Source organism: Helianthus annuus, chromosome 8, assembly GCF_002127325.2.
Source record: "Helianthus annuus cultivar XRQ/B chromosome 8, HanXRQr2.0-SUNRISE, whole genome shotgun sequence".
NCBI classification, from domain to species: Eukaryota; Viridiplantae; Streptophyta; class Magnoliopsida; order Asterales; family Asteraceae; genus Helianthus; species Helianthus annuus.
The window spans coordinates 149,985,015-150,057,103 of NC_035440.2; the positions used below are offsets into that span (position 1 = coordinate 149,985,015).

The 72,089-nt window shown below is 35.4% G+C and overlaps 7 protein-coding genes across 8 annotated transcripts; all 7 read left to right on the plus strand.

Moving 5' to 3' along the window:
* The first annotated feature begins 4,755 nt into the window (after positions 1–4,755).
* Positions 4,756–7,150, plus strand: LOC110871178 (cytochrome P450 81Q32). Its single transcript, XM_022120090.2, has 2 exons — positions 4,756–5,851; positions 6,516–7,150. The coding sequence occupies exons 1-2, from the start codon at positions 4,955–4,957 to the stop codon at positions 7,140–7,142; spliced, it is 1,524 nt and encodes a 507-aa protein (XP_021975782.1). The 5' UTR covers positions 4,756–4,954; the 3' UTR covers positions 7,143–7,150.
* A 3,970-nt stretch (positions 7,151–11,120) lies between these two features.
* On the plus strand, positions 11,121–13,510 carry LOC118481320. 2 transcript variants are annotated; one of them, XM_035976746.1, is made up of 6 exons: positions 11,121–11,245; positions 11,350–11,477; positions 11,933–11,999; positions 12,088–12,447; positions 12,534–13,103; positions 13,211–13,510. In XM_035976746.1, exons 3-6 carry the CDS (start codon positions 11,955–11,957, stop codon positions 13,457–13,459), a joined length of 1,224 nt encoding a protein of 407 aa, XP_035832639.1. In that variant the 5' UTR covers positions 11,121–11,245; positions 11,350–11,477; positions 11,933–11,954; the 3' UTR covers positions 13,460–13,510. The 2 variants fall into 2 exon arrangements, with proteins under 2 accessions (XP_035832639.1, XP_035832638.1); XM_035976745.1 differs by lacking the exon at positions 11,121–11,245 and having other exon boundaries at positions 11,314–11,477.
* A 990-nt stretch (positions 13,511–14,500) lies between these two features.
* Positions 14,501–16,392, plus strand: LOC118481058 (replication protein A 70 kDa DNA-binding subunit E-like). Its single transcript, XM_035976153.1, has 8 exons — positions 14,501–14,660; positions 14,757–15,024; positions 15,101–15,200; positions 15,292–15,419; positions 15,552–15,639; positions 15,728–15,860; positions 15,953–16,161; positions 16,263–16,392. Exons 1-8 carry the CDS (start codon positions 14,508–14,510, stop codon positions 16,390–16,392), a joined length of 1,209 nt encoding a protein of 402 aa, XP_035832046.1. The 5' UTR covers positions 14,501–14,507.
* Positions 16,393–16,546: 154 nt separating this feature from the next.
* Positions 16,547–17,300, plus strand: LOC118481321. The gene is made up of 3 exons (XM_035976747.1): positions 16,547–16,649; positions 16,757–16,825; positions 16,895–17,300. The coding sequence occupies exons 1-3, from the start codon at positions 16,590–16,592 to the stop codon at positions 17,114–17,116; spliced, it is 351 nt and encodes a 116-aa protein (XP_035832640.1). The 5' UTR covers positions 16,547–16,589; the 3' UTR covers positions 17,117–17,300.
* A 5,356-nt stretch (positions 17,301–22,656) lies between these two features.
* On the plus strand, positions 22,657–23,617 carry LOC110870119. The gene is made up of 4 exons (XM_022119320.1): positions 22,657–22,743; positions 22,821–23,150; positions 23,218–23,397; positions 23,495–23,617. Exons 1-4 carry the CDS (start codon positions 22,657–22,659, stop codon positions 23,615–23,617), a joined length of 720 nt encoding a protein of 239 aa, XP_021975012.1.
* Positions 23,618–24,197: 580 nt separating this feature from the next.
* On the plus strand, positions 24,198–29,743 carry LOC110870118. Its single transcript, XM_022119319.1, has 8 exons — positions 24,198–24,267; positions 24,361–24,399; positions 24,504–24,800; positions 24,896–25,144; positions 25,223–25,661; positions 25,765–26,705; positions 26,805–28,007; positions 28,080–29,743. The coding sequence occupies exons 1-8, from the start codon at positions 24,198–24,200 to the stop codon at positions 29,741–29,743; spliced, it is 4,902 nt and encodes a 1,633-aa protein (XP_021975011.1).
* A 15,127-nt stretch (positions 29,744–44,870) lies between these two features.
* LOC110873025 (auxilin-related protein 1) lies at positions 44,871–49,551 on the plus strand. The gene is made up of 8 exons (XM_022121942.2): positions 44,871–45,550; positions 46,231–46,429; positions 46,776–46,914; positions 47,448–47,545; positions 48,259–48,324; positions 48,409–48,498; positions 48,615–48,791; positions 49,279–49,551. Exons 1-8 carry the CDS (start codon positions 45,147–45,149, stop codon positions 49,321–49,323), a joined length of 1,218 nt encoding a protein of 405 aa, XP_021977634.1. The 5' UTR covers positions 44,871–45,146; the 3' UTR covers positions 49,324–49,551.
* The last annotated feature ends 22,538 nt before the right edge of the window (positions 49,552–72,089 follow it).

The window sequence follows — 72,089 nt, forward strand, 5'->3', positions numbered from 1 at the left end:
ATTTGACCCATTTTTAAGCTGTATTTTGGCCTGAAACTTTCAAGGGTTTGTCTTTGTATGATAATACACAATCTGTGAACTTTTGAACCGATTCTGACCGTGAAAACTTCCCGAAATAAGAAAAAAAGGTGTAGAAGTAAGAAAAAACGTCGAAAATCAGCTATATTCTGCAGAGAACCTCCTCCTAGGCTCTGATACCACTTGTAGGATCGCGTGCTGACCTATACGAGTCGTTCAGAAGTTGTCTCTTGCGTTTCAGATGCGGAATAATAAGAAACACAAGTAGAAATAGCTTGTTCTTCTTCCTAACTGCTTGTTTTATTGATTTGACACGAATTACAGCTCAAACGTCACACCGGCAGAGCTTCGGTGCGGAAATCATCAACTCTCTCAAATGACTCGCTAATGTGACCTATTTATAGGGTTTCTGGTCCGCTTATGTGACATATGTTCATAAAAGCGGACCTCACAAGTCCACATAAGCGAACCACTATGAATTGTCCCTAAAAGCGAACCTAAGCCACAAACATCATTCACACTCGCATTTTCTCGTATTTCGTGCCCTAAGCTATACAATACAATATAAGACCTGATCCTAGACAACCTAGACGAAATCAACAGATGTAGTGCACTAACATTGGGATAAAATAACATTGTTTTATTGATAATTGAACTGTTCACAATGATTATAAGCACAAATGTTACAAAAACCATTTGGGGCATAATGGAAGGTATCTTACTGATATCACAACATGCTTAAGGCATATTAACTTAGGAAACTTGTAAATGACTCTTATGGTTACTCGTTACGCACTTACGCGTTCGGATCGGCTTATGTAACTAGTTTACCCATTTTAGCCGAAACGGGTCAAACCATATCATTTCTGTCTCATAATCCAGAATGTGATTAAGTTACCCATATTAAACAAGTATGCAAGCTTGTCGGGTCAAAACCATATTCTAAAACGGTCTTCGCCTTATCGTGCGTTTAAACCGTAATCTTCATTTAAAACTAACCTGTCTAAGCTTAGGCTAAATTAAAAGACCCGTTAGGATTCTAATAGGTTATTAAAAACCTTCATTTCAGACATAGGAGCCCAGTAAAAGCTATCTGTACTTGTTGATTTGATACGGCTGGGAATAAATTTATATTTAGCTCAGGTAAATACATTTAACTTATTTTCCCTTATACGGGCTTGGGGTACGGTATATAAAATACCGCTTGGTCGGGTAATTGACCTTAACCGGTCGGTGGTTAAGTGTTGTCAAAATGACCCGTTTGAAAATGTTGTTTTGTTTGTTTAACGCCTTTGGGGGTTTAATGACCATGTCCCGGATATCCTTGGCATCATTCAAAGAATGGCCACGACCTTAGCACACGGGTGTAGGCGTACACCCGTAGTGCATTCAAATCAATAAAGTATAATCGTTGGTACAAGAGAAGTCTCGCGGCAGAACTATACTAAGTGGTGTGTCTATTAATCTTTAACCCAGACGACCCAGAAATTGAACGCATAACAAACATGTAATTCTTTTACAAGATTATAAGCAAATAATTATCCCAAGTTATAAAAAGTTTTGTGCCGCGGGCATTCAAATCAATTTTAAACCTTTTCAAAATGAGTCAGTTAAATTGTATTTACCAGTGTAAACTGACGTATTTTCCAAAAAGGCTAAGTGCAGGTACTACGCGTAATAGGCTGGCCACTCCTTAGCATCAATAAAAGTCTCGCAAGCTTAGGATGCATGAAGTCTGTTGAATAAAAGTTTCCTCTTTGTTTTGATCCGCTTGTGGATCTATTTCAACTGTTTGTGATACTTGATATTACAATTTTATTTGGTTGAAATAAATCTATCTTTTGCTTCCGCTGTGCATTTATATTTTGTATTGTTTGACTATGACGATATCAACTACGTCACGGAACCCCCACCGGGCCCACCGGTGACACGTGGTAAAATAGGGGTGTGACATACAGGAAGATGAAACAACACAGTAACTAGTTAGATATTTTTTTTCAAATGTATCATAGTCCCCTCTTTTACGTTTTTCAAATGTTTTGGGGTGATTCATATGTGTAACCGATTTATTTTCAAATGTATGGCATATATGTGTTTACTAAGTGCTTTTATGTGTATTATTCCAATTATGCAAACACGACGATTATCCAAATCCTTATAGGATCTATTTATCTTCTTAGTTAGATTCTTATAGGATATTTGAAGTACAGACTTAGATCTTTCTATCTTCATCGTGAGATTTTTAAGAAGTACTTTACAAGTCGATGGTTATTGTTTATGTGTGGAGATTTGGTGGTGATTTAGATAACGAAATTAAAGTAATACAATAAGGACATGGTGGATACGCCGCTGGTACTTCCTATGTATAAGTGTGCTTATTGTATTACCCTTTGTGGCGTTATCCCGAATCACCATTAGGACTTAGGATTTTTGTGACCAAAACCAAAGTATAGTTTGATATACTACCAAATCACAAACCAAAGTATATTTTGATATACTACCAAAGCATAGTTTGATATGCTACCAATGTGATATTGTTTACCAATGCATAGTTTAATATGCTATTCATATGACATTGTTTACCAAAGCATAGTTTGATATGTTATTCATATGATATTGTTTACCAAAGCATAGTTCGATATGCTATTCATGTGATATTGTTTACCAAAGCATAGTTTGATATGTTATTCATGTGACATTGTTTACCAAAGTATAGTCTGATATACCACCGATTGTTAACCAAACCAAATCCTTGTAGTATCTATCTATCTTCATAGTTAGCTACTGGTGGGATGTTTAAAGTACAATTGAAGTCCTTGTTTGGATTCATTGTGTACTTTAATGCGTGTTTACAAGTTGATGACAAGTTGACGATTTATGTGTTTATGTGGTTAGTTGTGATTTAGATAACGAAACGAGTGTAATACCATAAGAACATGGTGGATACGCCGCTGGTACTTCATATATATAAGTGTTCATATTGTATTACTCTTGTAGCGTTATCCGAATCATTTTAGGATTTATGTGTTCAATTGATTTGATGTTCGAGTATCCAAATCCTTGTAGAATCTTCCACATGACTTGATTCTTAGAAGGATATCTAAAGTATTATTGTAAGTCATTGACTTGATTTTAATGATACTCACACAAGTTATGACAGATTTGAATATTGTTATTATTACTGCTTGATTGGATTCCTAATAACAAGTTTTATGACGATTTCAATGTGATTAAAAAGTACAATTTTCAATGGCATAAAAATTACCTAGTAATAATCATATTGCCATATACAAAACTATTTGTCACAAGTTTTCACAATCAAGCTAATGTATTGCAATACTAAACCTTTTGCCATTCTTTGGCTTCAAGATTTCATTTTCAATTGACAACTCTCGTAGTTGTCAAAGTATTGCAATACCAAATCTTTTACCATTTATTTGGCTAACAAAACCTATGTACTCGCCAGCTTTATTGCTGACTTTCATTTTCACATATGTTTCAGGTTTCCGATTATTTAAGCATGCAACGCGTAGGATTACATCCGCGCCTTAGACTTCTTTAAACAAAAGACGATTACATGTATTCTATGTTTTGCAAAACAATGTTAACAATAATGAAACAATTTAGTACCAGTTGTGGTGAGCAACTTGTAACGTGACTCCCCGATATTTCCGCCGCGTGTTATGCGATTGGGGTGTTACAACTAACATACCAACCATGATGTCTAGTAGTAGGCACAAGGCGAAATGGTTCGAAACCTCCTCTTTGGTTGATCCGGAAACGCCAACTTTCGATGCTCGAAACGTCGTTTTTAACAATCTTATCAATGAGGTTAGCCAGGAGGAGGAAATGGATTTGCATTGACCTCCCGGTAGAAGAAGTGGGAAAAGGGGGAATTACAGAGTTGTCTTCGGCGGGTGCCGAAATGAAAGAAGATTTCGAGGAAATAAAACGATGACTTCAAGATATACTAGTCCTTGGGCATAGGCGTTTAGGAACGTTGAAAGAAATAAATGCGGAAAACAAAAAGTTTGCCACGATCCAAGAAGTGAGGCAAATGAAGAGAGACATCGAGTATTTGTCTAAACCAATCGATCACCTCCAATGAGACGTTTTGATCCTAGCACAAATGCGTTGACAACAAATCCTTGACAAATACGGACTTTAGAGCTTTATTTATTTTAACTATTCGTATGTTTTTTTGTACTTTTGCATGTATTGTTTATATATTTTTTTTTTATTATTTTAGTTAATGTTAATACATTTTTTATTTGATGAAATATTATTTGTTTTAACTTTCTAAAAAAAAAAGAAAAGAAATTAAAAATAAATAATTGGGTATTGATTGAATGAGGCATTATGGGGTATTATACCACTATACCATTTTTAAACTTCACATCTCATAATGTCCTATGTTGACTAGGATGTTCCATGTCGAATCATGTCCGAAAGAGAGGCATTATCATAATGCTCTACTACTATGTAAATATAAGAAAACATGGGTGCTAGGTAAAAAGTACATGGACATTTAATGTGATATTAGTACAGAGTACACACATACAAACACACACGACACATTAAATATACAATAAAGGTGTCATAGATAAAAGACCAAAACAAAATCATGATATATGTTTACATTTGGTACCATGTACTAGTCCCTCTCCTAAAAGATGACATTAAATACTATATACCGAAAGATGTTTATTTTCACGTCTTAGTTGGGTCACAAAGACTGATAATTTACATTACTCTGAAAGATCGGATCACACCTATAATACGACTGCCTCACCTTAGTAGCTACATATAATACTAATGTTGTTTTAAAAGCGTGAATTTTCCCACACTAAATAAATAATAATGCAACCTTTTTTCAAGCTTATTATCTCATTGCCCACTAATAAATGGTCATTGTTACCATTAGCTTCCTTGTTCGATGGATCAACGCCTGTTTTATTTCTTCCTTCCCCTATTTTCCTTGCTGTTCCTGTTTCTTCTTTCCAAATTCCTTCTTCAAGATCACAAAAATAACAAAAACCTTCCTCCAGCCCCTTTTTCTTTCCCCATAATCGGTCATCTGCATCTAATCCATGATCCATTACACCGAGTTTTGCAGGCACTTAGTTTAAAATACGGCCACGCTTTCATCCTTCGGTTAGGTTCCTGCCCGGTTCTTGTTCTATCCTCATCATCCATTGTCGAAGAATGCTTTACACAAATCGACGTTTTCGAATACCAACCATGTGCTACCATAGAAAAGCACATGAAACACGACTACACCTCCATGATTACAACCCATTATGACCCTTATTGGCGCAAACTCCGCCATATCACCACCATCGAACTCTTCTCGATTACACGACTCAACACGTATACAAATGTCCGGCTAGATGAAAGCCGCTCATTGATCAAGACTCTATTGCTGGGAATTCTGCATAATAATTTCACAAGGGTGGAGTTGAGGCCACGGTTGCAAGATATGTCATTTAGCATTATCATGAGAATTGTTTCAGGGAAAAGGCACTTTGGTCCAGAAATCGACGAGTTGACGGAGGCTCTGAACTTCCGTCAGATGATTACTGAATTCGCTAAAGCTCGGCATGTGTCGTATCCAAAAGAATTTTTGCCATTCATGCAGTGGATTGATATTGATGGTATGAAGAAGACATTACTGAGATTAAAGGCAAAAAATGATGCATTTTCAAAAGATTTGTTAGATGAATTCAGGAAGAAAGATGGTGTTTCTAACAAGAAAATGATTGACGCCATGCTTTCTTTACAAGAATCACTGCCTGAAAAATATTCTGATCAGATACTCAAGGGCATTATGTTGGTATGTATAGTTTTTGTTCATTTTTCGTGAAGACTAAATTTTACATACTTGCTTAAAATTTGGCCTGTAAACGAATCGAAAGAACACAAACTAAGCTTCTTAGAGTTTATTATTTGTTCGTGTTCGTTTATGGTCGTTCGATAATAGCATCAACATAAAGAACATGAATGAGTGGACATAGCTGAAAAAAGATGAATGAATATATAAGCGAAATAAATGAACGAACACCGATCAAAAGTAATTGTGAACATAAATTTGTTAAGCTAAAAAATTCACATATAGACTAAATCGATTGATGATAATTTGATTTCATAAAACTAAAAAAAATGCAACGGGTCTAAAAATTCTAAAATGGATATATAAACGAACGTAAACTAATGAAATTAAACAAACGTAAAGTAAAGAACAATAATGAACGAATATAAACAAACAAACAAACATACACAAATTTAAATGAACGAACATTCATGAAGGTTCACTAGCATATGTGAACGTTGAGATATGTGTTTGTGTTCGTCCGTTTAACTAAATTAACAAAAAAAATGGTTCATGTTCCTTTGTTTTTTTTTTAAATTAACGATCGTCCTCTAAACGGTTATTGGTTCTCTAAATGTTCGATTCTTTTATAGGCATACTTAAAATTGGTTGTTCTTGACTGATGCAGACATTGTTACTTGTTGGTACGGATAATTCTGCAGCGACGATTGAATGGGCAATGTCGCTTCTCTTGAACCATCCACTTGTTCTTCAAAAAGCTCAAATCGAGGTCGATAAAAATGTTGGACAAGACCACTTAATACAAGAAAGTGATCTTCATAAGCTAAAATACCTACAAAATATAGTCAACGAGACGCTCAGATTATATCCTCCATGGCCACTCTTCGTGCCACATGAGTCTTCTAATGAGTGCACCATTGGAGGCTACAATATACCATGTGGAACAATGTTATTAGTGAACACATGGGCTATCCATAGGGACCCAAAGGTGTGGGATGGCCCTACAAGTTTCAGACCAGAAAGGTTTGAAAGATCAGTTGATAAAGGGTATAATTATATGCCTTTTGGGATTGGAAGGAAGCAAGGGCTTGGAGCCGGTCTAGCTAATAGAGTGGTTGGTATGGCTTTGGGTTCATTGATTCAGTGTTTTGATTGGGAAAGGGTTCGTGAAAAGTTGGTTGATTTAAATGAAGCTAAAGGGTTAACAATGATAAAGAATGAACCATTAGAGGCCATGTGTAAAGCAAGAGAGTGTATGTTTAAGGTTCTATCAAAAGTATTAGATGATTCGTAGATCTTTCATTAAATCTATACTATATAATAAAAGAAAACTGTTTTGGGACACTTGTCATTCTCTTATTTAATTGATTAAAATTATTAATAATATACTAATAATAATAATAATAATAATAATTAATCTAAATTAATACAAATTCTTATTATTGCAAGCTTTTTAATATTTAATCTAAATTAATACAAATCCACAGTTGTAACTTTTAATTAATGAAAATGGTCCATGTGAGGATGAATATTATATAGACACCATATAAATAGATTTATTCGAATGTAACAAAAAAATATAGAACCTTAATATATCAAAAATTTTATAATCAAAATAATGGATCAAGAGTCTTGTGAGCATGAATATTATATACACACATCATGTAGTTAGATATTTACTCGAATGTAACAGAAAATATAATAAAAACTTGATATATCGAGAATTTATGATCAAAATAATGGATCAAGAGTTTTGCGAGCATCTATATCTATATCTATATCTATATTTATCTATACTTACTATATAATAAAAGAAAAATCTTGTACGGGTAAAATAGATGTAATTTTATATATCAAATAATAAAAAAGTTATATATTTGAAAATCATGTGTACACAGATTAAATAAATGTAATTTTGTATACTAAATACTAAAAACGTCGTATCTTTAAAAAACCCGTGTATAATAAATAATTAATTTTATTTTTTAAGATCTGGAATTACTAAACATGCATCATTGCATATCTTTGTTGACTTTTCTTTATTTTTTTTCTTTTTTCTAAATTTAGTTTTAAACAATTTATAATTTACCTTTCTGAAATAGATGTAATTTTTGTTAATAATTATATATTTTAATTTTTATCTAGTAAAAAAAAATAATAAGAGGTTTAAAATGATTTTTACATCTATACTATATAATAAAAGAAACCTGATTTGGGACACATGTCATTCAATGAGGGCATCAATAATTTATTAATAAATTTTAAATTTTAAATTAAAAAATATTGTATTTTTAAATACATATTGAAAACTAATATCATACGTCATATCTAAAATCAAGTATTAAGTTAAACAAATATTACGTAATAGTTGATTAAAGTCAAAAATGAATTTTTAAAAAACTTTATATTAAAAAATATAAGGTATTTATTTAGTGTTTATAGGATATTACGTGATATAGTTGATTAATATCAAAAGTTTAAAATTTTTTAAGAACTTTATATCTTCTATACTATATAATAAAAGAAACCTGATTTGGGACACGTCATTCAATGAGGGCATCAATAATTTATTGATAAATTTTAAATTTTAAATTTTAAATTAAAAAAATTTAAATATTATATTAGAATTTTATTTTGATTGTAAATTTAAAGTCTAAAATGTGTTTTAAATCTAATCTATAATTTATGGATTTAATTTTCATTTGAAATTATTAAACAAAAACCCATAAAATTTGTAACCATTTAATCAATTTCGTAAGTTTTACTTTCCCTTCTAGAATCAAATTAGATTTTTGTGATAATTAAAGTTTTGTCAAGAATATAAAAAATCATTATTCAATATTCAATATATTACATCAAATATTTAGAATTAAACTCCACTTCATTCTAATTACTAGGTATGTTTTTTTTACTCTTCAAATGCTATGCATATTATCTATGTCACATTGAAAACATCATGTTTTTTTAGATAAATTTACCATGTCAAATAAGTAATATGCATATTATCTATGTCACATAGAAAACATCATGTATTTTTAGATAAGTTAGATATATGTGTTTTAAAACAAGGTAAACTCTTAACATACATATTTTTTTCTAATTGTAACTAAGATGTAGAGGTCTGTGAAAGGTATCTTCACATTCAGAATGTCATAACTTTTTTTTTTAAATTTAGATTTACTTAGTTCAGAATGTCATAACTTTTTTTTTAATTTAGATTTACTTAGTTGTCGTATGGTGTCTCATGTCTTTATTTTTATTTTTTCACTTATATATATGTTTAATTGGTTCAATTGTACATGTAAAGTATTACACTATACATAGTATTTTCTCAACTGTAGTTAATTGGTTTTATTGATTCAATTTTTGTCTATTCATTTACATTACTTTTATCTGTCTAGAAGTTCCTTTTCAGACCTTTCAAATAGTATGAGACATATTACATTATCAATAGTTTTTATTGGTTTATACAAACTTCAAATTTATTGCGTATTTGGTATGCATATTACTCTATATTATATATACTTGATCATATTATGAACATATTTTTTTATTCACATTATAATTATGATTCACCCCGTGTATTACACGGGGCAATAACCTAGTATCATTATAAGTATAAGATTCAAGGGTGTTCCAATCTGTCCAAGGAACTCATATTGACGCTTAAATCACCACATATGTTAGGGTATAGTGTAGTTTATAGAATGTGATTATCTGAATAAATATAGGTTCATAAATTGTGTTTCTAAATTTGATTGTTACATCATTAGTGACGTTACTTTGCTCTTGAAATAACCCAAAAATCCATGCATCGAAAATTAATAATAAAGAAAAAACATAAATTGTTTTCTAAAATCTGAATTATATTGATACATATACATACGGGTTTAATATATTTATAGGTTGTTGTTAAATGCACCCCCTTTTTACTAAACATACCCTCTTCCCTTAGATTTTACATTAATACAGGTTAAACCTTTTTGTTTGTTTTTTTTTTATCATTTTTATCCTTTTTTTTTATGTATTGTAATTTCACCGTACTTATGAGTGGATGAGACTATGATTTCATTACAATATATTGTCTTTAATTGGAAAAAAATCAATTTATACGTTGTCTTTTACAATCCAAATAAAATAAGTTTGTAAACCTAAGCTTTTTTTAATATTGATTGAGGTTGTGTATTGTGTGTTTTGAAGGAGTGCCTCATTTTTTTTTTCTAATAAAACAATAGTCTTGTTAAAAAAAACTTAAGATTCTAACTTTAAGGGTGAGCATTGAGATGCCTTTATGTTGCCCATCGATCTGCCTCTATACGACATTTTTATTTATTTCTGTAAAATGGGTACATAAATGTTGAAAAATGAAGTATCAATCTTAAATACAATAAACTTACGTGAGGATGTGGTTGAGTTTGTTTGTTTATTTTTTCATTTTCTTGTCCCGTTCTGTCCTTTTCCTGTATTTTTTTATGAATGACTAATGTTACTCTCCCAAACTTCTATATTTACAAATAAATTACCTTTTTTTAGGATTAAACCCAAGACCTACTACTAAAAGGCAAGAGCCTCTACCAAGTGAGTTAGTCCCACTTTTTTCCTGTATTTGTTTCCAGCATCTAGCTGGTGGGCTTTTGCCCTTTTAATGCCATTGCTGTTCTAAAAAGAAAAACTTACGTTGGCGGTGACCTCACCTTTTTTTTTTGAACGGCAAATTTGGATCACTGCCGGACCACTGGAGTATCATCGTGCCACCAGCGGAACCACCCGATCATATCCATCTCCACTAGGCATAATGCCTATACACCAATTCAGGAGGAAATCCAATAAATATGGGAAAACCCCCCTTGTGGGAATCGAACCCAGGACCTATTGATCCCAAAGCCTTATCCCACCATCAAGATACCACTAGACTATAAAGCCATGGGTGGCGGTGACTTCACCTTTTACATGAATTTTTATTTTCCTTATTCGACGGTGTTGATGTTATAGCACGATACATCTATATGAGATGAAATTAATTTATTGTTGTTAGGATGTAAATTATAAAAGATTAGTCGGCTAATATTATTTATTTAAAAATAAATCTACGTAAATTTGCAACTCTTTTATTTGGAATAGCCTCTGATAAAATTATATAATACATAAATTAATTGAGTATTAATATATATTATAAAATATAGTTAGTAAGTGAATTTAAAAGATTTTTAAGTAAGCTGAATTTTAAAATTGAAAATAAGGAGCATAACACATAAATAAATCGAGTAATCTATTATATATAATAAACATAAAGATTTGGGCTGATGTGGCAGTCAATTAGAGCATCTAGATTTTACTTTTGGCGGGAAAACGAAATTTGGTCTAGATGGTTCACGCGGATCTTCATTCATGGATTTGGTACCCGATTTTTCGGATCCTATATAAACCGTTTATATTTCTTTATTTCTTTTCACAACCTGATTTTGATCATTACTTCTCTCCCTATTTTCTTTATATGTCAGAAAAATCTTGGTAATCTAATAACCTTTATGTCCAATCTTCCATCGATACTCTCATATCAACTCTCTTCCATCCCAATCTTGAAACGGCGATACAATCTTTAGATCATATTCAGATTTAGTTTTTGAAGGTACTCAACTTACAGTCATTTAGTGTATATGATGTTTATCTTTTGGTCTTCATGTTCTTCATAGTAGTGTTTTTTTTTTTTTTTAATATCATCTTTTAATCATATTTTGTTGATTTCATCCCAACTATATGTTTTCTTTTACAGATCTTATTTTCTTTGAAGTTGTAGTTTTAGGGTTGTTCAGTTTAATGAAAATTTTTTGACTTACTGTTTGTCGATTTATTTTTTCAGAATAGGGGTTTTTTATCCGAATGATAATTTGCTCTATTTTGTATTATGATTTTTTGTTTTTTATGATTTTAGGGTTTTTAGTTTTCCTGTTTCTATGAATCTTGTATGGTTAACTTTTAGGGTTTTTTTGGTACATTGGTCATACTTTTAATATGTTTACATAATATAGGGATATTTATTGTGATCAGATGTTTTTGGTATGAATGTTATAGTGCTTATTTCAGGATCAACATTACAAACGCAACAATGTCTTTTTACAAGTCAATGTCTGCACTTACCAGAGATTTTTTGGTACTCTCATCTTCGTTGATGTTCAGTTATTTTTTTAATATTTATTTTATTTATTTAACATTTATTTATATTTTTATGTATTCTGAAGGTTATTCCTCTTCATTTTTCAAAGATATGGTTATCTTCTGCTGTTGGTGATAATATGGTAGTCATAAAGAGTATCAACGAAAAGGTGTGGAATGTTAATTTCTCCAAGAACAATGGTACCTTTGCCTTTACAGAAGGATGGTCAAAGGTTGTATGTGACCTTTCTTTATCTGATGGTTGTATACTTCTTTTCAAGCAAGTTAATCCGTATAATTATATACTCACACCTTTTTTCAAGGAAACACCTTATCCACTATGTGATCCAGGCATCTCTTTGTTTCTATCCATCTCATCTTTGCCGAATAGGAATTACATAGAGTCGTTCTGTCATGTTTTCAATGATCAAAGTGTTAATACACTGGTATGTTTAAAACCTTATTTTTTGTACATAATGTATACTTTTTATTTTATATTTACACTATGAATTTTAATATTTTTTTTTTTTAGCTTCTTCCTACGTTTGTTGTTAAAAACACTATTGGTGTTGGTAAACTTAGAAGACCAATGAAGGTTCATCTAAATTCATGGGACTCTTTAGATGTTTCTGTAGAGAAAGATTCTGATAGCAAATGTTACTTTTTTACCAATGGTTGGAACAACATTGTGCAACATCTAGGGGTTCGTACTCAAAATCTGGTTGTTTTACGCTATATCTTTGATTACAACTTTCAGTTGACATTGTTTGATGTGAATGGATATGAGGTTGTTATCCCTAGGCTTGCTTTAAAGTTTAATTCTGATCCTGGATTTCCATCTTCAACTCCGTTGGTAAACAATGTTGATGATTTTCATCGTGATGATGATATAAAATCTGAACTTGATCCGGAGGTAGATGTTTTAATTGAGCCATCTGATGCTGATGAATCTGTTGGTGGTAGTTCTGACAGTGATTTATCGGTTGATGATGATTTCGATGATGATGACTTTGAAGATTCTACCTCTGAATCTGATGATGACAAAAAGGACCCCGATTATCAGCCTTTAGAATTTGAATGGGAGTATCATCCACGTCATTTCGTAAGTTTTATTAACTATATATTTTGTAATAATTGTTTGGTGATTATTGTTCTTAAAATTTATTTTTTTTTTGTATTTTAATTTTTTTTTTCTAATTTTTTTTGTAGCGACTGAATAGCAAAGTTGCAAGTCTAGCTCGTGTTGATGTATCTGGGAAGATGACAGTTCAAAATCTGGCTGGCGTTGATACTGTTATTACTTTTCGACCAGAGGTACATGGTGGAGGATTCAGATATGTTGCGAATGCATGGCGTACCAAGTTCACAAAGCCTAATGGAATCATTGCACCTCATAGATGCACTTTTGTATACTCTCCTGATGAAGATAAGTTGATTTTGAAGAAAGTTTCGAAGTAGTTCGTTTTATTGTTTTACTATCCACTCTTTTGGAACTTTATTTTATGTTTTAGTATCTTTTTAGTTTGTTGTTCGAACATGTTTGGATGGTTTGTTTTGAACAGTTTTTTTGATATATAAACCTTTTGCCTATCTATGATTTTGAACAACATGTTTGGTTATTAAGTTTTGGCTGATGATTTGAAGATATAATATAACGTCACACATTTTTATGCACAATGTGTGTCTTTTAATTTTTCGACATAACGTTGACTAATCATCAAATTTAAAGAATTAAAACCTGCCTAATAATGCTCCATCCATTACTACGATTCAAAATACTTTTAAAAATATAATTTTAAAAATTACGTACTGATTTGTTTTAATTTATCCTTTTCTAAAATTAACATTAGATTTCATAATCACTCTAACTACAACTGTTATTTTGTCTATCACGGTAATAAAAATATATTATTTTTTTACTTCCAATACGAAATCTTCCTTTAATATGGATACCGTTTACAAATTTTATAATAACTGAATAATAATGAAGGTTGTATTAGCGATTCAATATACTTCTAAAAATAAATTTTCAATTTAAAATTCATTAGATATTTAGCACTATTTATAATCATTACATTCATAGATAGAAACCTTTAAATGCAATTTCGATAAATTAGCTAAACGTTTCTATTAATTTATCAGTTTCTAATAATAACATAACAATAACAATAGTAACAATAGATTTCATGTACAAACTAAACCTATATACAACTGTTATTTTTTTTATCAAGGTAATAAAATTATTTTATTTTTTTAATTATTTTGAATATGAAACCTTCCTTTAATATGAATAACGTTTCTAAATTTGCATTAATCATTGGCATCCTATATAAATCGATTTATGTCAACAATTGCAAATCACTTTTCTCATTTCATTCAATCTTAGCTCTCAACCTGGTTTCGGTAAATTAAATTCCAAGTGTAGAGTTTTTTTTTTAACTTTACATTATTGATAATGCTAATTCTATTTGCACTTACTCTTTAATGTTTATATTTCAGCTGTGAAATGGAGGTTGCAAAGGTTACTATGCTTAATGATTTAAATAGTTATTCAAATAACTATTCCATTAGAGTGAAGATCGTTAGCACATCAAGGAAAATGATGAATCAGAATAAGAATGAAACATATCGGCTGGATATGATCTTTATGGATGAAATGGTACAGTTTATATTCTACTAATTTTGTTCGGTTAAATCTAGAAAATCTAATTTTATATGAAATGTATATATCTAATTTTGTCGTTTCAATTTTTAGGGCAATATGATACAAGCTAGCTGCCTTCATAAGTTGTTAGAAAGATTCGAAGAGTTCCTACAGCTTGATGAATGTATTCAGATTACTAAACCTTCTCTTGCTGCTAATAAGTCATCTTCTAAAGTGGTCAACAGGAATGAAAAAATATCTTTGTATTTTTACACTTCTGTTGAGAAAGTAGTTGACTGGTGTGGTCCGAAATACAAATTTAATTTTGTCAATCTAAAAGATGTTGTTCAGAATAAAGTAGAAGTTAATACTGCTATTGGTATGTGTCTTACATCCTCTTTTAGTTTGTTTGTGATATATATTAAGTTTGTTTAACCACTTATTTTGTTGTCTAGATTTCATTGGATTTGTGGAAGTGTGTTTCAACATTGAAGACACAACAAAGAAAGATGGCAGCAAAGGAAAAAGACTGAATCTGAAAATTGAAGATCTTGAGTTAGTATTTGATTTTGTAGACAAGATTTACAATTTTATCTTCGTATTAAATTGGTTTTGGTTCATTTATTTAATTTTATGTTATTTTTAGAGGTCAAAAATGTCCTGTTACGTTGTGGGATTCTTTTGCTGTCGACATGTTTAATTACATGAATGACAAAAAACGCGAGAAATATGTTGTTATCATTTGCCACTTTGGTACAGTAAATCTTTACAAGGGTACATTTCAAATCTTCATCTCATAATTTATTATTTTTTTAGTATGTTATAAGTTAGCATTATATTTACATATATTTTATATGTTTTATGCAGTAAATATTGATTTAATTGTTTGTTCTTTTTTCATTTCAGGAAAGCGTGGAGTGGCCAACAGTTTTGATCTAAGTAGGCTTTTTATTGATAACGCTGACATTGAAGAAATTTCTTCTTTCAGAGAGAGGTATATGTAGTAATACCGAAATAATAATCTAACAATATTAATTTAGTTTAAGTTATAATTTTATTCATTAACTTATAATTATGTATAGGTATGTTGCCAAAGTTTCATCTTCTTCCTCATCGAATGACAATGGTGGTTCTTATCTTATTTCAACGGTGGAAGATGAGTTCCTCAATAAAGGAGATTTCATGCTCATTGGTTTACTTGGAACAGTATTAGAGGTATATTTTTTTTATTTTGCAATTCTTATTTTATATATTGGTATGTATTATACTTTCATTTTAAGATTAATATTGTTAATTATTTTTATTAGAAAAAGAAGGTGTTGGTTATTGGCACAGTCACGGCCATATGTACGGATAAGCTTTGGTATTACAATGGTTGTAACCACTGCAAATCACGTGTCGAGGATAGATTTGTAACCAAAGAGGGTGATGACGGTTCATGTGATGCTGGTGAAACAAAGGGTTTGGTTTGCACCAACAACGAATGTCAAGGAGTGGACATTTATGCAATTCCGCGGTTTGAAAATTTTGTTATCTCTTTATACAATTTTAAACTGAAATTACTTTGGTATGATCTAATATTAACAATTTCATTTGTTTTTAATTTTAATATAATAGTTTCAAGATACCTATCAGGGTCCAAGATTCATCTGGTACTGTTTCATTAACGCTGTTTGATTATGAAGCTTTCAAAATATTTAAGAAATCTGCAAAAGACTTACTTGCTGTCCAAGATCAGGTAATCTAAGTAATTTTCCATGTTATTAATTTTTGTACTCTTACTCAGTAACAATTAATTTTTTAAAATAATAGGTTGTTAATTCCGGTGAGATACCCAATCCCTATCCTGAGTTATTTGACACGTTGGTTGGAAAGAAATATGTGTTTGTCATAAATATTAGCGACTATAACATTGAATATCAAGTCGAGAATTACGGTATTGCAATGGCAACAAACGATGATGATATTATTGCTGCTCTCTATTCCAAATTCAACATTAACCAGGTCTAATTTGCAATTATGTAATTCTTATTTTTTCATATTCTTTTCGTCTTCGGTGTATATAATTATAACCACTTTTACTTTACTGTATTTTTTATTTTGAATTGCAGCATGAGCAGTCGGAATCGTATGGTGTTCCGTTGTCCGCCAATCTGTCTAATGCTTGTGAGGTTACTAAGGTAATTTAATAAATTTTTATTTTACTTTAAATTTTATTTTAATATTTATTCTTATTGTTTTTTTTTTAGGATGATGCTTCATTCACCGGTGACAATGTTACGCCTATCTCCAATGTAGATGGAAGCAGTAAGAAGGCGTCTTCTTGTGAAGTAAAACGCAATCTAGGTGAAGTTTATGAAGTAGATGATGCATTACGTTGTTCTTCTACAAAGCGCCGCATGAGTGATGAGATTGTCGAAGATGAAGTTGTTGGTCTTTCTAAGACATTGATTCCGAAGACTGAGAAATAATTTCCTACATTTTTATAAACAATATTTGTGTTTGGTTTTTATTATGGTTTGTGTTTGAACACGTGGTTTTGCGTTTATTATGGATTTTGAATTGTTTGATTTTATATGTGGGATAATCCTTGAATGGTTTTTTATTTGATTTGATTGTCGTATTTTCTTTCAAATCATTGTTTTTGTTTTCTTATGTGTTCTCAATGAGTATTTAATTTTTATAAATAGCACTTTATTTTATAATTGAATAGACTTATCTTATTTAATGATTTAATTATATTGTCTTACTCTAATCATCATAAAATTTTTTTTACATTTTACTGTATTTAAGAATTATATACAAAATAATATATTTCATTATCTTGATTGAGATACGTAAAAACCTTATTAACAAAAAAATTCTATAATTTTGATGATATTTAACGTTTACAATTAATTGGTTGTATATTTAATTGTCATATATTAACATGATTAGTCAACCCTTTTTTTTTAAATATTATTGAGAATGAATCAATAATGGACAACTTTCCTTAACAGTATTTTAGAATTTGATTACAGTTGTTACATTTTAATTTTTTCGTAGTTAAGTTTGATAAAAAAATATCAATTAATAGTATATTAATATTATAGTAGTATGGTACTATAACAAAGTTTGAAATATTGAATAAAAATTTTGACATTGTATGTTGGTGAGTATATTTTGATATCGCCAATTAATAGGGTTACATTAAAATGTTGCATAAAAAATTTTTCTTAGAAAATATTATTTTTGGTTTATATTTTTTTCATCTATTTCCTATATCGTTAATCAATCAAATTTAAATTTATTTTTTTTAAATTGTTAATATTTTTATATTTTTCCTGGCAGAAAAAGGAAGTATGTAAACAATATGACAAAATCTATTATATATATTATATATAGAAAGTATATTTTTTAAAAGTAAAATATGGGAATTGTAATGGGTCAGAAAAGATGTGACATTGTTTTGGACCAGGCCCATACAAAAAATTATTAAATCCATTTACATATAAATTACATGTATAACCTATTTTCATGTTGTTAATTATTGATTTGTTTTTTTCTTTATGAAAAACCACAATTAAAATTTCATTTTACACATATTATTATATAACAGATTAATAATTATAACAATCAAAAAACATTCGTTTGCATATCACGATATTATTTAATCCATCCAAAATTAAAACTGGAAATATTATTCATATCATAGAAAACATGGGAATTGTAATGGGTCAGAAAAGATGTGACATTGTTTTGGACCAGGCCCATACAAAAAATTATTAAATCCATTTACATATAAATTAGATGTCTAACCTATTTTCATGTTGTTAATTATTGATTTGTTTTTTTCTTTATGAAAAACCACAATTAAAATTTCATTTTACACATATTATTATATAACAGATTAATAATTATAACAATCAAAAAACATTCGTTTGCATATCACGATATTATTTAATCCATCCAAAATTAAAACTGGAAATATTATTCATATCATAGAAAACACTTATTATAACGAACAAACAAGCCATAAGGTAAATGTTCCAAAAGACTAATGTTTCTTTTCTCCGATCATTTTATCTTATTCCATTGCGTCATAATCTTTTTCCATTAACTTTCGGCGTTTTGATTGAGGAGGAAAGTACTCGTCATAAATGATTCTATATAGCGTTGGGCAATCCTCCCAGAAACTTTCCTGCGTCCATAAATCGGAAATTAATTTTTAAGAAAAAATAGACATTTTTGTAAAAAGTAATTTAAATATTGAATGTTAGTACAAGATAAGTATAATACATTACCGCATATTGTTTACCATAGTTGACGTGTAACCATTCAAACGGCCATGATGATAGCCCTTCATTCCATTGTTTGCATACACATTTGTACCGCTCAATGTCTCTACCACAGAGCCTAATTAAAATTTCAAACAGTATGATATCGAAAGGAATATAAACCATTATGAAATGGTTTTGAAACCTATAATTGAATATGCTATGTTGATCCTTTATATAGTAGAATTAGTTGGGCCTAATAGAATAAACCAAAAAGAAAAAGAAACGAAATCTAATTCAAAAATGTTGATGAAGTTTCTAAATGTTAATTTTCGAAAATATTGTTAACTAATCAATTCCATATTTGTATAATCGGATTTTGGAAGAAATGGTACGTCAATAAGGTCATTTTGTTACTTTTTCTGTTATGCTATAGTTTTTGGTTTCATTAACGTATTTTAACATAGGTTTCATGATCAACAGTTAAGTGACACAAATTTAAAGGTGTTTGATTAGATGGTGATAATTGAGAATGGTCAAAATACTCTCTATCAACTTTATGATGATGCTAACTATCAGTATCATTAAACAATATTGTTAACATTCATATGTATTGGTATATAATATATTGTTTCAAAAACTTCCCATCATACATATACTGAAATAATAACTAAAGTTTTAGAAAACCAACTACCAACAACATGTTCATATCAAAATATATAACTATCCAAAACAACCATAACTATTAACCACCAATAAACCAACAAAAAGATGTATTACCATCCTTCTACATGCCTTAAATTCAATCCACATTTGTTAGTTCCATCACCTGTGATGAGGTAACAAAGTTGAAGTGAAGAATATCACCATTCTTCAAACCATTTGCTGACATAAAGTTACCCCAATTGACCATTTTGTAACGCGGTACCTTCCCATTTTTTTCGGTTTCCACTTCGTTCTCCATTATTGTTCCATCCAGAGTTTTAATCTTCAATGCATGGAGCTTCTTTGTAAGACCAGATCTCCTCGCCACTTCAACAGGAAGCCTCTACATAAATAATATTTCATATTATTATTAAGATGTACACTATAATTTATACATTATTTAACTACGACTAATTATACAATTTATCATACCAATCTATTTTCTCCTTTTTTGTAAACTCATAATTTTCTTCATCAATTTCAGGCTTCTTTCGTTTTCCACTATGTTGTATGGTTTGGCTTTCATCTCCAACTTTAGATACCTTATTATAGTAGTTAACAACATTTGAAGGTTAATATCAATAATAAATAATATTTCCAATAAGTAATTATAAATTTGGTTCTATAGCAATCACTAATTAAATCAATTGTTACCTCTCTTTTTTTTTGATGATCTACGACAGATTGAAACATCTGGTTTGACAACTTCTGATTTTTCTTCATTTTGCTTTCCCTTTTTTGATCTTGTATCAACAAGTTGTGCAACCTTTTTGCATTTCTTTTCAATCTATTTAGTACATATTTTAAACATATGAATTTGTAAATCAAATACATACTAATCATATTGAATGTTGTTTCTATTTATATTAAGTGATTATTACCTTCTCACTACCTTGAACTCCTTTTCTTGTATTCATCATCTTCTCAGTTTCACTTCCAACGTCTTTAACCTGATTCATCAACGTATCTCCACTTGTATCCGTTCCATTATCAGAATCAACAAATTTCTGTAAATAAAATTTATAAATATTAATAATCAAATCTATTTGTTAAACCTTTATTTTTAAACTGGAAGATACTTACATAATAAGCATTTCGTTGATATGTTGATTGAGATATTATTTCACAGAAATCGCTTTCTACTGCTTCTTTTTGAATACCCAATGCAACTTCGATTCCATTCCTGAATGCTCTCAGATGAAATATCACATTACCAATCTTATCGAATACCAGCGTGTCACCATCACATATGTTCAAACTTTCACACAGTTTCGGCCATCCATCTGTAAAAGCATAAGTAACATGTAGTTTAGCTGCCATTAGATCCCAGTACTTACCTCCTGCAAATACTTGGTAACTGCCGTTTAGCTCGTGGTTTTTGTAGAACATGTTAATAAATTCATCTGGAATTACCTGCAAGTTATTAAATCTTATTAATAATGATAATTACTAAATATGTATTACATTTCAATTGTCTACAATGTTCACAATGTATTTACTATCAAACATTATGCTTACCGTAAGACCGAGTTTTGTGTAGTTGTTCTTTGTTATGTATGATTCACCATGAACATTGTTTATGAAAGGAAAAACCTCCAACACTTTTTCTCCGATGCTTCTAAATAATAGCCATGTGTTTCTTAACAAATGAAGATTATTAACAACAGCCCTCCAACCATCTGTTAATACTGGTAGATCATCCATGTGTCTAAGTCTTACCATCCAATGTCTACCGTCTTCATGACGAACCTCTATGTTCATATGTTGCCAGTCATTGCCCCATTTTTTTTTTAACAAATGCAACAGGTACCATCTACATTATACAGGTTGTCTTAGGTACAAAGTAACATATTTAATTAAATCATATTGTTATAACCTTATATTTGATCAATTTAGAAACTGAAAGTACACATACCAACGAAAGCTCTTTAGGATCTTCCATCAGTTGAACAAACCATAGAACCATTTTGTACACTGCATTGCATAATACTTATTATTTGGAGTTCATATTTTTTATAGTTAAATAAGTTTATTCTAAAGTTTAATTAAGAATCATCAAACAGACATACATCTTGCAAAATTGATCCAAACATCTTATTCTGACTAAAATTCATATTTTTAATGTTATGATTATTTATAATGAGAAAAAGTTATATCTTCCATTTGGTATATGTTTAACATACAGGTATCATATTTACATAATTTTATAAAATAATTAATTAACTTAACCATTTCATTCGTTTCTTAACTATAAAGTTATTCCTTTTATGAGTTATAGCATCTATCAAGTTTGTTAACACTCTAAATCCAAGATATTCTTAACATGCAATGTTTAATTAATACTGAATTTTTGTTTTAATCGATTTCCTGTTCATTATGTATCAGATCTAAACTTAAATATCTAAATAAATCAAGGTATGATCCAAGAAATACTAACCGGTTAACGGAACTGGAGATACGATTCGTATCTTTTCTTTGAAATTACACACCAATCTTTATTCCGTACAATTTGATTGTCTTCAAGAACATGTAAGAAAGGAACTTCAAAACCCTAACCGATGGTGTTTGTTGTTGTTGTTGAAGTGATAATATTATTTTTTGAATTTGTTAGAATGGATTAAGTAAAAGTAATGATGTTATTCATTGAAAGAAGGTATTGAGGTGACCTATGATAATAAACAACGGCTATATAATAATTAGTTTTGTTAACATTTTGTATTATTTATCTCTTCTTTATTTAATAACAAATAAGAAAAAATGTATATTATTTTTTTTAACAATTGAATTATGTTGATTTTAAATATAAACGATTTTTAATTACTTTCCATATTAAAGATAATCTATTTTTTTGAAATAATTCATATAATTAAAGTATTTAAATTTCCATTATATTTTATCAATTCAAATCTTTCCAAATAATATTATTTATTACATTTGTTATTTCGTAATCTTTTTCATACTTAATGAATTATGTAACCTTATAAATACAACTGGTTTTACATTAAACCTATTATCTCAAATTGAACTTTGGCATATATTTTGAAGCAATCATGTTTTCAACATCTAATGATGTCTGTTCTGAGTTTTTTAACAATGCATCTTTCAGTAGCATTGATGTTTTATGGGAGACAACTAAGGTATGTGTAACTAATGTTATGTTAAACTTTTCAATTATTTATTTTAATTATTTATTGTATTTTTTGTATTTTTTTAGCCAAAGGCTTTTATCATATTCGGTATCATCAAGAACATTGTTACTGGTTTTGGTTGGTACTACATGACGTGTCCAACATGTTTGCATGAGGCTACTATGGAGATTGAGGAATATCTTCCACTTGATGGTTCTTGTGATTCTAATAAATTTGAAGTTTATCACTGCTCTAACTATGAATGTTTTGAACACATCATAAAACCTCTACCGAAATTTAAGATCAAAATTGAAGTTGAGGACGATACTGATTCAACTCATCTTATATTACTTCATGATCAAGCTGTACAGGTTTTGAATAAATCTGCTGCTGAATTGCTAAAAGATAATGAATCGGTATATTTTCAGTTTATAATACTTTTATTCTATAATATTTATTTTAACATTTGTAAAATATTAACAGATCGATGGATATTCAACATTTCCAAAGGAGATTAAATCTTTGGTTGGGAAGTTGTTTGCTTATAAGATTCAAGTTACCCATGAAAATATCGAAAAATTTGATGAAGTTTATGATACCACTGCGATAAGCAGCGATTATTCTCTTATTTCTCATGTTAAAAAGAGCCTTTTGACTAAACAGGTAAAAATATTGCTTATAAGCAATACGTATTATCACTTATTTTAGAAATCTGATATATATTTAAGTAACTAATAGAAAACATATTTTTCATTTACAGGAGGAGAATATCGCAAAAGGTAAACGTAATCTGTATGAGTTGTACGATGTTGATCCAGCATTTCCGAGTTGTTCTACAAAGCGTAAGGTTGATGAAGAAAAAACTGGGAAAGATTTTCATTGAAGTCTACAGAGTTACTATTTAAGAATTTATTTTTTATTTTTGTTTAGTCACACGAGTTTAAAGATTTGATTTTTCAAGTTTGTTTTATGTATTAGACTCGATTCTAATTTTTATTATTGAAATTTTGGTGTTTTCCGTGATAATATCTTTGACTATGTATAAATGGAACATTTAAACTAAATTTAGAAAGTATATAATTGAATATAATCGAAAATCAATTTAGCAATTCTAATAGTTGGTCTCAATTAATGCGAAATATATAAAAGCAATTATTTAAGCCTCTCATTTTGCATTAGTATATTTGATATGCATAATATTTAATGAAATTCAAAAGAGACAACTTCTCAATTTGAAAGACATTCATACACACATTTCAATTCTTTATGTTCCACTTCATCCGCATTAGATTTTTGAAGGTAATTCTATATGTATTCATCATTAGTGCATATTACATACAAGATGTAATTATCACCAGTTCCTTTTCCTTTACCTATTCTACAATTTTAATATGAACAATTTTGTTTTATAATAATTTTATTTGTCGTTGTTGTTAATGAAGTTGTGATTATTCACATATACTATGTCAAAAAGATCATATAACTCGCGTTCATCTTCAAAGGATCCGAATTCATTACAACAAAGATTTAACAGTAAGTGACATACTAAGTTACTCAGTTTTCATTTATCTAACCACAACTTTCAATTTTTTATATTAAACCTGTATTTATGTTTGTGTTTTTTAGGTCCTATTATTAGAACTCCTCTTTCAGATATCTCAAATGGTAAATTCTGTTAAATCTAATTAAAAGTATAATGTTTACATTGTATGGTTCGAACGCTACTAATTCTTATGTTTCTTATGTATTCTAACTTTTTAATTATTAAGTTGACTCAACTGCTGAAAGACGTAAGCTTCGGAAAATAATAATTGATAACAAGAGATCAAAGAAATCGTCATCATCAACAAATGTTCCTAACATTTTGCCTGAGAACATAAGTTCGCTGCAGTCTTCTAATAATACCAAGAGATCAAAGAAATCGTCATCATCAACAAATGTTTCTAACATATTTCCTGACAACATAAGTTCGCTGCAGTCTTCTAACACTATTGATCGCAACGTATGCTCCTTTTCTCCTCATACAAGTATAAATAATACAACTTCATTACTTTCAAACATAACAGGTATTTCTTAAGTTTCTTTTGTCTTTCTTATATAATACATCTTACTAATCAATATGCTTATACTAACATTTATGATAAAATTATTTAACCTTTAGATAATTCCAGAACCAAATCCACACCGTCAAATGAAACTCTTAGATATTCCATTTCTCCTCGCATCAATAGTAGTAACAATCAATCGGTATTTGGTACTACTTCTACAATTACAAGGTTGTCTTCCGGTAAACGTAAGCTTGAGCACAAGAAACGTGATACCACTCCTATACCGATGGTCAATTTGGATTCTGATGAAGATGATGTTGTTTTAGTTAGAGTGGACGACCCTTACAAAGGGGTATCTAAAGGTTTAATTCTATTTATTACTATTATGTGATATATTTTATTATGAAACTGCAAAATAACCATTAATATTTTTTTAATAGATTATTTGGACCATGGTGACCAAGTTCTTACATGCCAAATCTGTAGTGCAAAGTTATGGACATCAGAAGGTGGAAAAGGGCGAATAACTCTGAATAAACTATGTTATGGTATGTGTTGTGGGTATGGTAAAGTTGAGCTACCGCCTTTAAAGGATGCTCATCCGTCTTATCAAAATTTGTTTTCTTCCACAAACGAAAAAAGCAAGTTTTTCCAGAAGAATATTAGACGATACAACTCTATGTTCTCTTTTACATCTATGGGTGGAAAGGTTGATTCTACTATTAACAAGGGAAACGCTCCATTTGTATATCGTATAAGTGGTCAAAACTATCATTGCATCGGTAGTCTTAAACCTTCTAATGGAAATCAACCTCAGTTTTGTCAGCTATACATATATGACACTGAAAATGAAATAACAAACAGACAGACATTATTCGGGTATGATTAATTATAAGCACCATCTTTTTTATATATGTCAAATATATTATTCGGGTATTATTATCCTATATTAACTTTATATACTTTATTTATATTTTGTTAGGAAAACAAGCAAATCTTCGTCCTCTAATGATAAAGAGCTTGATGTTGAAATGATACAGTATTTGAGGAATTTTTTAGATTCAGAAAATATGTTGGTTAAGACATATAGGATGGTCAGAGACCATTTTCACGAATCCCCAGAGGCTAATCTTAAACTCCGTCTTATGTATAAAAGAGAAAAAGATGGCAGAATATATAACTTACCAACCACGTCTGAAATTGCTGCTTTGGTTGTCGGAGACATAGATAAAGCTATAGATCATCGTGATATTCTTGTGGAGACTCAGTCTGGAATGCTCCAGCGTATTAGTGAATTACATCCATCATATCTTGCCTTGCAATATCCGTTGCTATTCCCATATGGTGATGATGGATATAGAATTGATATTCCCCATAGAGATTTCATTGTCACGCAAAAGAAAATAAAGCCAAAGTGCACCATGAGAGAATTTTTTGCATACAGGATCCAAGATAGAAATTATGGTTTTTCCTTAATTCTTAATGGAAGAAGGTTGTTGCAACAATTTTTAGTTGATGCATATACTATGATCGAGAGCGAGAGGCTACATTTCATTCGGAGACAACAAACAAAACTTCGATCTGAGACATTTGAAAATCTTCAGAAGCATAAAGCTAAAGGAAAACAAACTTTAAAAGACACTGGAAAGGCTGTTATACTACCTTCTTCATTTACTGGAGGTGCAAGATTCATGCAACAAAACTACCTTGATGCAATGGCCTTATGTAAGTCATTCGGGTATCCAGATTTCTTCATAACTATAACTTGTAATCCAAAATGGCCAGAAGTAAAGAGATTTCTAAAAGATTCTTCCATCAAAGCTGAAGACAGGCCTGACATATTGTGTCGATTGTTTAAAATTAAGCTTGATTCCATACTGAAAGATTTGAAGGATTCGAATTATCTCGGTGAGATTAATGCTGGTATGTTAGTTTTTTTTTACTTTTCTTTTTTTCGTTTATAATTTGCAATTACTTTTATAAAATACTCAATATGTGTTTTTTTAGTTGTTTATACTGTAGAATTCCAGAAGCGTGGTCTTCCTCATGCACATATATGCTTATTTATGAATGTCGATCACAAACTTCCTACAGTAGATCACATAGATCCATTCATATCCGCTGAGATTCCTGATAAAAATGAAGATCCGGAACTTTATTCCTTGGTAAGTGATTATATGATTCACGGTCCATGTGGAAATGCTAATTTGAATTGTCCTTGCATGGTTGACAAAAGATGTTCAAAAAACTTTCCAAAGAAATTTTCATCACATACAACTGTTGATTCAAGTGGTTTCCCTGTATACCGAAGACGCGATTCCGGACACACAGTTATAAAATCTGGTGTTAGTTTGGACAACAGAAGCGTTGTTCCATATAACAAAAGACTTCTAAAAAGATATCAAGCACACATAAATGTAGAATGGTGTAATCAATCTGGTTCAGTTAAATATTTGTTCAAGTACATTAATAAAGGCCCTGATATGGCTACTGCGGTTGTTTCTGGTGTTTCAAATCCAACCATTAATGATAAGCCAAGAGATGAGATCAAGGAATATTATGATTGCAGATATATTTCAGCTTGTGAAGCATCATGGAGAATATTCTCAAATGAGGTTCATTATAGGTATCCTGCTGTTATGAGGCTTCCCTTTCACATGCCGGGTCAACAGAATGTTGTGTATGGTGCGGATGACGATATTGATAATGTGTTAAGCAAGCCTTCTGTTGCTTCTTCAATATTTGTTGAATGGATGAAATTAAACGAGTCAGATGAAAATGCTAGAAAGTTGACTTATGTCGAGTTTCCTACCAAATTTGTTTGGAAACCTCAAGATAGATCTTGGCAGGTACGTAAGACGTATCAAACTGTTGGACGTATACATTCTGTGTCTCCTGCGTTAGGAGAACCTTATTTTTTGAGGATACTTCTGAATAAAGTTAGAGGTCCCAGATCCTTTGAGGAAATACGTACTGTTAACGGTCAGTTATTCCCGACATTTAGAGATGCTTGCTACGCAATGGGGCTGTTAGATGATGACAATGAATATGTTGAGGCCATTAAAGAAGCAAGTTTTGAAGGACATGCTGGGTATCTGCGAGCGTTATTTGCTACGTTGCTGTTGTCAAATACACTTTCACGGCCAGAGTTTGTTTGGGAGAACACGTGGAAATACTTAGCAGATGATATTTTATACAGACGTCAAAAAGAAACAAATATTCAAGGTTCTTACATGTCTTTCTATTTTACATTACACTTTTCCGTTTCATTATTAATAACAATTAAATTTTTTTTAGGTTTACTTCTTCCTGAACATCAAATTAAAAACCTTACTTTGTTGGAAATTGAAAAGTATTTACTTTCGAATGGTTCGTCGTTACGAGGATTTAACACGATGCCTTTCCCTGATGATGATTCGTTACGTGATGCTACTAATCGTCTAATCAATGAAGAGCTATCACACGACGTAGATCAAGTACAAGCTGAGTTTAATAATTTGCATCAATGTTTGACAGATGAACAACGATCTGTTTTTGAGGAAATAATGTCAGCAGTTGCAAGCCGTAAAGGAGGGTTATTTTTCGTCTATGGTTACGGTGGAACTGGAAAAACGTTTTTATGGAAAACTTTGTCTTCAGCAGTTCGTTGTAGAGGTGAGATAGTTTTAAATGTTGCTTCAAGTGGCATTGCTTCGTTATTACTTTCTCGTGGTAGGACAGCCCATTCTCGCTTCCATATCCCAATTAATCTGACTGAAGATTCCATGTGTCATATTAAGCCAAATAGTGATATCGCAAAATTATTAAAGGAAACTCAATTGATCATATGGGATGAAGCACCGATGGTCCATAAACATGCCTTTGAAGCTTTAGATAGGACGATGTCTGACGTATTTTCTGACGGTAGGAGTATTCGTTCTGATGTTCCGTTTGGAGGGAAAGTTTTTGTATTCGGCGGTGACTTTAGACAAATCCTACCAGTTATTCCTAATGGTACTAGACAACAAATTGTTTGTGCTTCTTTAAGCTCTTCATATATATGGTCAAAGTGCAAATTGTTAAGGTTGACTAAAAACATGCGCCTAACAATTGGAGCTGAAAGTTCTGATATGGAGTCTATCAGGGAGTTTGCGAAATGGCTGCTTGATATTGGTGAAGGTAAGTTGGGAGATGATAACGATGGTGAAGCAATTATTCAGATACCAGATGATCTATTAATCACCGATAATTCTGATCCAATACAAAGCTTAATTGACTTCGTCTACCCTTCAATTATGGAACAATTTCGGAATCCTGGTTTTTTTTCTGAGCGAGCAATTCTAGCACCAAAAAATGATGTAGTTCATGAAATTAACGATCGATTGCTTTCGTTATTTCCAGGTGATGCTAAAGAGTATTTGAGTTCCGATAGCATATGTCAAACTGAACAAATGCTTGATTCATTTCAAGAAGGCTTATACTCAACGGAGAACTTAAATGCTCTTAAGATTTCAGGCTTGCCTAATCATAGATTAGTTCTTAAAGTTGGTGTTCCTGTCATGCTTCTACGAAACATCGATCAACAAAAAGGTTTATGTAACGGGACAAGGCTAAGAATTACTTTTCTAGGCAAACGGGTAATAGAAGCTGAAGTGATATCCGGCGGTAATATCGGCACAAGAGTTTTTATTCCAAGACTTAATATGATTCCGTCAGACAAAAAAATACCATTCGAATTCCAAAGGAGACAATTTCCTTTATCAGTTTGTTTTGCCATGACAATTAACAAGAGTCAAGGACAATCTTTATCAAAAGTTGGTCTGTATTTGAAAGATCCTGTGTTCACTCATGGTCAGTTGTACGTTGCATTATCAAGGGTCAAGACCAGAGAAGGAGTTAAAATATTGATATTTGATGCTGAGGGAAAACCAACAAATAAAACGTCTAATGTAGTCTATAAAGAAGTCTTTGGTAGCTTATGATGTAAACTGTTGCTTTTTCATTTGATATATCATGTCACTTAGTTTGTTTATCATTTTATTTAAGTATGCATTGCTTTTAAATAATAAGTGACATGTATAACTTTCTCTAGCCCGGGAAGCATTTCCCGGGTGATAACCTAGTAATATATATTATAAAAGTATAGTTACGTGAATGAATTTGATTTTTAAAATAAAAATAAGAAACTTTAGAAGGGTGCAATTTAACAAAGTTTAAACTAATATTTTTGGAAAGGTGATATGATTAGTAAAAATGGAGGTGTATTTAGCCAACCCCTTATGGTTAAACCATCAACTTGCAATAAAGATGATTGCAATTTGCACGTGGGAAATTAAATGGACGAGAACCATGTGTTCATATATTTCTATTAAAATAATATACTTTGTTAAGAGGATGTCAGACAAACTTCTGCAACCATTTATCAACTTGCACAACTAAAACCTTCATATTTCCTTATTAATATGACCCAAACAATCATATTCATCATCCAATCTTCTTCGCATTTTCATAGCTCTCCTTTCTAAACTATTCGGGTAAGAAAACCCAGTTTCGGTAACCGTAACTGAAACCGAACACTGTACCGACCACCACCATAATGACATAAACCAACCCCGGTGTACCGTGACAACCTGAACCAGCCCCTGTAGCCTTTTGATGACCTACCCGAAGCTTTAGGCGCAAACCCAAGCAACCAAAGGAACCATTTCACAAGCTCTTACATCCTTCACGTTTTCGTGTAAAACCATCGTTACCGGAACCACCGCTCCGACTTAAGGTAACCAATTTATGAACCTTTTAAATACTTATTTTAAGCTTAGAATGTTTATCTAGAATGAAACTATATATACAATTGAATATGTATGTTGGACCTACAAAAGAACAGATGATATCTAAAAGCCAAAACATGAATTCCAGATCAAGAAATAAGTAGCCAATGAAGCAATTCTCTCCCCAAAGATAGCGAATCTTAAACACCTATTCAGAACATATGTTCAATAGCATGGCTAACATCTGATGAAGACTTAGAGCCAATGTTTAAGAGTACAAGCATCTGTTGAAGACTAATATATGTTAAAGACCAAAGCCCTTATCAAGCCAAGGTTTGTTGAAGAAGACCAAACATCTATTAGTCTAAACTGATGTTTGGACAACTGCAACAAAAGATAGTTTAGACAGTGTTTTCTTAGGGTAACAATACTTATTTCACCAGTGTTTTAAGTATAGCCAAGATCAGATGCTAGGATTTTCTCAGATGTGTGCAAACATCTAAGGAATCTTTTATATTAGGAATGTTAGGTGTCGCTATCAGGTGACGTCAGCACATCACGAACAGAGTTTTACTACTTGTATAAATAGATCACACCTGTTAGTGATCTATTCATCACTTCACACACATTCTCTTTTGTACGAATAGCTCTAGTGAGTGATCGGTTGAGAGGGAGATTGTAATATCATTGCTGTAAAAATTTTGTGTCACATCCCAACCGATGGCGGAAACATTGGAGTGAGAAGAAGATAGATTGCTCATTGCACACAACACTAAAAGTGACAATAGAATTAACATAAACTGATTTCATTTCATTTCAAAAGTCGGATTACAATACAGAAGGTGAAATACAACATAATTCGATACAACAAATCAAAGTACATCAAAGCATAGTACAAAATTGATACAACAAGTTTAAATCTAAGATTCTAGATGTGTAAGGCCTCGTTACTACACCCATTTAATCATCAGCATCATCATGCAATATGTTATAAAGTATAGATTAACACACAAGGCATTGGTGAGTATATAAGTTTTTGATACATAGCATAAGTAAATAAGTTTAAACGAATCCACATGGAAAACATATTCAAGATAAACAATAAACTGATATGTGAACAAACAAGTCAACCCAAAGTTTAACGCAAGAAAAGTCTTAACATGACCCAACGTTCATAGGCGGTGCGTTACTCCTATAGTGCTATACATGTTAAGGGCAGGCTCGTACAAAGTTAATGACAAGTTCAACACAAAACGTACAAACCCAGATCAAAGTATCAAGTATAACGTATGCATGCATGTATTGGATTGTTCGTGCAGTTTGTATAAAAGTCTAAGTGTAAGTCTATAAGATAACATATTGCACCCAAAGTGTTAAAATGAAAAAGGGTGTTCGAGTATACTCACAGTTTTGCTAATTCTTCGTTAGAATTCCTATGAGCATAGTTTTGGCAGGAGTAAGTGGACGTAGTACAGGAACACCGAGGTTATTCTACCCCATGAGCAAAGGGATGGTGTAATTAGTACAGGAACACCGAGGTTACCCTACAGGGCAAACGAAGGTGTGAGTCGGAGTTGAAGAATTAAGTTCCAGAAATTAAAGTACTTAGTATATTATGAAAATAATAAGTAAAAGTAAACAAAAAGTGTATTCTGACTATCAGCGACAAGGAACACGAAATCAGAATTACGAGAACGGAAATACGAACAGTTTGTACGAGTGTGCCTGGGACGGATGTGCCATTCGTACGAATGTGCTATCCGTACGAATGGGACTATTGTCAGACAGAATCTCGTTTTGAACGTTTTTAACTATTAATCAGTTAAGTCTGTCGTTTTAGTTAAGTTATGTAGTTATAATAGTAGTAGTATATTATTATTCCAGTACTATCAGAAGTCTCATAGAAATCATGCATGAAGGTTTTAACCCCGTTATTGATCACCAAAGCACAATTCAGTTAACTTAATTAACTGACCGGTTGGTCATGATTACAAAAAAGAAATAACAGAATGTAAAGTTACCAAACAACCAAATAGCGTACAACCCAGGTGTGCCAACACGACATGGAAAGGTAATCCTAAGTATCGGAGGCTGGACGAGGTTCACTTGTTCTAGATCTAGGAAGTTGTTTGGGTGTTCTTTTACGAGTTTAATTGAGGCGATGGTCTTAGATTGGAAACCCAGGTTCCCACAGAACACACACTGATGTTCCAGAATTAACTATGTGACAACTCGAGTTTCCAAGATTCCACCTTCACGTTAATTGCACGTTAATGGTTTAGTTGTTTACTTACACGATTTGTTTGCCTTGTAATTGTACACGTTGGATTATATGTTGAGATGTTTATTTGATATGTTACCTATTTAATGGGATCAAAGTGTTTGGTTACATGAACTTGTAAACTGTTTGAGATTCGGAGCTTTACCCGACGAAACAATTACAGTTTCGCCATAAACCACTTCGACAAAACAGGGAGTGTTTCGCCGTCTTCATCTCGACGAAACACAGCGTTTCGCCGGCCCAGGAATTCGTCGAAGCCCATTAAGGGCCCAGTACACTTAAGTGAGTATATGTTACATGGAACTGTTATGTTCGTCACATAACTGGCCGATTAGAAACCCTAGAATTCTCCCTCTGTGCGACAGCAACCATCACCTCTCTCGGATCCTTGCTAATTCGTCTCATAACCGGTTAGTGTATAGAATACTTTATCTTGTTACTGTCCAATGGCTTCTAGGTAGGATTTCATGACTTGTGATAATGATCGATGATATAGGAGATTGTGAATGGTGAATCTAATAATCCAGTATGTGATGAACGAATGATAAAATTGATAGTAGTTAAGGTTGATGCCTGATGTTGATCTATTGAATTTAATCTGATGTTGTGGTTGATCTCGCTTATGTCTACTGCTCATGTTTCTGTTTGATGTTACAAATCATGTATTGCTTGTTATGTATGTTAATGGTGATGGACTAAGTAACTGTTAGAGATAATTAGGGTTCCGATGTTGCGTAATTGATGATGATGAACTAATAATTAGGGTTTGATGCGTGAAACTGATCCATCACAGGGATGAGGTCGATGAAACTCAATGGCTGTTTCGCCATGAGTGTGGACGACGAAACATGAAGTGTTTCGTTACCACTCCCCTCGACGAAACTCATCCTTTTCGTCATGACCTGTTGACGACGAAACTAGGACTTTCATCAGAATGCCATGTTAGCAGATCAGTGAGATAGCATGTGTTGTGTGTGATGTGAATTGCATGACTTCGAATTGTTTGATGATCAATGGCAGAATGACTTAGTTACTTAACTTAAATTGAATAGTGATTGTGATGTTTGGTGACATAGAGTTTCAAATGATCCTTGCTGCCATGATGATGATTGTGTTGGTTAGTATGATAACTCTGTTAAAATATGTTAACTCTGTTAAGCATGATAAATTAGTCAAGGAACTTGCATGTAACTTGGAACCTTGTATGGATTGATTAACAGTTTATGTGTACATATGCTTCCGCTGTAGGGAAGCTGGAGTGGTCATGGGTCGAGATACGTGGAAACACAACACAACATAGAGAGCTTTTACATGTGGTTTATAAACACTTAACGAATTAAATATGCTTCCGCTGTAGACTGTGATATATATTGTAACGTTGTAACACCTTTTGTTAATGAATGAAAGTTTTATTTAAACATACTCATGAGTTCAATGTGATTGGTGGCTAAGATCCTGGTCAGTCACGCCTCCAAGCGGTGGTACTCCGCATATGGATTTTGGGGGTGTGACAGATTGGTATCAGAGCCATTGGTTATAGTGAACTTGGTTTTAAAAAAAAGGGAAAACGTTTTTGTAAAACCAGACTATAACCGGAAAAGTTCTGAAAACGGGAATACGACCATGACACTCAGCTCCAGATTGCAAGGTTCGTCTCTCTTATACTCATTGTACTACATGACTAGTAAACACCTACATACGATACTGCATGTAATTGCACGATTAGTAAAACAATATGAAATCATGTACACTTGCACGTGTTATGTGACTGATAGGGTGGTATTTCCCTAAACCTTCGCGACTTACACTTCGTAATGCTCTTTGTTGCTACCCGAGTTTGAGGAACCATTTGACATGAGTTAGGAGGAGCTAAGATGAGCATGCAAATCACAATATTATTGTGGGTGCACACATAATAATACTGTGGGGTGCATGTGAATCCCAGTGAGGCTTAACAAGTGGAAAAGGGGTTCCGTCTCGCTATTTGATCAAGGTGAAACAAACGAACCTATAGGGGCCATAGCAGTAATTGTCCCCTACTCAAACTCAAACGTGAACTTCTCATTTATCGTTGGATTCCTTCGAAACTCGATGCTGTCGAGTGTTGCCTGAACACCCATCTGAACATCTAGCGAACCGTGTAGAATGTTAGGTGCTTATACGAACGTCCCTGAGTTGGATGTCCCAGCATCGAATGATTGATCGATACCTTTCTTACTCCTCCTCGTTTGCTGAAACTCATGCATTGACGTCTCCGATCCCGAAGTGTAATCACTTCTGCAACACTCTCGTAACAGACTGTGAATTACTCGAACCACTTGGGACAGGAGGATGAGCATAGCACATTACCGACCTCAGTACTTTGACGACCCTGATTACCAGCAACGAGCACAGCGAATTGGCTTCAATCGAATCCTTAACCCCCGTCAGCGACTCATGGGAGTCAACACCTACGAACCAATCGAGGCATAAGTGGTAATCATTGACCTTAGTGTGGTATGCGTAACTGCCAGCACAGTGAGTAACGCTTCAGAATGCGGCTCAGGATGCGAAAAGATGGACTATGATGGTGAAGAATCGTAGGGCATGTTTCGAGCAACGACATTAGGGTCAGCAGTCACAACGACAACCAGGTGCTCGTAACCCTAGCTTTCAGCAAGGAAACAAAGGTGCCCACATCATGGATTGGCGGTGGTCAAGATAAGAGGACAACGATCAAGGGAACAACGACAGTATTTGAAATCCTAGTAATGAAAACCAGCAACGCCAGAAATGATGCTCTTGGAAAGGCATTTAGAGTTGGCATGGGCGACGTCAGGACTTTAACACCGTGATAGCTAGTATGAGTAGCAACCCGTTTCGTCTCTGTTTCGTTTGATCTGGATGCTTCTAGGAGTTTGAACCTGTTGTGGAGTCAGCTGGTGACAAGCTAACGGAAACCTCATATGATCGTTGGGATGCAAGCACGACCTTGTGGGACAAGTGTTCGACACCGACCTTCTACTGTTATTCTTGATAGGTGTGCCCTGTGAGGGGACAATTCTACGTAACCCTCTCCTTCGTGGAGGATTGTTATCTGTTCTAACGCGCTAGAGTGGCACAACGATTAGCTTCATTTCATCAAGAAAGGCCAGGAGTGTCTACGGAAGGATTACCCCGCAATGTTAACACTCAATACTGATGTCAAGGCTAAGGAAAGGAGGATCGAGGATCCACCAATTATTCGTGATTTCTCCCTAAGTGTTACCAGAAGAACTTTCAGGTTTATCTACACATCGTCAGGTGGGATATCAGATCCGTATCATGCCAGAAGTAGCCCTTGTTACTAGTTCATCTTATTATCTTACCCCAAGAAGGTTGCAGGAATTGCCTAATCAACTTCAGGAATTATTGGACTTGAGTTTCATCGGATCTAGTTTTCACTTTAAGGAGCCTTCGCTATACCCGTGAAGAGAAGCCTTTCCGTATGTGCACTGATTATCGAGAACTCAACAAGGTGACAGTCAAGAACAGTTTGCCTCGACCACGTATGGATAACCTGCCGGCCAGTTGCGAGGAATAAGTTTACATTCGAAAATTCGATGGTGAACAAGCTATGGTCAGATGGAAATCTAAGGGGAGAATGCCCTTAGAACAATATGTCGAAGGTAATGCAGCCATTCCAACGTTATACACCATGACCATTGAGTTAACCAACACACCAGCAACTTCAGGGAATCACATGAATCGACCACATTTATTGACAACATTCGAAATCCTGACCAGGAGAAAGGAACACCATGGGTGGCATTGGTGTCTTATTTTAGGGCTTTTGAGGGAGGAGCCACTCTACTTAAGGTCTTGTTAAATGTAATCTCTGGATTAGAGAAGTACCTTTTGGTTATATGATCAGCAAAGGGGAAATGCACGTGGATCTCGCTGAGATCCGTCTTGGTTGGAACTGATCGTCACCAAAAAGTCCTTCGTGGATACAACAACTTCTTAGTCTTATTTGATGCTATCACAGATAAATCACAGGATTTGTGAAAGTCGTGCAGCTTAAATCTCTCTAGCACAGCAGGGTGCTGTGTTCGTGGAAGACAGTTTCCGGGGACGTCATCTCAGCTTTCGAATCCCGACAATGCAATGCTCTAAGCATCGTTTTACCCGAGGGTACGGGTGATATAGTGGTATACCATGATGGTCCGAATCAGAGTCCCAGTTACACACCAACGCAACACGAGAGAATGATGACTTACGTGATGGAGCTACAAAGAGTAACTGCACGGCACACAACTGGCGGTGAAAACCGTGGCCTTGGGATTTTAGATGGAGGCATTACTTGGACGGTACCAGATGCATAATTTAGACCGATCACAAGGGCCTCCCAAGTACCGACGTTCGAAAAAAAAAGGTAAAGCATATAACGTTCCCGCTGGATGGAACTTCTAGATGAATACAACTGCGAAACCTGAACGTACACGAGCCCTGCAGCTCACTATCGACTCTAACTTACCAGTATCAGACTCGCACTGTTCAGACTAGAGAACTGAGGGAAGAGGAATTTTTCAAGTTGAACCCATGCGGGGCATGGAGAAGCAACCTTTGACCAGTTAAGACGATACACGCTACTTCCTGAAACGAATGGGGGTCCCATTACACGGCAACTGTAGGAAACTCGCGTTGAGCAAGCGCACCAGCTTCGACATTCTAGCCGCCTGGGTTTTTGATGGAAGGCATTAGGATTTATAAACCCTGTACTGGTAATCGGACATGAAGTCTCATCTAGTTAAGTATGAGAATGATAGATCAACTTGTGGAAAGTCAAGGTGTAGCGTCAGCAACCAGCAACACTCACATGGAAATAAAAACAGACTGCCATGGATTTGGTCGATAGTCTACTTATAACACAAGACGGAAACAGCACTTGGTTACTCATTGATTGTCTTGTGCAACCAACACACTTTCTAACCATTAAAGAAACGGATAAGTTCTCTACACTTGCAGTCATCTACCTGAAGGAAGCGGTTGCTAGGCACGGGGTGCCAACCTTCATTACCTCTAATCGCAACCCACGACTTACATCTGATTTGTGGCAAGCGGTACACAAATCCTTTGGCACACGTTTAGACACGAGCACAGGATATCATCCACGGACGGATGGACAGACTGAACGCACCATCCAAGCTCTTGAAGACATGCTTCGAGCACGTGAAATCGACCTTGGCAATGGTCAGAGAAGACACCTCCCTTTAATAGAGCTTTCGAATAACAACAGTTACCACACCAGCATTCAAGCCACTCCATTTGAGGCATTGTACGTGCGTAAATGCCGATCACCTCTTTGTTGGGCAGAGGTGGGTGATAGTCAGATCACGGGTCCAGAACTTGTAGTAGACGCAACGGAAAGAATTGCTCAGATACGACAACGAATGGCGGCAGCTCGTGACCGTCAGAAAAGCTACGATGTTAAACGCATGAAACCACTCGAGTTCCAGGTTGGGGATCGAGTACCATCTAAAGTCCCACCTTGGGAAGGTGTACTTCGATTTGGTATGCGAGACGAAACTCAAACCGCGATATGTTAAACCTTTCGTAATCATTGAGAAAATAGGCAAGGTGGCCTACAAACTAAACATACCCACAGAACTTAGTGGAGTTCACAACGTTTTCCACGTGTCAAACCTGAAGAAGTGTCTGTCAGATGAGACCCTCGTAGTTCCTCTGAAGGAGCTCACTATCGACGATCAGTTGCAATTCGTCGAGGAACCAGTTGAAATCACGGACCGAGACGTTAAGGTCCTCAAGCACATCAGAATACCTCTTGTTCGAGTTCGTTGGAACTCCCGTCATGACCCAGAGGTTACCTGGGAACGAGGAAACCAAATGAAGCTCACACATCTCCATTGTTCGAGAACAATGAAACCACTACTGAGGTTAAAGCTACTGCGGAATTTCGAGATGAAATTCCAAACCAACGAGGGGATGATGTGACACCCCAGGAAAACCAGTAAATCACGCAACTTAACTAGCTTCCTCAGTAACCACATGCTAGCTTCCTCAGTAACCACATGCTAAATTTCGGGACGAAATTTCTTTCAAGTTGGGGATAATGTGACAACTCGAGTTTCCAAGATTCCACCTTCACGTTAATTGCATGTTAATGGTTTAGTTGTTTACTTACACGACTTGTTTGCCTTGTAATTGTACACGTTGGATTATATGTTGAGATGTTTATTTGATATGTTACCTATTTAATGTGATCAAAGTGTTTGGTTACATGAACTTGTAAACTGTTTGAGATTCGGAGCTTTACCCGACGAAACAATTACAGTTTCGCCATAAACCACTTCGACGAAACAGGGAGTGTTTCGCCGTCTTCATCTCGACGAAACACAGCGTTTCGCCGACCCAGGAATTCGTCGAAGCCCATTAAGGGCCCAGTACACTTAAGTGAGTATATGTTACATGGAACTGTTATGTTCGTCACATAACTGGCCGATTAGAAACCCTAGAATTCTCCCTCTGTGCGACGGCAACCATCACCTCTCTTGGATCCTTGCTAATTCGTCTCGTAACCGGTTAGTGTATAGAATACTTTATCTTGTTACTGTCCAATGGCTTCTAGGTAGGATTTCATGACTTGTGATAATGATCGATGATATAGGAGATTGTGAATGATGAATCTAATAATCCAGTATGTGATGAACGAATGATAAAATTGATAGTAGTTAGGGTTGATGCCTGATGTTGATCTATTGAATTTAATCTGATGTTGTGGTTGATCTCGCTTATGTCTACTGCTCATGTTTCTGTTTGATGTTACAAATCATGTATTGCTTGTTATGTATGTTAATGGTGATGGACTAAGTAACTGTTAGAGATAATTAGGGTTCCAATGTTGCGTAATTGATGATGATGATGAACTAACAATTAGGGTTTGATGCGGTGATCCATCACAGGGATGAGGTCAACGAAACTCAATGGCTGTTTCGCCATGAGTGTGGACGACGAAACATGAAGTGTTTCGTCACCACTCCCCTCGACGAAACTCATCCTTTTTGTCATGACCTGTTGACGACGAAACTAGGACTTTCATCAGAATGCCATGTTAGCATATCAGTGAGATAACATGTGTTGTGTGTGATGTGAATTGCATGACTTCGAATTGTATGATGATCAATGGCAGAATGACTTAGTTACTTAACTTAAATTGAATAGTGATTGTGATGTTAGGTGACATAGAGTTTCAAATGATCCTTGCTGCCATGATGATGATTGTGTTGGTTAGTATGATAACTCTGTTAAAATATGTTAACTCTGTTAAGCATGATAAATTAGTCAAGGAACTTGCATGTAACTTGGAACCTTGTATGGATTGACTAACAGTTTATGTGTACATAATGTTAACTGCCAAACACACTCTGTGATGTTGATTGCATGTGAAATCTTTACGAGTTTGAACTGATTGAGTATACGTGCAAACTATAGGCTTTGACTGAATTAATTGTGCACAAGTAATTAAGCATACCGAGCAAACCGAGGTGAGTTGACACTTTCTACAAGGCATAGGATTCCCAAGGGTTGGGAATGAGTTAAAAGAACTAAAACGAAACCATCCTCCTTGGGTAGGATGCCACTATAAATCCTGCGTATTCTCCTTGGGTAGAAATACGTACGTTCGTCCTCCTTGGGTAGGACAACAACCTTAAACATACTAGACAAAACTCTATCTTGAAGGCCCTCCTCTTTATATCAACTTAATCGCCGAGGCCGATGGTGAGCGGGTCATTAGTTAATAGCGCTATTAGGTTTAACAAACCTCACACCGTGTCGTTCGAACGGGCGTGTACTAATGGACTATGGCAAACTGTCAGTGATGATAGACACTGATGCAGGGCACAACATATATTTCGTTAGTAGTCGATATGGTATGGTCTAGTGGTTCACAGTGGAAGCCCCCCACTGATTATGGTTAAGGTTTGGGAAGCAGGGTAAACTGGTAATTCACATGGGAAGCCCCCACCAACTATGGATATGTTTGGGAAACAGGGTAAACCGGTTAATCATATTTTCAACTATGGGGTAAACCCCACGGCAAGTAAGCCAACTAAAGACAAACTATGTTTTCGTAAGCAACTTAAACGAACACCCAACTGTGAACTTGCTCAACTTTATTGTTGACTCGTTGTTACATGCCTTGCAGGTCTTAGGGTGCATAATGACTGGAACTTGCTATCTGGGAAGCTGGAGTGGTCATGGGTCGAGATACGTGGAAACACAACACAACATAGAGAGCTTTTACATGTAGTTTATAAACACTTAACGAATTAAATATGCTTTCGCTGTAGACTGTGATATATATTGTAACGTTGTAACACCTTTTGTTAATGAATGAAAGTTTTATTTAAACATACTCATGAGTTCAATGTGATTGGTGGCTAAGATCCTGGTCAGTCACGCCTCCAAGCGGTGGTACTCCGCATGTGGATTTTGGGGGTGTGACAAACTATATGGAAAATAGCAATCTAGATAATCATTCAACACTTGAAATCCGAACATGAAGAACATTTGCATTCGTACGAATGGGGATGTCACATTGGTGCGATTGGGGATGTCCCATTCGGACGGATGCGACTGCCATTAAGACGGATGTGGCTGTTTCTTGGGCAAATCAGTTCGGTTTTGTTTGAACTGACCTCCTACTCAACTGGAATTTGGTTACATTATCCTTAAATCGATTCTTGGCGATAACACTTTGTTAATTTGATATATTTACTAATTTTAGGGATCGATCAAGCACACATGAACAACAGAGAAACACAATACGTATTACACTATCGTTCAAACTCTGGAACACACACACACACACACACACCTCTTGTAACAAGCTCGATCGATTTCCGAAGCCGTATTACATTTTTCTTACTTAACAGTAGTAAGTGGTCGATAGTTTTCACTACCCAAGGTTTTTATGCCGAAGATCTTCTAGAAGTCAAGGGTTTTTCCTCGTATAAATCTTTGTGTTGATCTACATTTTAAGCCTTGCAATCATCTTGATCACCTGAGCACTCTACCTCACATTAGAAATTTGGTTATATTATCCTTAAATCGATTTTTGACCAAAACATGGGTAAATACGAGTAGTGTACGTATTATTTAAATTAACAAAACTTGAGTAAAGATTAGGGGGTAAGAGTGTAAGTACGTTGATGATGGTGTAGAAAAGACCATTTTGCCACTTACTACACATACTTAATTAAGTTGTTATACCATATGCATAAAATGTTGTAACTACTTAAATGTTGTTTTCCAAATATATTATATTATATTATAATTATAATTATAATATAATATAGATATAGTCTATCCTTAAGTCTTGGATAGGGATGTTCAGAATTCGTTTCGAATTCAAAAAATTCGAAATTCGATTAAATTCGATTCGGTTATCAAGAATTCGTTTCGATTGTAAGAATTCGAATTTGATTCAATTCGAGTCAAATAAATTGAATACGAATCGAATATGAATTTATAATTTCAAATTTGATTCGATTCGAAATTCGAATAAAAATTATACATTTTTATTTTATATATATATATAGGTAGAGGATCCTGTAAAAAGTGGGACTTTTATGAGAAGTGTGAGAAATAATTTGGGAATGACAAGTGTCCTTTATCCTAATTAATTCAAAAGGGTATATTAGTAATTTAACATTTTTATCATTTAATTGATTTCCAAGAATAACTGCCAAAAAAAAAAAAAAAACTGCCGATGAGTTTTTTAAGGTTTGAATCGAATTTTGAATTAGGAGAAATTTTAGGAAACATTATACATCTGATTGTTTTATATTCTTCATCATCTTTTAATCGCAACATCTTTTAATCATACATTGTTCATGGCGTGGTGTTTTAAAAAACTGGAGACATTGACTATGATTCAAGTCATGGTGTTTTATCTGGAGACATTGTTCATGGCGTGGTGTTTTATCTATGACTTGAATCGTAGATGTTTAAAACACCACGCCATGAACAATGTCACCAGATAAAACACCATGACTTGAATCATAGTCATGGTGTTTTAAAATCTGGGAATGTTTTGTATTGATAAAACACCACGCCATGAACAATGTCTCCAGATAAAACACCATGACTTGAATCATAGATGTTTAAAACACCACGCCATGAACAATGTCTCCAGATAAAACACCATGACTTGAATCATAGATGTTTAAAACACCACGCCATGAACAATGTCTCCAGATAAAACACCATGACTTGAATCATAGATGTTTAAAACACCACGCCATGAACAATGTCTCCAGATAAAACACCATGACTTGAATCATAGTCAATTTTATCCAGTTGTTTTAAAACACCACGCCATGAATCTGATTACAGTTCTCTTTATGATAATGTATGACGAATATGCAACCAAAGACCTCCTACAATTAAGGTGAATCATTAATTCCTATATTTAAGGAAAAAGGAGTGAATGTAGGAGTTTTTGGTCGTGTATGATATGGTTACCATATTTCAAACATTGAAAAAGACACTATTGCCCTTCAATTTTACATAAGGTCCCTCTAATTAAAACACAATTTACATTTTTATACCCTATTGATCTCAACCATTAGATCAAATATCCAATGGTTTAAAACACTTCTTACCCTTCTTACATTTTAGACACTTTTTACCATATCTCTACCCTATATATATATATATATATATATATATATAGGAAGGTTAACGTACATTACGGCTTAACGTACATCACGTACGACAGGTAATTACGCACGTTTATTTTAAAATCACGCACGTTATAACTCAAAAATCCAAAATCACGCATGTTGAAACACAATAATCACGCATATTGAAAACATTAATCACACATGTTATATAACAAATCACGCACGTTGTTGTACGTGAAGTACGTTAAGCCGTAATGTACGATATACTTTTTCTATTTATATATATATATATATATATATATATATATATATATATAGGACAAAGATCTGTTAGGAACCACCCTCTATTGCGAGAACCGCGAGAACCGCGAGAACCAATGTGAACACAACCAAAAATGCCTAAAATTAGCTAAAAAACACACAATTTTTTTTTTAATATTTTTTTATAAAAAAATCGCTACTTTTAGTAGCAAAAAAAATATTTAAAAAATAAATTTTTTTTTGCTACTAAAAGTAGCGATTTTAACATAAAAAATTAAAAAAAATGTAGATTTTTTTTTTGATTTTTTTAGATTTTTTTTTAGGTTTTTTGGGGGTTTAGTTTTTAGCATTTTAGCTTGGGGGGGGGGGTTAGGTTTTTTTTTTCTTTTTTTTTTTTGGGGGGGGGGTGGGGTGGGGGTTAGGTTTTTTTTAGCTATTTTAGGTTGTGTTCACATTGGTTCTCGCGGTTCTCGCAATAAAGGTGGTTCTCGCATGAAACTTACCCTATATATATATATATATATATATATATATATATATATATATATAACTTTTATTGGGCTATACTATAAATTATTTTCAAAATTTATTTCATGTATTAAATTTACCCATTACCAAACCCACTACATGACTGATAACTAAACCTAAGTAACAAATCTATCAATAGAATTCTAAACCTAAAAATATTAACTTGTAATGTCGAGTGATTATTCCCGACTTCTTGTTTTGAGTTTTAGACTTACGGTGCTTTATTTAGACTTTTTAATTTGATATGGTGCTTTATGACTACTTTAAAATTTATGTTTCTTTTTGATAGTTTTTTACATGTTTTAAAAGAATCTGAATCAAATCGAATTTATTTGAATTCAAATTTTTAATCGAATACGAACTGGGTTTTTTATTCGAATACGAATTCGAATCAAATTCGGTATGTTTTAATCGAATTAGAATTCAATGGAAAGTAAAAAATTATTCGAATAATCCAAAAATTCGATATTCGATTTGATGAACACCCCTAAGTTGGATAGTGGATTGTTTATCTTCTAAAAGTGCAAAATCAATAATAATCTGGGTGGGTTTTGGACAGAAAAGTAGAAGAGGGGCTATTCTTGACCTCCAGAAAAAGTGAAGGGACATGGTGAAAAGGCAATCCAGCTCATGATCGACGGCACCCACCGAACACCCGTTCCATTCCAATCATTCCATTCCATTTCATTTCATCTCATCATCAAACAGACGCAAACGCAAACACAGAGGAGGAGGAGGGACCGACGAAGGAAGCAGAATTCACAGATCCATTTGTCGGTGGATCATCTCCTTCATCATCCCTCCTGTTCATATTATCATCCCCCCCCCCTCCCCTTCTTTTCTAAGATCAATCTCGAATACCACCAGCTGCTTCTCTTAGATGGATCACTTTGGTGTTCTAGTAGAGAGTATTGGCTTTAAAGCACACGGCAAATCCTCCGCCCCTTTGGCCGATTTGAAGAACACCAACAAACCTAATTTCACTTCCAATGGCTTCCCAACAGATATCGGTTCCAATTCCACAAACAAACCACCAAATTCTGATTTCGATGATGTGTTTGGGGTTTTCAACCGTTCGAATACTTATAGTGATGATGTGTTTGGGGTTTTCAAGGGTTCTTCTGGTGATGTGGTTGGGAACAGGGATTCAGTTGATGATTTGCTTGGGAGTTTTGGTGGGATGGGGGTTCATGGAAATCTCAATGCAAATGTGATGATGAAAAAGCAAGAAACTGTTTCCGAACCCACAGATCTGCTATCGGATTTTGCTTCTTCACTTAATCGGTATTGTTATTGTTATTGTTATTTTTATTGTTTATTATTGTTATTATCATTGTTATTATTATTGTTTGTTATTTTTTATTGTTATTTTTTATTGTTATTTGTTATTGTTATTTTTTATTGTTATTTTTTATTGTTATTTGTTATTGTTATTGTTATTGTTATTGTTATTGTTATTGTTATTGGGTAAGTTGAACTTTTTAAAGAGAAACTAGAAACAAAATGAATAATAATAATAATTCGCTTTAGATAGATTTTGATTTGGAAGTTTAATGCGGCTGTAGTCTAAATTTTGTTTGTTTGTTTGTTTTTGTTTAAATGGGCAACCACCTCAATTTTTATTTATATAAGCAGTTGCCAGATTTGTAACATCAAAACTACAAAGATATAAAATTGACTGTTGTTAACTTTCCCTTTAATTTAAACCATCCATCTGGGACTGGGTTAAAAATGTGCAGTATACATAGGCATTTTTTTTACTATTGATTAAAAAGCTGATATTGTCTTATAAATTTGAAGTTTTAGCATGGTTATAATTTATGATTGATGTTTGCTTGCTTGCTGTTGGTGATGAGGGCAACTCAACCCATACCTAAAAGTAGCCTTTTTTAACCCAATCTGCCCATTTTGTCACCTTTACTAGGTTGCTGTAATTGACAGTTTTCTTTCTTTTATATATTCAGAAGGAAAGCAGAAGCAAATCCTGCTGTTGGACCAGCCAAATCATTTTCAGCTACAGCAGAAGATCCGTTTCTAATGTTTGAGAGTGGCTATCATCAAGTAAATAATAATGGAGCTTCTGGTGTTGATGATTATCTAGATTCCTTTTTCACTTCAGGCGCTCAGTCAAACACCAGATCAACCCAGAGCTCTACCAATAAGGTTTCTCCAGAGAAATTATGCACAATCTAGGGGTCGTTTGGATAGATAAACAAATACTGCTTTTTATTTTGTGATTCTTTCAAATAATTTTTTTAAATTTCCTAATGGAACTGCTTATTATAGGGTATTACAAGATTATTTGTTATTTTTTTTTTTCATAAGAATGTTTTTTTTAATTAATTAATAATTTTCAAACAACGGATCATGTGGTTATTTCTATCAAGCACTATCTTACTTACAAGTATGATTATCAGAATAATAATAACTTTAAAAACGTATATGAAAATGCCCCCTAGTGTGTTAGGTAACCGTACACTTGAGTTAATTATATTTCTTACAATTTCAGGATTCTGTGTATGATGCTCTTTTCAACAACAATGTTGTTGTTCCTAAGAAACAGAACAAGGCGGTGAGCACAAAACAGGCATCATCCTCAAAAGCAGCAAATAGTAGCGATGACTTCTCTTATCTTTTTGGAATGGGAGGTAAGATACCTTTAGGGTGAGAGGGGCGTCTTCGGGGAGGGCATTCGGGGAGGGGTTTCGCCGGATCGGGGGGTGCCGCCATTGATGCGGTGAGTAGAGAGAGGAGGGAGGGTAGGTGGCGGCTCACCGATGAGAGGGGAGGAGAGAGAGAGGAGAGAGGAGAGAGGGGACCAATCACAGCTTTTCTTTATTTTTTATTTTTTTATTTTTTTTTAAAAAAAAACCAATTCACCTAATAGGGGAGTGGCGCCATCAAATGGGGGTGTTAGGGGAGTTTAAGAGGGGAGTTGACGTGGCACACGGGGATTGGTTTGGCGTAAGAGAGGGCACTCACCTATTAGGTGTGCACCCCCTTCACCCTTACAACTGGGTTGATCTTGACTTTGATAAAGTATTTTTTATTGAGTCAAATGCGCTAAGCTAAGAGATTTATTTAATTTAAAACGAAACATGTCTGTCTCTCCAATCCAATCCAATCAGGCTCATTTTCAGTGTGGTTGATTAACTAACGGGTACTGTGTTTTGTTGAGTAGTTGCCCCTCCATCACGAGAATTCCAGGAAATTGAAGGGGAAAGTGAAGAGAGACGAAAAGCAAGATTCAACCACCACATGACAACCCGCGAGCGAATGGTATATTCTTTTTCTTTCACCTCCATTAGTAGAAGAATCATATCTAGTCTTTTATGCTGATCGCTCTTAAAAACGTTGATTGATGATCCTGTAGCTCTCCGGCTCCATGAAATTTTCAATATTCTAGTATGTGTAACACGACTAACTCCTTGTCAAAAGAAGGAAACCGCTAAATAAGTGCTAAATATAATTTTGTTTTGTCCTATCTGGAAATCGGTAATTAGGTCAAAATGCTGATTTGGCATGACGACATATCATTTTCTTCATTGTTGTTATTTAACGATGCTGACTTCACATCTACGTTTTTTAAATAACAAAAAATGTCAAAATAATCATTTCATGTCCAGTTCGCACGTTACCAGACAAAAAGCCATCTATGACGACTCCGAGGCACAAAAATTAGTTAAATCACAAATGTAAAAGTACATTGGGATTTTACGTAAAAACCCACAAACCTTAACTGATGATCCAAAGTAATTTATCACAACCTTAAAATATTACATACATTTTAGTACAGTTCCTAGATTGGTTTTCTTGCACTTGAATATGTGAATAACTAACTATCTTCTTGCACATCTATAATTGATCTTTATAACAAGTTTAATGAGCATGTGAATGACACAATGAGATTCTATTGCATGTATTTACTATAGAAAATGTTCACTTTGGTTATTCGTACCTAAGCGTACCATTTTATTTTACTTACTTACTAGAATAATGCACTGAATGAAAAGAACAAGCGTGACCTTCAGGCGCAGCAAGAGCAAGACGAGAAGCATGTAAGTATTTATTTATTTATTTATGCCTATGAAATGTGCGAATAAAAGCTTCTCTCATTTGTTTCTTACATACTTAATTTTCAGAGGGTTGCTGCAACTCTAGAGGGTGACATAAAGCGTTGGGCGGTAGGAAAAGAAGGCAATTTGCGTGCACTGTTATCTTCATTACAACATGTATCTTTTCTTTTCAAGATCTAATATCATTTAAATTTCAGACGCTTGTATATTTTACAGCAAGTTATTAATACTGTTTTTTTCTCTTTTGATGCTGTATTTGCATGATGATGCAGATACTATGGGCTGGAAGCGGGTGGCAGCCAATTTCGTTGACTGATCTGATAACATCCACAGCCGTTAAAAAAGCTTATTACAAAGCAACACTATGTGTTCATCCAGACAAAGTTCAGCAGAAAGGCGCCAGTGTTCAACAAAAGTACATTGCAGAGAAAGTTTTTGATCTTTTAAAGGTAATCAATCTGTCATGATTCTGCTACTATATGAAATCATACAACAGTGCTACTGCGTTTGATTGGTAAACAGTGAATAATTATGGTTATTCGTGCTAAGCCTGGGCCGGCTCGTTAATTATTATTTTTTATCTGTATTTATAATTTAACTTTTTTTTATATTTAGTTATTTTCATCATTATTTTGTATATAATATTCATTATTATGTAAATAATTATTCAATATGTTAAATAAAAGCTATACAAATAATAGGGTTTTTTAAGCTCGAGTTAGTTTATTTAAAATAGCTCCAATATAAGCTCTGACTCGTTTTAGCTCGGCTCGACTCTAGCTTTTAGCGAGCTGATCTCGAGTAGTTCACTAGCATCTATTATTGCATCTGGATTCCCATATTTAACTTTGAATATCAAGCAAGCAACCTTTGAACACAAACTTTATGGAAAAATCGCTAAACATGTTATGTTATATTTTGACCAAATTCAAACAGGAATCGTGGAACAAATTCAATGCTGAAGAATTCAAGAAACAATGATGTTTTCCAGCAACAGGTGTGTATAATATGATGGCAGGTGAGTTGTTTTTGGACTTGAGATTTAATCAAAGTAATAGGAGTTATGTATATGAGTACTTGATGTATTCTTCTATTCATAAGTTTGTTTCTTCAAAACAAAAGAAATACATCCATTCGTTCCTTTGCTGTTGTATGTCGTCTGGGAAATCATTTATTTATTTTAATATAAACAACTATTATTACCATAAATCAGTTAATATATACAATTTCTATAATAATGCTAGAAAATTGACAGAAGAATATTTCTAAATGAGAATGGACTTGTAGCAAGGAGGGTCATAATCAACTTATATCTATCATGTACACAAATCAATATATATAATCGAAAACCTCCTTGAGTTAAGGAAGCCTAAGAAACTCTCTAACTACCATTGATTATACATGATGGATGGCTAGGATGATTTTTTTGGGGTGATGTCCTGATCTCAATTACTTTTTGGTATAATATATAGATGATAGATAGTACACCTAAAGAGTAAAATGGGGAGAAATGTTACAATTTGTCTCTGCATGTTGATGTTGAGTATGATCAGAAGACAAGTATTCATTATTACACTTTAAATCTATGCCCCCTTAAGCTATATTCAGTATCAACACAAAAAAATTCAAAAACCAAATGCCCCAAATGCAGTTCACAAATCTCTCTCTCTCTCTCTCTCTCTTCATCCCCTTCACACCAAACTTCGTCGGAGATTCTTTAACAATCCCTCTCTCTTCATCCCATCCACACCACCTTCGCCGGAGATTTCCACCGCAAAAAAAAAAAAAAAAAAAAAAAACAGCAAATTATCTTCCTCTGCACCAACTTCACCAGAGATTTCCACCAATATCGGAGTTTCAGGTGTGTCGGTCTTCTTAGCAAAAGGTAACACCTTTGTCTTTCTGTAGAAATCTGGTGTTTTTTTGGTTGTTTACATTTTGAAACAAAAATGTAGGGTTTTATTGTATACTTCATTATTGAGATGCAGGTGGTTGTTTGTCTGAGATTGCAAAAAAAAAAAAAAAAAGTGATGTTCTAGGAGTTTGTGTGTATTTGTTTGGAAAACAAATGATATTACCAAAACTAGGGCTGGAAATTACAAAACTATAGTTTTGACAAAAAAAGGTGTGGAAATTACAACAAAAAAATGTAGTTTTTACTGAGTTGTTGATGTGTGAATTAACAAAACGTTCAAAATAAAAAAAAAGGTGATATGCTTCTAACCCTGTTTACACTTTTTGGGGATGTATTTTATCTGTAACACCTATGGGTATAATGCAAATAAATGTAAAATATATTATTTTTTGCTATGTACTGTAATATGTATTCGTTTGAGGAAAAAACAACGTAACAACTGTTATTCGGATAAATTTCTTACTTTTTATAGCGCAAAACTTGTTACAACAAAAAAAATGTACTGTAACATGCTTTATTTTTATTTTTTTTAGCACAAAACGTATTACAAAAAAATGAAGATATATAACAACGTATGTGATAAGGGAAAACATTTAAAAACTTTTTAGACTTTTTTAAAAAGTTGTTACAAATGTTCTATTGGAAAAAAATGCTACTTTTTAATCGGTAATATTTCAACAAAGTGTATAATAAAGAAATTACATTTAAAGGGGAAAATGTAAAAAAAAAAGGGTTAGATGTTGGTTTTGAAACAAAACAGAAGTTACATTTTTTGTTCTTTGCTTTTTTTAGTTGAATTCCTTTTACATAAAAAAAGATACATTGATATTTGATGTGTACAAAAAAACGTACAGGTGTGTTGCATTTTGAGATAATCCATAAACTGTACATTGTACATGAATACTTTAAAGAGTAAGTTACGTTTTTGGCCCCTGTGGTTATATCACTTTTACTATATTAGCCCAAAATATGATTTTTTTTAACAACTGTGCCCCCGTGGTCTCTATAACTAACTATTTTGGCCCCCTAAATCTAACTCCACCCCTAACCTTGGTTAATTATTTGTCACATGCAAGGGTATTTTTGTAATTTCTCCTCCCCTTTAAATCTAATTTCTATTTACCCAGATTTCAAGAACACTCATCATCTTTATCCTTCCCCTTTTCACTTTCTCAAAACCCTAGCCCCAACTTCCTTATTTTTTCTACAACATACACCTTATCTCCATTTTCTTTTTGGGTAAAGGGTTACCCCGGTGTATTTTATATCATCAATCAATAAAAAACAAGTGAGGAATAGAGCATTCCCCAGTTCTCTAGCATGACATGCCATACCAGAGTTACAAGCACAAGGAAACAAGTTAGACACGTGCAAACAAGATAACTAGATAGACATGTCAACCACGACACTACATTGCAACAAACGACTGTTAACCACAATCATCATCTTCAATCACGAGCCCATGAGACAGACTCCAATCTTGTAAAATCCTCTCCACTTGGCTTGTTCTCTTGAACCGCATCGTGTGAAGTTTCATCCTGACGGTAACTAATATCACCTCTATAAGCCGAGCAACGCTCCTTCTCTTGGTTGAAAATAATCTCGTGTTCCTTTCCTGCCAAACAAAGTAAGTCGCCGCACCCACTACAAGCTTGCTAATAACGTGTGTCACCTTCTTTGAATTACCGAACCGCACTAGATGGTCGTAAATGTTATCCCAAGTATTAGAGACGGAATCCATACGAGCTATGTCCTTAACTCCATTCCAAATCTGCGTCCCATAAGAGCACTCAAAGAATAGGTGCTCATGAGAATCCGACCCAGAAGTACACAAAGAACAGCACAAAAGATTGAGATTCACATTACCCGAAGAATACCAGCTACACATAATATCATGCGTCTTCAATTTCTTGTTAACCAGTAGCCATATGAAAAATGAATGACGAGGGATAGATTGAGGAAACCAAACCATGCACACCCAAGGGACTTCATTCTGAATAGTGCGAATATCATCCCAAACATTAGAAGCACTATAATCCATATCCTTTCCTGATCTCGATCTCCACACCACTCTATCATGATTAAGTGGCCGAAGTTCAATATCCTTATCTTGAGGGTATTCCCTACTAATGTCCTTGCCTTATCTCTTTTTGAAAAGTGTTTGACTCGTGGATCTTGACGCTTACGTGAATGCAATGAAAACCTTTTCGTAAAATGTTTTCGTGAGAGAACTCTAGTGATTGTAGTCTAGACTCGAGAAGGAATCATAGTTCACTACAATCGAAGCTCTGATACCAAACTGTCACACCCTGTCTTTTGCGGAAGCGTATGGTGTGTGACTGGTTTAATATCATTGCATTCAATCGTAATAAACAACTACATAATCAAAACGATGTTCATCCATTCATAAAATTTGAGTATTACAAACACTTGTTATTTAAGTTTGAAAACACAACCTCCGTCTAGGTTACAAATCAACAAAAGTGGATGACATCTAAACTTGGAGTTTACTTCTAGTTACGACACTTGTGCCCAAGATCCATCCTGTTACCTGAAATACATGTAATTTTGGAAAACATCAACATAAAGTTGAGCGAGTTCATGCGTCTTGTTTGTATATCGTAATTCTTGTAAATCTTTGAGAGACTCTTTTGTAAACATGTATGAAAAGTGTGTATGAACATGAATGTTTACAAGGACTTTAAGGCACAAGGATCACTCGTAATGGCTCCTTTAAGACATGTGAGGACATAGGGAGTACTTGCTATGACTCCTTAAGGACATGGGGAGTACTTGTTATGACTCCTTGACTGTGTCGATTACCCTCGACTGTGTCGATTAACCTCGACTGGGACTCCGAAGCACTACTAGGTACTAGTTGTGACCATGAGTGGGGTTCGGCCGTACCCGTTAGATCTAAACCTCGTCCCTAATTAATGAATGTTTTTAATGGCTTGGTACTAGTTTTCACCAAGACTTTATGGCATTTTTAGCATTTCTTGGTACTAGTTTTCACCAAGAATTTATGGCATCTTTAACACTGCTTGGTACTAGTCTTCACCAAGAGTTTATGGCATTTTTAGTATTAAGTCTATGCTCACATGATCTAGTATTTCATAGGCATTTCATACCGTTTAAGTATTTGTATATGTATTTCACCCCCGAGAGTTATAAAACCAAAAACAGTTAAAGAAAAGGGGGAGCATGAACTCACAACTTTGCGTTCCTTGCGTCGTAAACTTCACCGGATTTGCTTAATTAACGTCGTGACCTATACGTGTTTTCTTAACGTTAGTCACTAGACTTGTATCGCACAAGTACAAGTCACTATCTTTTGTATATGTTTTCCTTGTGTTAACAATAATTTATATTTTTAACTAAGTGTCTTACTTATATTATTTTCTCAAAAATAAATATAAGTTTCTTGTATTTTGCACCCAAATTATGTATCTTGTATGCTGTATGTGTATTTTTGTATTTTCACTTCTTACGAGTATTTAGTGTATTTTCAAGTCCTAATACACTATCACGTATAATACATACTATATACACTTAGCACAAAATTTGGTGATCAATATATATATATATATATATATATATATATATATATATATATATATATATTTCTCAAAAATATACATACTTAATATCAAATTTTTTTATCTTAAAGAAATCATCATTTCTTAACACAAAAATTTAGGGAATCCTTGGTAAATGTTTTTAGATACATTTTTAGGGGATAAGTTTCTTCAAAAACTTATATTTTTCTAAGTGTCAAAATTTATAGAAATTTTGACAGAGTTTCCCCTAAAAATGGAGGTTTTCCATGTTTTCAAAACATGTGTTTATTTTCTTTTAAAATCATCATCAACATTAACAACACTATCAAGCCTTACCATAAGCCTAGATCATGTAAATCACACTACATCATGAACTTGAAGTTTTGTAAAAACTTGTAGTAACTTACCATGTTATTTAGTAGGCTTAGTTACCCTTAAAAACATGGTTATTTGTTTGTAAATCACTTTATTAAAAGATTTAGTCATTTACAACTTGTAAGATGATTTTTCTAAAAATATTTCTTTTGTATTTTTCTTGTTTCATAAGTGTTCATACACTTATCTTTCTAATAAAAATAGTGTAGGTTTAAGTAAAAACCAAGATCTTTTAAAAATCATATTTTAAACTTGGTTTTCTTGGAAAATCATTTATAAATCTTGGATTTATAAGCTTACTAGTTCATTTTGTATATTACTTTTCAAGAAATTATTTTTACTCCTCAAGTTCATGTCTTTACAAGAAGATGATTATTTCATGTTGTTACATAATCATCTCCTATCTTGCTAGATTAAGTGTTTAAACATCACCTAGCAAGCTTCATGTGATGATTAATCATCATCATCTCAAATAAATAACAACAACAAACATCACACATAAGCAAAACATCACTATTTCATCAAGATTCATCATGTATATAAGCTTTATGTTCAAGTTTCATGTTCATATTCTTTAATGTTCTTAAGATTTTCAACATAACAAGTCTTTTAACCACTAAAAATAGAAGTAAATAAGAGTGTTCAAGATGCTTACAACTAGCTTGAAGCTAGGGATGATCAAGAGAGGAAATGAGGTGGATAAAAGCACTTGAGAGGGGTCCTTCAAGTTTCAATGCCTCCAAGCTTCCTAACTATGCTTCTTACACCTCATGTTCACCTTAGAATACTTGAAGATGGAATGAAAATGGAGGTTATATGTGGGTGTGCTTGGGCCGTAGGTAAGAGGAAGAAGGAGGAAGGAAGATGGTGTGAAGTGGTGAATAAGATCTACTGTTATCTTATATAATATTTCACAAGATCTTCCAAAATCCATAGAAATCTTACAAAATCTAGATCAAATCTAAGGAATATCAAATTAAATCTAAAGGGGATTTAGTAGGATTTTGGCAAAATTTGGTGGGGTCACCTCCTTTGAACCGTATACAATATGGGGGGGGGGGGCAAAGTGAAACTTTCAAGTTCTAATTTTCATTTATAAGTTAAGTTCCAAGTATATAGTTTAGGGATTTAGTGTGTTACTATGTTATAAGGGGTGTTATGGTGTTCGGGGACCATAACTAGCTCAGAAACATTAAAACAATGCTTCTAGCAATATGTTTATGTTCCGGTTAATGTTCGGTTGTTCGGTTAAATACCGGTTCGTTAAAGTGCTAAATTGCACCGTTTAGTGTCTTTTAAGTACCCTTTTGTAACCCTTTCAATTCCCAACACTTAGGAGGGTATTCTGGATAATAAAATATGAATTCTGCATAATATTTATGTTGTTAAAAGCTGATTATATCTGATTTGTGCAGAATTCTGCATTTAAAATGCGTTTCGGGTGCTTTTTAGTGCGTATTTTAGCTCCTGGAATGTCTATAAGTTAACCCTTGTATGTACTCTTGGGTTTTAATGTATTCTTGTCATTGGACCTACACCTAGGCTCCAATTCTATTGTCTGACTGCTTTCTGCAGAGTTGTTGGCATATTGTGTCTTACCGGTGAGTTTACTAGTATTTCTGACGCAACGCTCTTGTTAATGCATAAAGCAAATATTTTGTAGTATAGAACATGCATGAATTTACTTGCATGGAAAACAGAAATTTATTTGTCTGGTAAACTAGATCATGCACAGTCATTAAAGCACAATTTACTGTTTATTTAGTGTACGGAATGTACGGAAAAGTGACGGTTGTCACAGTCTCCCCCCGTTAAAGGAATTTCGTCCCGAAATTCAAGCGATGCCATCGGTCGCAGGGAGTTGTGAAACAAATATGGTCAGTTAGATTCATGATTTGTCTTTATGTTCCCATGTAATTCTAGGTCATGTTATGAATTCTATTGTACTCAAGGAAATCAATCATGTCTTTTCTGTATCTTGTGGACTCTTGGTCCGTAACCTTAACAGGTTTCTATAGTATTGTGGACTCTTGGTCCAAAACCTTAACAGGTTCTATAGTAATTCTTGTCGTTTGTTATTGATGTGAATCTTATTTGTGGGAACTATGACTGTTCCTTGAGTCAGACTCCTCTAAAGACTAGACACATGAATGTGTCGCGATCACTACTGATCTTTTTCTGGAAGTTTCTTCTGGTGAGCAATGGTTCTGATCCCTACACCGGGGATTCAACCTTTTCGTTTTCCAAATCACATCATGCCTTCTCTAGGCGAGGATCCTATTAAAGCCATACTTCTCGTTTCAAATTCCTACGATTTCCGCCGCTCATCGGCGCAATCTTTCTGTATTCTGCGGGCTGCCTTGATATGTTCACATATCTAAACGGTTTGCCTCTAGTTTTTCCTGGACCAACTTGGCCAACAGACTGTTTATTCCCGGTCTCTGATCAACACGATGAGGATCGACTTATTATGTTCCATCTAAAGCTTCACACGAAGCGGTTTAAACGGCGGTGTGATAAATACTGTTGTAGGAAAACTCTCCTAAGGGCAAGTGAGTGTTCCAACTTTTTATCAAAGTTTATCTCACAAGCTCGTACCGTGTTCATACAGTCTGCATCGTTCAGTAGCTTAGTTAGTATTCAAGTTCTTACGATCAACGGTGTGCTGCAATCCTTGTGATCAGTGAAGATCGTGCAGCGTTTTCTTTCAGGTAATGACGTCAAATTTGCGGTGCGCAATTACTGTATCTAGCTCAAGGTTTCTACTTTTGATTCCTTAATCAATGTGCCGCGTATGCAATGTCGTGATCTCGTTGCATCGATGTGCAATCGAAACTTTGTCGAGAAGCGTCACATAATTGCAACTCTAGCTCCTTAGCTCTTGGTTGCAGGGTTGGCATGAATCTCGTTCTTTATCCATCATGTATCTTAAAGTTCTTACCTCGCGAATTCGAAATCCGCTTTTCGTCATCATAGCACATAACTGTTCTTTTCTCTAAGAGTTGCATGGTAAATTGCAGTTGTTGCTTACGACCTGCCTTGGTCATTGGTCATATAAGAATGTAGTCAATAAACATAATCATGATCTATCCAGGTATGGCTCACACGTTCGATTCATGAGGTCCATGAATATTGTCGATGCATGTGTTAAGCCAAATGGTACGACAAGGAACTCGTAATACTTGAAGCTAGTCCTAAAAGTCGTTTCAAAGATATTTCCTTCCTGTACTTACCGTTGTGGACATCCGGTCCTCAAGTCGATCTTTGAGTGGTAACTGGGATCTTATGATCTGTCTGTTTCATGTCATCAGTCCTTGGCGAAGGATTCTGATTCTCAATTTTCTGAAATTTATGCAAAGTGGGACTGTCAACTTTCTCCTCGTGTCCTTAACTAAGGATGTCATGTCCATAACTTCCTTCTGTCTAGCAGCTCTGGCAGTTATATCGGAAACTCATGCTTCGCGGACGAAGCTAGTCGGTAAGGCGTCATTCGGTACTGATGCCGCTCCTGGCACGAGGTTTATCCTAAGCTCCTCAGAAAAGGCTTCTGGAACTCCTTCCATAACGGGGATGTTCTCAGGCCCTATACTTGGATATCTAATCCATGCTGACTACCATATTTTGACTTCTCAAGCCAACGGTAACAGAAGGTTCCGGCCTTCTGAGTCCCTAGAATATAATTCCTTACTTGCTTCGTCTGCTTAAACTAGCCTTCTTTATGCCCATTTCTAAAGAATACGGGACATCTATTTTACTCGAAACTAGGCCAAGCAGTTTCATATGTTCTAAGCATGCAAGGTTAAAGTTAATGCCAGTATTAATTAAAAGTAGATGCATTAGGTTGGTTGATAGGGAACGTACCCGTAACCGCATCTGGATCCTGGCGTGCTTCACGCGTTTCGATCGTAAAAACCCTTCCTTGCTTGTTCCTTCCTAGGGCAATCTTTCCTAAAGTGCCCTGCTTCACCACATCTATAGCAACCTGGTACTCTCTTATTTCTTCCATCTGGGTCTTTCGCCCAACAGGCATCCTTGTTGTGCCCTTCTTTTCTACACTTTTCGCACTTAGGCCTCAGACATCGACCTTTATGGTGAGAATTGCATTCCTCGCACCTTGGCTTAGTCCCCGAGTAAACTTTACCATCAGCCTTATTAGTGGCTCTATCAGTTTTCCTGCCATGCGGCGGATTCACTTTCTTTCTTTTGTTTGCTTTAGAGCTTCCATAGCTGACTTGAGTGCTCATCTTTAGGTTTGAAGACTTCCTTTTCTTGTTGCCTGATGACTCCACATAAGTCTCTTTCTTGTTATCCTCAGATTCCGAAAATTTCCCCATGCGTAGAGCTTCTTCAGTAAGAGTGACACTCAAGTCGATAACCTCTGCAATGGTTGAGGGCTTTGAGGAAGTAACCATGCTCCTGATCTGGGGTGCAAGTCCCCAAATGAATCGTTCATGTAACACCCCGTGTTTTCGAATGTCAAAGTCAAAGTCAAAGTCCAAGTCAACTTTGACTGCTAATGTTTCTTTTTGCTTTTTTTTGTATTATGTGGAGTAAGTGTTGTCTAAATGAAATGATCGAATGTTTAATCAACGCGACCGATTCACGACTGTGAATAGTAGGAAGTAACAATGCGATAAAGTTAATCAATCAATAATCAAGTTAATCGACTCATCAATCAAACTCGAGACTCAAACTATGCGAAACTGGTGTAGTAATACTTATGTGTGTGTGTGCCGTATTTGTTGCTTGTGCATGTTTACTTCATGTTTTGTGTGGTATTCAATCGAATCAATGGAAACTCGAATCGAAACTCGAAAAGCAATCAAACTCAATCGAAAACGACATCGAAACGTGAATTATAGAGGATTGTATGTTAGATATAGTAGTTGGGACTGAAAGTAATTTGACTAGGAACTCTATCGTATTCGTATCATCGTCCACCGAAATCGAAATATCGAAAACCGTCGTGAAATACTCGAAAAGGGGGATTCCTGATCGAACAGGAATCACTGATCGAACAGGCTAGCCGATCGAACATGCTGTTCGATCGAGCAGCCCAGCCGATCGGAGACCCTGGCCGATCGGCTACCACTTTCCTCTTTTGGAGCCTATAAATAGCCCTGTCATTGTCACTCTTACTACTTTTGGAAAGCTCTGACCGAACCAGCTGTAACACATCGAATTTTTGTGTCCAATGATGTGTTAACACGTGTCATTTGTTTACACGTGGCATCTATAATAAATAAAGGACTAATTTTGACAAACCTTGAAAGTATATAAATTCGAGGGTTATAAAATGTCAACAAGGGTAAATATACTGTATAGTATCCCTAAATAATGCTTAAACCTTCAAACGAATAAATTATAGATCGTACAAAAAACAAAACGCGAAAGAAAGTGAGAGATTACAAACTACAGGGGTTAACTGTGTCAACATGTTTAATAATACCTCTGAGTGACCCTTTAACGTTCCAAAGACTTTGTAACGGTATTATACACTCACTAAAATAATATATATAAATTTCACGAAGTTTCGATATGAAACGAGAAAGTTACGATCGAATTCGTAGAAGAAGGGTTAAAAGCGTCAACAGTGAAAGTTAAGGCTTTCCAATATAATTAATAAATAAACCGGGGACTTAATAATGCGGGTAAATAACACGAGGCCCCTTTTCGGTAAATAACCGAGGGCCAAACCGCAAAGTTACCCCTTCAAAACCGAAAGGTCAGGTAAATCATTACGAAAGATTTCGTTATTAATTACCGGATTCTAATAATCATGACAAAAGATTTTAAAAATCTGAAAAACAGACTTCTCGCGACCCGCGTGAAGGTTAGGCTTAAGTGTAAGCGGGCCGCGAGCCTCTTAAATAACACGCCTAATATTTAAACTTTAGGCGACCCGCGTTAAAGTGCATGGGAACTCCCATGCGGGTCGCGTAAAGTGCCCAGATGCAGAATTGTTGTAACTACTTGGCCTTTGGACCATTTGAACGATCAAACCTCAATCAATGAGGCATGGGCACCCTACAATTGACCCATATCACTCAGGGGACACCTACCCATCATCATGATCAGTAGTAGCATGTTGTGTAATGATTTTAGGCCTTGTTCTTGGCTATAAATAGCACCATTGTGCTCACAACATTCATCACATTCAAAACTCACTCATCTGATCATTCCAAGAGCTCTAAAGCATTCCCCTGTGTTCTTAAGTCTTCTCTTAAGCTTCTGTAAGTAATTCAACCTTTGTGGTTCCACATTTACTTAGTATTTAGCTAAAAACCAAACCGTCGTAACTACGGTTTGACTTTACAATAAATCAGTAATGGTTCAGTCTTATGACGAATCAAAAGTGATTATGAGTTGGTATTTATGTGGGTAATAAACCTCTAAAATGGTTCCCCCTGATCACCACTCTAACTATGTCAAAAGTCGAGTCAAACGTGCGGTTAAAAAGTCAACAGAAAGCTATTTTAGCGATTTATGCATAATCTGTAATGTATATGTTATGGAACCTGTTTTGATAATCATAAATCATGATAATAAGTATATAAACTCGTTTGCGCTCGTTTGAATCGATCATTTGCTATATTGAACCGGTTCGGAGCCGAAAGTCGCAAAAGTTTGACTTTTGCTTTGACTTCAGTTCTGACCCGTTTTAGTGAGGTATAAATATACCTTAGGACTCTCTTAGGACCAGGTCACATGTTGGTATAAACCTCTGTGGTCGGTTCATGAGTTATCCGAGTCTTTTGCGCAATTCCGTCATTCGCCTAAAAGTTGACCGTAACGGCCTTTTAAAATTAAAACGAGTATTTCGGACACGTGAATGGACCAAAACCTTGTTTATCAAATTATAAGCATGTCCTTGAAGTTTCACGTCAATCCGAGGTCTAGAATGAGAGTTATGCTAAAAGGCGCACTTTTAAGAAAGTTTTGTAATTAACGGCGCAATTAGCATAACGCCCATCTAACCCAAGTTTTCGTCACCAAAACTTTTACCCACTATGGTGAAATAATATTTTGGGAATTTTAAAGATTTTTAATAATTTTTACCTTGCTCATAACCTGCGGTTATGGCTACGGTTCGGTAAATACCGAATATGCCCTTTTTGGCCAAAACGGGAGTTCTACAAGGTCTTTTGACCCGATTCCAGTTGCCACTGGTTTTAAATAATAAATAAAGTATTTTAAGCTTTATAAGATGTTCGGGAAACTCAGATTTCCTGTAGAACTCGAAAAGCCCTTTTAAAGTCTTTAAAATGACCGAAAAGCCCCTACGGGGCATAATATTAACTTAAACTCGTTACGGGCGTCACGGAAGGTATCCTACTGATACCACAATACTTTTAAGGCATATTGACTTAGGAAATAAGCGTAGGACACTTATGGTTAACCGTTTCGCCTATTTGCGCACACGGTACGGCTCATGGAACTAGTTTTCGTGCAATAGCCGATATGGGTCAAATTATATTATTTGAACCCCAAAATCCAGAGTATGAACTATAAACCCATATAAAACGAGTCTCTGAACTTGTTGGGTCCAAATCATACTCCATTCTCGGTTTTCGCCTTTTCGTGCGAATTAACCATATCTATGTATCGGAATCAACCGGTTTAAGCTACGGCTAATATAAGGACCGTTAGGATTCTAAGAGGTTAATTAAAACCTTCGTTCCAGATTAGGAGCCCCAGTAAAAGCTATCGGTGACTTGATCTAAATTAAGGATTAATACTTGCAAAGGTAAATACTTTAACTTATTTCCCCTATATGGGCTTGGGTTACGGTATATTAATACCGCTTGATTGAGCATTATATAATTCCATCGCTTAGGTGGTTAATTGATTAGATATGATCGGCTCATTTAAACAGTTTTGTTGCTTATAAGCCTTTGGGGGGTTTAATGACCGTTGTCCCGGATATCCTTGGCATCATTTTACGAAATGGCCACGACCATCGACATCCCGGTGTAGGCGTACACCCGGTATAAAGTGTCGACATTAAAATTAAAAGACGTAGCCGTTGGTTTTTATACTACGGTTTTACGCAAACGTGGTGTGTCTATAAATCTTTAACCCGGCACGACCCGGGCTACTGAACGCATAAAAGAACATGTAAAACGTTCACAAGATCATTATGAATTTTCCCAAGTTATAAAAGAGTTTGTGCCTTGTGCATTCAAATCAATTTTAATAAACATTTTCAAATGTGTCAGTTGAATGTATTTACCAGTGTAAACTGACGTATTTTCCCCAAAAAGATTAAGTGCAGGTACCTAAACGTAATTGGTTGGTATTAGCTCCCTAGCGTCGGGATAAGTCTCGCAAGCTTGATTGCAGTATCTGATGGAACAATACTTTATATCTATTTACGATCCACTGTGGATATAATCAACTTCTGTAATACATTTGATATTACAACCAGAGGTTGAGTTTATATATTTATCTTATGCTTCCGCTGTGCATTATATAATTGTGTGGTTTGACTATATTGTTGCCAACATCATCACGGTAATCCCCCACCGGGCCCACCGGTGAGACACGTGGAAATCGGGGTGTGACAGGTTGGTATCAGAGCCAACATTGAGCGAATTAAACACTATCCTATTGTGTTTAATCTCAATGACACAATTGCACATACTTGAGTCTAGACAATAACTTAGGACAAATTCGGATTATTACTCCTTTTTGTCTTTATTTTCGATTTGATTTTTAATAAGTTTTGGAGCAGGAAAATGCCACCTGTTATATTCCGAGGAAGAGGAAGGGGAAGAAGAGGCCGAGGAGAAATCGTGACACATCACGATACCGAAGCTGGACCATCTGGTACAAGACATCCTTCGATGACACGGAGCGAAGAGCCACAACGACGAAGAGATCTTTACGAACCCGCGAGGCATTCCACTTCGCACAGCTCGACGCCATCCTACCGGCACTCCTTTGGGCCAGATTCAGAAAATGATCCCAACAACCCACAACCTTCCTTCATACCTCTACAACGTTCGGTATCGCACCGAAATTTCGACGACCCTACTCCATACTACATAGGTCAGTTTAATCCGGCTGACTACATACAGGAACCAGCAGGTTTTGTTCCACTAGGGCCACAAGTCCATTTTTCTGAAGATCCCATGGAGGAAGATGAGGATCCTACTGAACCAGCTCGTGGTACGCCCACGCATCCGATAGAAGTTTCTGATGGGTCATCCTTCCATGGAACGCCCTATCAAGGACCTGACAGTTTCCAAGCGATGTTTGACCGACATGAATGGTACTACACGCCATCTCGACAGACATCTCAACAACCGAGACATCCACAGGATCCCTCTGAGGATTCACGCTTTGAGGCAGTTACGCCACCACCTCCGCCACCGGCACAACCAGTAATACCTGATCCGCCGAGGCGTAGGAGGACAAATGCTCGTATGTCTACACGAGGAGGAGGGGGTATCCACTTCAGCACTCCTCGACATTCTAGTAGTAGCCACTATCCGCCACTACAAGAAGAAGGACCTTCAAGTCCTATACAGGAGGCGAACTCCGCACCAGCTGCACGAAATTCGCCACCATTTGGGTATGACCAACCCATACCTGCTTACACGGGTCCGACGGCTTACAACCCGTTCGAACCGTCACAAGCACAATACAACTACGGCTATGAGCGCGACCCCTATGTGGTGTCGGCTAGATATAATGCGCGCTACCCTGACGGAGCACATGGAAACATGGGACCACCGGACTACTCAGCTCATGGGTATCCAATACCTCCCAGACCTCCAGTTCCGCAACAAGCGCCACAACCACGATTCTCTCCTCCTGAACAGGAAGAAATACTCCATCGACTAGATCGTGTGGAGAGAGAGTTCGAGGAAGAGAAGAAAAGCCACCGAGGATTTCTCAAGGGCTTGGCGAACCTACTAAAGGGCAAAAAGAAGAAACGTGACCATTAGCCCTTAATAGTTGTACTAATGTAATTTCTACTTTGAAATAAGTCCCTGTGTGGACAACTTATCGTATTTCAGTCCCTACGTGGACTTACCTTTAGTCCCTGCATGGACACCTATCTTGTACTAGTCCCTGCGTGGACTTGTCACTTATTTTAAAACCTCTATGGAGGTATGTATTATTTGAAAGACCCGTTTAGGGCAATATGTAATTGTATTTGAGATTTTGGAATGTATGTTATGAGTTTTGTTTTAATATATATAAAAATAAATCAAAACCATTCCTTTTATATTGATCTGCCTAAATAAAGAATCTTAAAAGGTGAAACCTAGCTTGGGGTCTGTTAAGATCTAGTCAAGATGGTACGACCTAACTGAAAAGATTCTGATTCCCTGTTAACCTCTGTACGCATGTTAACATTCATGGCAGATGTGATTCGTTAAAATCACGCACGTCATTCTTATACAATAATCCTTTAAGGATTTCAAAACCCAACTAAATGATTTATAAATCGCGGGTTAAATCACCAATAAAGGTGACCAATATTATAAAGACATCCATTAGTGATGTAGTGCTTACGGGCCAGTATTATAAAGACATCCATTAGTGATGCATTGCCTGCGGGCCGACATATTAAGACATCCATTAGAGATGTAGTGCCTACGGGCCAGTATTATTAAAACATCCGTTAGTGATGTAGTGCCTACGGGCCAGTATTATAAAGACATCCATTAGTGATGCATTGCCTACGGGCCAACATATTAAGACATCCGTTAGTGATGTAGTGCCTACGGGCCAGTATTATTAAAACATCCGTTAGTGATGTAGTGCCTACGGGCCAGTATTATAAAGACATCCATTAGTGATGCATTGCCTACGGGCCAACATATAAAAACATCCATTAGAGATATAGTGCCTACGGGCCAACCATATTAAAACATCCATTAGAGGTGTAGTGCCTATGGGCCATAATAATTGTCTTATAAAGACAAAAGGCAGTGGTAGTCTATGACTCTCTGTCAGAAAGAGATAAAAGAACTACGGTTCAACTCTCTATGCCTTTGATTCTCTGAAATCTCGGCTAACATTATAAAACATCATCATGATTAGGCTTTATGCCGCCAATACTATTTATATAGTTAAAATAGGATATATTCAAATCCTAATATTTAATGAAATAAAAAGTTAACAAAATATGGTCTCTGTACCATGGTTGACAAATTGTCATAAAAGACAATCATATAATAATCTCCTAAATTAAAATTTTGTTATCTTCTGTAACAGATTCAAGTTACAATGGCGGATCCCAATGGAGAGAACAGCCACACAAACGAAGATGACTATGACAATGCGTCAGTGCATTTGACAGGCGCACAACTGAAGGCTCTGATTGACAATGCTGTCCAGGCAGCTATTGATCGTCAAAATACTGAGTCTCAAGGCAGAACTGTGTCAAAACCACCCTCTAAACCAAAGACACACTCCAAACCACCCTCTGAACCCAAGAAAGATGACGACAAACATTCGTCTACTGAGCACAGCGTTCATCGCGATAGAGAATATACTGATGCGTCCAGTGCTAAGGGTTGCACCTACAAATACTTTGTATCATGTAAGCCCCGTGAATTTACAGGGGAGAAAGGTGCTGTTGTCTGTATCACCTGGCTAGACGAGATGGACACGATAGTGGACATTAGCGGGTGCGCTGAGAGGGACGTGGTTAAGTTTGTGTCCCAGTCATTCAAGGGCGAGGCCCTGGCGTGGTGGAGAGCTCTGGTGCAGGCTTCAGGTAAGTCTGCCTTATACAAAATGTCATGGGGGAGTTTATTGCCCTCATAAAAGAAAACTACTGCCCTCAGCACGAGGTTGAGAAGATTGAGGCGGATTTTGTCTCACTAGTGATGACAAACCTGGATTGTCAAGCATATCTGACAAGTTTTAACACTATGTCACGCCTGGTGCCATATCTTGTGACACCAGAACCTAGAAGGATTGCCCGATTCATTGGGGGCTTAGAGCCGGCGATCAAGGCCAGTGTAAAGGCCTCTAGGCCAACGACCTTCAGGTCAGTTACTGACCTCTCCTTGTCTCTTACACTTGATGCTGTCCGTCTGAGGGCACAAAGGAGCAAGGAGGCTGAAAAGCGAAAACGTGAGGATGATACCTCACGAAAGTCTGGGAAAAAGCACCGTGGAAACGGTGAGAGCAAGAGAGGGTCGGAGGCAAAGAAGGAGGGGCAAGCCGATGGAAGACCTCACTGCAAAGTCTGCAAGAAACCTCACTCCGGGAAGTGTAGGTTTGCGTCTGGTTCACAGTCGCAACAAAAGACTCCATCCTGTGGGCTATGCAAGTCCAAGGATCATAAGACAGTGGAGTGCAAAAAGATAAAGGATGCAACCTGCTATGGTTGTAACGAAAAGGGGCACATAAAGAGTAATTGCCCTAAGTATGCCAAGAAGGCGGAAGAGACTAAGAAGTCAAATGCGAGAGTTTTTCGCTTGGATGCAAAGGAAGCGGTTAAGGACGACAATGTGCTTACAGGTACTTTCCTCGTAAATAATATATTTGCAAGAGTACTATTCGATTCTGGCGCTGATAAATCCTTTGTAGACCAGAAATTTTGCCAACTACTAAATATGCCAATCAAAACCCTTGACGTGAAATACGAAGTAGAGTTAGCAGACGGCACGATAGAAACCGTCTCTACTGTTCTAGAAGGATGTGAAATGTCCATTAGGAACCATTCTTTTCCTTTATCTCTACTTCCCTTCAAATTAGCGGGTTTTGACATCGTGCTAGGCATGGACTGGTTATCCCGTAATCAGGCCCAAATCATTTGCGGCAAAAGGCAGATAGTTTTAAAGACTCCGAGTGGTGAATCTCTTACCATTCGAGGGGATACGCATTACGGATTGCCCGAAGACGTATCTATGCTGAAAGCTTCAAGGTGTTTGAACAGAGGCTGTGTAATTTACATGGCTCAGGTGATAATTGAAGAACCAAAGCCGAAGATCGAGGATCTTCCTGTCATTTCTGAATACCCCGAGGTTTTTCCTGAAGAACTACCTGGTTTGCCACCAGATAGACAAGTGGAGTTCAGAATTGACATCATTCCTGGAGCAGCTCCGATAGCAAGAGCACCTTACAGATTAGCCCCGACGGAAATGAAAGAACTGAGGACCCAGTTGGATGAACTGCTGGCGAAAGGTTTTATCAGACCTAGTTCATCTCCCTGGGGAGCTCCTGTCCTATTCGTAAAGAAGAAGGACGGATCGATGCGGTTGTGCATCAACTATAGAGAGCTGAATAAAGTTACCATAAAGAACAGATATCCTTTGCCAAGGATCGATGATCTGTTCGATCAGCTGCAAGGAGCGAGCTACTTCTCAAAGATCGACTTAAGGTCGGGTTATCATCAACTAAGGGTCAGAGATGAAGATGTACACAAGACTGCATTTAGGACGCGCTATGGTCATTACGAGTTCCTAGTGATGCCTTTTGGGCTCACAAATGCACCGGCTGCGTTCATGGATCTCATGAACCGCGTTTGCAAGCCGTACTTGGATAAATTCGTCATAGTCTTCATCGACGATATCCTTATCTATTCCAAGAATCAAGCTGACCACGAGAAGCACCTCCGTTGCATTCTCGAATTACTACAGCTTGAGAAACTCTACGCCAAATTCTCGAAATGCGAATTCTGGCTACGAGAGGTTCAATTTTTAGGGCACGTTGTGAGTGAGCGTGGTATCCAAGTGGATCCCGCTAAGGTAGAGGCAGTCATGAACTGGCAAGAGCCAAAGACGCCTACCGAAATCCGTAGCTTCCTGGGGTTAGCAGGATACTACCGGAGATTTATTGAAAATTTTTCGAGGATTGCTGCGCCCTTGACTTCCTTGACCAAGAAGAAAGAAAAGTACATTTGGGGCCCGAAGCAGCAAGAGTCCTTCGAAATACTGAAGCAAAAGCTAAGCAACGCACCTGTGTTGACTTTACCTGAAGGTACTGATGAGTTCGTGGTTTACTGCGATGCATCACACACAGGCATGGGGTGTGTTCTTATGCAGAAGGGCAAGGTGATTGCCTATGCTTCAAGGCAATTAAAGGTGCATGAAAAGAATTACACCACCCATGATTTGGAGTTGGGTGCCGTTGTATTTGCACTTAAGTTGTGGAGGCACTACCTTTATGGTATTAAATTTGTGATTTATTCTGATCACAAAAGCCTCCAGCACCTGTTCAACCAGAAGGAGTTGAACATGAGACAGCGCCGTTGGATGGAAACCCTGAATGATTACGACTGTGAAATCAGGTACCATCCCGGCAAGGCGAATGTGGTCGCCGATGCCTTGAGCAGGAAGGAAAGGGTAAAACCCATTCGAATCAATGCCAAGAGCATTGAGGTTAAGAATAATTTGATGGAAAGGATATTAGCTGCGCAGCGTGAGGCTGTGTTGGAAGCTAATTATCCTAATGAAAAGCTGGGAGTAACTGAGGAGCAGTTGACTCTTAGCAAGGATGGAATTCTTAGGCTGAACGGACGTATATGGGTTCCGATTTATGGAGGACTACGAGATGTTGTTCTCCGGGAAGCCCATAGTTCCAAATACTCAGTCCATCCTGGTGCTGACAAAATGTACCAAGACTTAAAGGCAAATTATTGGTGGATAGGCTTGAAAAAGTCTGTAGCCGCCCATGTCGTAAAGTGCTTGACTTGTGCTCAAGTCAAAGCCGGGCACCAAAAGCCATCTGGCTTGCTACAACAGCCTGAACTTCCCGAGTGGAAGTGGGAATGCGTAACTATGGACTTCATAACCAAGTTACCCAAAACCAGGAAAGGAAACGATACAATATGGGTCATAGTCGATAGGCTGACTAAATCGGCTCATTTTCTACCCATTAAGGAGACATATAGCTCCGATATGTTAGCCCAACTTTATGTTGATAAGATTGTAGCCTTACACGGCATACCTGTGTCTATTATCTCCGACAGGGATACTAGATACACATCTCACTTCTGGAAAAGTTTCCAGCAATCTTTGGGCACGCGTTTGAACTTTAGTACGGCTTACCATCCACAGACGGACGGTCAAAGTGAGCGTACTATCCAAACACTAGAAGACATGCTTCGTGCATGTGCGATCGATTTAGGTGGTAACTGGGATAAAAATCTACCCCTGATCGAATTCTCCTACAATAATAGCTACCACACCAGCATAAAGGCTGCGCCTTTTGAGGCATTATATGGTAGGAAATGTAGATCGCCTGTTTGTTGGGCGGAAGTAGGAGAGGTCCAATTATCGGGACCAGAGATTGTTTTCCAGACGACGGACAAGATTGTCCAGATCCGGGAACGTCTCAAGGCTGCCCGTGATAGGCAGAAGAGCTACGCTGATCCAAAGCGTAAGGATTTTCACTTCGAAGTGGGTGAAAAGGTATTACTTAAAGGTATCACCCTGGAAGGGGGGTGATGCGCTTCGGCAAGAAGGGCAAACTGAGTCCGAGATACATAGGACCTTTTGAGGTCATTGAACGGGTCGGATCAGTTGCCTATAAGTTGAACTTGCCTGAAGAGCTCAATGGAATTCACAATGTGTTCCACATCTGCAATCTCAAAAAGTGCTTCGCCGACGAATCGTTGGTGATTCCACACACAGATGTGCATATAGATGAGAGCTTAAAGTTCATAGAAAGACCTTTGTCGATTGAAGATCGACAGGTGAAGAAGCTTCGCAGAAAGCACGTACCGATTGTAAAAGTCAAATGGGATGCTCGTAGAGGTCCTGAATATACGTGGGAAGTCGAAGCTACAATGAAAGAAAAATACCCCTATTTATTTGAGTAAATCTCGGGTCGAGATTTATTTTAAGGGGGTGAGGATGTAACACCTCGAATTTTTGTGTCCAATGATGTGTTAACACGTGTCATTTGTTTACACGTGGCATCTATAATAAATAAAGGACTAATTTTGACAAACCTTGAAAGTATATAAATTCGAGGGTTATAAAATGTCAACAAGGGTAAATATACTGTATAGTATCCCTAAATAATGCTTAAACCTTCAAACGAATAAATTATAGATCGTACAAAAAACAAAACGCGAAAGAAAGTGAGAGATTACAAACTACAGGGGTTAACTGTGTCAACATGTTTAATAATACCTCTGAGTGACCCTTTAACGTTCCAAAGACTTTGTAACGGTATTATACACTCACTAAAATAATATATATAAATTTCGCGAAGTTTCGATATGAAACGAGAAAGTTACGATCGAATTCGTAGAAGAAGGGTTAAAAGCGTCAACAGTGAAAGTTAAGGCTTTTCAATATAATTAATAAATAAACCGGGGACTTAATAATGCGGGTAAATAACACGAGGCCCCTATCGGTAAATAACCGAGGGCCAAACCGCAAAGTTACCCCTTCAAAACCGAAAGGTCAGGTAAATCATTACGAAAGATTTCGTTATTAATTACCGGATTCTAATAATCATGACAAAAGATTTTAAAAATCTGAAAAACAGACTTCTCGCGACCCGCGTGAAGGTTAGGCTTAAGTGTAAGCGGGCCGCGAGCCTCTTAAATAACACGCCTAATATTTAAACTTTAGGCGACCCGCGTTAAAGTGCATGGGAACTCCCATGCGGGTCGCGTAAAGTGCCCAGATGCAGAATTGTTGTAACTACTTGGCCTTTGGACCATTTGAACGATCAAACCTCAATCAATGAGGCATGGGCACCCTACAATTGACCCATATCACTCAGGGGACACCTACCCATCATCATGATCAGTAGTAGCATGTTGTGTAATGATTTTAGGCCTTGTTCTTGGCTATAAATAGCACCATTGTGCTCACAACATTCATCACATTCAAAACTCACTCATCTGATCATTCCAAGAGCTCTAAAGCATTCCCCTGTGTTCTTAAGTCTTCTCTTAAGCTTCTGTAAGTAATTCAACCTTTGTGGTTCCACATTTACTTAGTATTTAGCTAAAAACCAAACCGTCGTAACTACGGTTTGACTTTACAATAAATCAGTAATGGTTCAGTCTTATGACGAATCAAAAGTGATTATGAGTTGGTATTTATGTGGGTAATAAACCTCTAAAATGGTTCCCCCTGATCACCACTCTAACTATGTCAAAAGTCGAGTCAAACGTGCGGTTAAAAAGTCAACAGAAAGCTATTTTAGCGATTTATGCATAATCTGTAATGTATATGTTATGGAACCTGTTTTGATAATCATAAATCATGATAATAAGTATATAAACTCGTTTGCGCTCGTTTGAATCGATCATTTGCTATATTGAACCGGTTCGGAGCCGAAAGTCGCAAAAGTTTGACTTTTGCTTTGACTTCAGTTCTGACCCGTTTTAGTGAGGTATAAATATACCTTAGGACTCTCTTAGGACCAGGTCACATGTTGGTATAAACCTCTGTGGTCGGTTCATGAGTTATCCGAGTCTTTTGCGCAATTCCGTCATTCGCCTAAAAGTTGACCGTAACGGCCTTTTAAAATTAAAACGAGTATTTCGGACACGTGAATGGACCAAAACCTTGTTTATCAAATTATAAGCATGTCCTTGAAGTTTCACGTCAATCCGAGGTCTAGAATGAGAGTTATGCTAAAAGGCGCACTTTTAAGAAAGTTTTGTAATTAACGGCGCAATTAGCATAACGCCCATCTAACCCAAGTTTTCGTCACCAAAACTTTTACCCACTATGGTGAAATAATATTTTGGGAATTTTAAAGATTTTTAATAATTTTTACCTTGCTCATAACCTGCGGTTATGGCTACGGTTCGGTAAATACCGAATATGCCCTTTTTGGCCAAAACGGGAGTTCTACAAGGTCTTTTGACCCGATTCCAGTTGCCACTGGTTTTAAATAATAAATAAAGTATTTTAAGCTTTATAAGCTGTTCGGGAAACTCAGATTTCCTGTAGAAC

Coding starts and splice junctions, on each gene's coding strand:
- LOC110870119 (XM_022119320.1), top strand. CDS start 22,657: ATGTTTTCAACATCTAATGATGTCTGTTCTGAGTTTTTTAACAATGCA. Junction 22,744..22,820: donor TTTTATGGGAGACAACTAAG/GTATGTGTAACT, acceptor GTATTTTTTTAG/CCAAAGGCTTTTATCATATT. Junction 23,398..23,494: donor AGAGCCTTTTGACTAAACAG/GTAAAAATATTG, acceptor TTTCATTTACAG/GAGGAGAATATCGCAAAAGG.
- LOC110871178 (XM_022120090.2), top strand. CDS start 4,955: ATGGATCAACGCCTGTTTTATTTCTTCCTTCCCCTATTTTCCTTGCTG. Junction 5,852..6,515: donor TACTCAAGGGCATTATGTTG/GTATGTATAGTT, acceptor TGACTGATGCAG/ACATTGTTACTTGTTGGTAC.
- LOC118481321 (XM_035976747.1), top strand. CDS start 16,590: ATGGCAACAAACGATGATGATATTATTGCTGCTCTCTATTCCAAATTC. Junction 16,650..16,756: donor CCAAATTCAACATTAACCAG/GTCTAATTTGCA, acceptor TTTGAATTGCAG/CATGAGCAGTCGGAATCGTA. Junction 16,826..16,894: donor ATGCTTGTGAGGTTACTAAG/GTAATTTAATAA, acceptor TTTTTTTTTTAG/GATGATGCTTCATTCACCGG.
- LOC118481058 (XM_035976153.1), top strand. CDS start 14,508: ATGGAGGTTGCAAAGGTTACTATGCTTAATGATTTAAATAGTTATTCA. Junction 15,861..15,952: donor TACTTGGAACAGTATTAGAG/GTATATTTTTTT, acceptor TATTTTTATTAG/AAAAAGAAGGTGTTGGTTAT. Junction 16,162..16,262: donor GACATTTATGCAATTCCGCG/GTTTGAAAATTT, acceptor TTAATATAATAG/TTTCAAGATACCTATCAGGG.
- LOC110873025 (XM_022121942.2), top strand. CDS start 45,147: ATGGATCACTTTGGTGTTCTAGTAGAGAGTATTGGCTTTAAAGCACAC. Junction 46,430..46,775: donor CCCAGAGCTCTACCAATAAG/GTTTCTCCAGAG, acceptor TTACAATTTCAG/GATTCTGTGTATGATGCTCT. Junction 47,546..48,258: donor TGACAACCCGCGAGCGAATG/GTATATTCTTTT, acceptor CTTACTTACTAG/AATAATGCACTGAATGAAAA.
- LOC118481320 (XM_035976746.1), top strand. CDS start 11,955: ATGTCTTTTTACAAGTCAATGTCTGCACTTACCAGAGATTTTTTG. Junction 12,000..12,087: donor CACTTACCAGAGATTTTTTG/GTACTCTCATCT, acceptor TGTATTCTGAAG/GTTATTCCTCTTCATTTTTC. Junction 13,104..13,210: donor AGTATCATCCACGTCATTTC/GTAAGTTTTATT, acceptor TTTTTTTTGTAG/CGACTGAATAGCAAAGTTGC.
- LOC110870118 (XM_022119319.1), top strand. CDS start 24,198: ATGTCAAAAAGATCATATAACTCGCGTTCATCTTCAAAGGATCCGAAT. Junction 24,400..24,503: donor TCTTTCAGATATCTCAAATG/GTAAATTCTGTT, acceptor TTAATTATTAAG/TTGACTCAACTGCTGAAAGA. Junction 28,008..28,079: donor AAAAGAAACAAATATTCAAG/GTTCTTACATGT, acceptor AATTTTTTTTAG/GTTTACTTCTTCCTGAACAT.